We start from the raw sequence: 72,089 nt of genomic DNA, 5'->3' as shown, positions 1-72,089 counted from the left end.
ATGCTTGACTTCAGGTTTACTGTGTCCCTCTGACACTGTTATTGACGATGAAACACAGAAATTGCATCGGAATTAAATAGAAAAGGCACAATGCCGACTTAAGTACAAGAAGACTGACTCTTCTTACTGTCTATGTTTTGAACCAAACCTGTGACACTAGTTATAGATTCCGATGCTTCACTTCAGGTTTACTGTATCCCTCTGACCTTCTTATTTACGATGAAACACAGAAGTTACATCGGAATTAAATACAAAATGGACAATGCCGACTTCAGGACAAGAAGACTGACTCTTCTTACTTTCTATGTTTTGGACCATTCCTGTGACACTAGTTATAGATTCCGATGCTACACTCCAGGTTTACTGTATCCCTTGGACCTTCTTATTGACGATGAAACACAGAAATTGCATCGGATTTAAATACAAAAGGCACAATGCCGACTTAAGGACAAGAAGACTGACTCTTCATAATGACTGTGTTTCGAACCATTCCTGTGACACTAGTTATAGATTCCGATGATTCACTTCAGGTTTACTGTATCATTTGGACCTTCTTATTGACGATGAAGTACAGAAATTACATCGGAATTCAATACAAAAGGCACCATGCCGACTTAAGTACAAAAAGACTGACTCTTGTTACTGACTATGTTTGAACCATTCCTGTGACATTAGTTATAGATTCCGATGCTTCACTTCGGGTTTACTGTATCCCTCTGACCTTCTCATTGACGACGAAACACATAAATTGCATCGGAATCAAATAGAAAAGGCACAATGCCGACTTAAGTACAAGAAGACTGACTCTTCTTACTGTCTACGTTTTGAACCATTCCTGTGACACTAGTTATAGATTCCGATGCTTGACTTCAGGTTAACTGTATCCCTAGGACGTTCTAATTGACGATGAAACACAGAAATTGCATCGGAATTAAATACAAAAGGCACAATGCCGACATAAGTACAAGAAGACTGACTCTTTTACTGACTTTGTTTCGAACCATTCCTGTGACACTAGTTATAGATTCCGATGCTACACTCCGGGTTTACTGTATCCCTTGGAACTTCTTATTGACGATGAAACACAGAAATTGCATCGGAATTAAATACAAAAAGCACAATGCCGACTTAAGGACAAGAAGACTAACCCTTCTTTCTGACTATGTTGTGAACAATTCCTGTGACACTAGTTATAGATTCCGATGCTTCACTTCATGTTTACTGTATCCCTCTGATCTTCTTATTGACGATGAAACACAGAAATAGCATCGGAATTAAATACAAAAGGCACAATGCCGACTTAAGTACATGAAGACTGACTCTTCTTACTGTCTATGCTTTGAACCACTCCATTGACACTAGTTACAGATTCCGATGCTTCGCTCCAGGTCTACTGTATCCCTTGGACCTTCTTATTGTCGATGAAACACTGAAATTGCATCGGTATTAAATAGATTAGGCAAATATGCCGACTTTAGTACAAGAAGGCTGACTCTTCTTACTGACTATGTTTTGAACCATTCCTGTGACACTAGTTATAGATTCCGATGCTTCACTTCAGGTTTACTGTATCCCTTGGACCTTCTTATTGACGATGAAACACAGAAATTGCATCGGAATTAAATACAAAAGCACAATGCCGACTTAAGTACATGAAGACTGACTCTTCTTACTGACTATGTTTTGAACCATTCCTGTGACACTAGTTATAGATTTCGATGCTTCACTTCAGGTTTACTGTATCCCTTGGACCTTCTTATTGACGGTGAAACACTGGAATTGCATCGGAATTAAATACAAAAGGCACAATGCCGACTTAAGTACATGAAGACCGACTCTTCTTACTGACTATGTTTTGAACCATTCCTGTGACACTTGTTATAGATTCCGATGTTTCACTTCAGGTTTACTGTTTCCCTTGGACCATCGTATCGACGATGAAACACAGAAATTGCATCGGAATTAAATACAAAAGGCACAATGCCGACTTAAGTACTCTCTATGTTTTGACCATTCCTGTGACACTAGTTATAGATTCCGATGATTCACTCCAGGTTTACTGTAACCCTTGGACCTTCTTATTGACGATGAAACACGGAAATTGCATCGGAATTAAATACAAAAGGCACAAGGCTGACATAAGTACAAGAAGACTGTCTCTTCTTACTGACTATGTTTTGAACGATTCCTGTGACACTAGTTATAGATTCCGATGCTTCACATCAGGTTTACTGTATCCCTTGGACCTTCTTATTGACGATTAAACACAGAAATTGCATCGGAATTAAATACAAAAGGCACAATGCCGACTTAAGTACATGAAGACTGACTCTTCTTACTGACTATGTTTTGAACCATTCCTGTGACACTAGTTATATATTCCGATGCTACACTCCAGGTTTACTGTATCCTTTGGAAGTTCTTATTGGCGATGAAACACAGAAATTGCTTCGGAATTAAATACAAAAGGCACAATGCCGACATAAGGACAAGAAGACTGACCCTTCTTTCTGACTATGTTTTGAACCATTCCTGTGACACTAGTTATAGATTCCGATGCCTCACTTCAGGTTTACTGTATCCCTCTGACCTTCTTATTGACGATGAATCACAGAAATTGCATCGGAATGAAATGCAAAAGGCACAATGCCGACTTAAGTACAAGAAGACTGTATCTTCTTACTGTCGATGTTTTGAACCATTCCTGTGACACTAGTTATTGATTCCGATGCTTCACTCCAGGTTTACTCTATCCCTTGGACCTTCCTATTGACGATGAAACACAGAAATAGCATCGGAATTAAATACAAAAGGCACAATGCCGACTTAAGGACAAGAAGACTGACTCTTCTTACTGTGTGTGCTTTGAACCATTCCATTGACACTAGTTAGAGATTCCGATGCTTCACTTCTGGTTTACTGTATCCCTCTGACCTTCTTATTGACGATGAAACACAGAAATTACATCGGAATTAAATACAAAAGGGACAATGCCGACTTAAGTACAAAAAGACTGACTCTCGTTACTGACTATGTTTTGAACCATTCCTGTGACACTAGTTATAGATTCCGATGCTTGACTTCAGGTTTACTGTGTCCCTCTGACACTGTTATTGACGATGAAACACAGAAATTGCATCGGAATTAAATAGAAAAGGCACAATGCCGACTTAAGTACAAGAAGACTGACTCTTCTTACTGTCTATGTTTTGAACCAAACCTGTGACACTAGTTATAGATTCCGATGCTTCACTTCAGGTTTACTGTATCCCTCTGACCTTCTTATTTACGATGAAACACAGAAGTTACATCGGAATTAAATACAAAATGCACAATGCCGACTTCAGGACAAGAAGACTGACTCTTCTTACTTTCTATGTTTTGGACCATTCCTGTGACACTAGTTATAGATTCCGATGCTACACTCCAGGTTTACTGTATCCCTTGGACCTTCTTATTGACGATGAAACACAGAAATTGCATCGGATGTAAATACAAAAGGCACAATGCCGACTTAAGGACAAGAAGACTGACTCTTCATATTGACTGTGTTTCGAACCATTCCTGTGACACTAGTTTTAGATTCCGATGATTCACTTCAGGTTTACTGTATCATTTGGACCTTCTTATTGACGATGAAGTACAGAAATTACATCGGAATTCAATACAAAAGGCACCATGCCGACTTAAGTACAAAAAGACTGACTCTTGTTACTGACTATGTTTGAACCATTCCTGTGACATTAGTTATAGATTCCGATGCTTCACTTCGGGTTTACTGTATCCCTCTGACCTTCTCATTGACGACGAAACACAGAAATTGCATCGAAATCAAATAGAAAAGGCACAATGCCGACTTAAGTACAAGAAGACTGACTCTTCTTACTGTCTACGTTTTGAACCATTCCTGTGACACTAGTTATAGATTCCGATGCTTGATTTCAGGTTAACTGTATCCCTAGGACGTTCTAATTGACGATGAAACACAGAAATTGCACCGGAATTTAATACAAATGGCACAATGGCGACTCAAGTACAAGAAGACTGACTCTTCTTCGTGTCTATGTTTTGAACCATTCCTGTGACACTAGTTATAGTTTCCGATGCCTCACTTCAGGTTTTCTGTATCCCTCTGACCTTCTTATTGACGATGAAACACAGAAATTGCATCGGAATTAAATACAAAAGGCACAATGCCGACATAAGTACAAGAAGACTGACTCTTCTTACTGACTATGTTTTGAACCATTCCTGTGACACTAGTTATAGATTCCGATGCTACACTCCGGGTTTACTGTATCCCTTGGACCTTCTTATTGACGATGAAACACAGAAATTGCATCGGAATTAAATACAAAAGGCACAATGCCGACTTAAGGACAAGAAGACTGACCCTTCTTTCTGACTATGTCGTGAACAATTCCTGTGACACTAGTTATAGATTCCGACGCTTCACTTCATGTTTACTGTATCCCTCTGATCTTCTTATTGACGATGAAACACAGAAATTGCATCGGAATTAAATACAAAAGGCACAATGCCGACGTAAGTACAAGATGACTGTATATTCTTACTGTTTATGTTTTGAACCATTTCTGTGACACTAGTTATTGATTCCGGTGCTTCACTGCAGGTTTACTGTATCCCTTGGACCTTCTTATTGACGATGAAACACAGAAATAGCATCGGAATTAAATATAAAAGGCACAATGCCGACTTGAGGACAAGAAGACAGACTCTTCTTACTGACTATGTTTTGAACCATTCCTGTGACACTAGTTATATATTCCGATGCTTCACTTTAGCTTTACTGTATCCCTCTGACCTTCTTATTGACGATGAAACACAGAAATTGCACCGGAATTAAATACAAAAGGCACAATGCCGACTTAAGTACATGAAGACTGACTCTTCTTACTGTCTATGTTTTGAACCATTCCATTGACACTAGTTATAGATTCCGATGCTTCACTTCAGGTTTACTGTCTCATTTGAACCTTCTTATTGACGATGAAACACAGAAATTACATCGGAATTATATTCAAACGGCACAATGCCGTCTTAAGTACAAAAAGACTGACTCTTGTTACTGACTATGTTTTGAACCATTCCTGTGACACTAGTTATATATTCCGATGCTTGACTTCAGGTTTACTGTATCCCTCTGACCTTCTTATTGACGATGAAACACAGAAATTGCATCGGAATTAAATAAAAAGGCGCAATGCCGACATAAGTACAACCAGACTGACTCTTCTTACTGTCTATGTTTTGAACCATTCCTGTGACACTAGTTATAGATTCCGATGCTTCACTTCATGTTTACCGTATCCCTCTGACCTTCTTATTGACGATGAAACACAGAAATTGCATCAGAATTAAATTCAAAAGGCACAATGCCGACTTAAGTACAAGAAAATTGACTCTTCTCACTGACTATGTTTTGAACCATTTCTTTGACACTAGTTATAGATTCCGATGCTTCACTTCAGGTTTATTGTATCATTTGGACCTTCTTATTGACGATGAAACACAGAAATTACATCGGAATTAAATACAAACGGCACAATGCCGACCTAAGTACAAAAAGACTGACTCTTGTTACTGACTATGTTTTGAACCATTACTGTGACACTAGTTATATATCCCGATGCTTCACTTCAGGTTTACTGTACCCCTTGGACCTTCTTATTGACGATGAAACACAGAAATTGCATCGGAATTAAATACAATAGGCACAATGCTGACTTAAGTACATGAAGACTGACTCTTCTTACTGACTATGTTTTGAACCATTACTGTGACACTAGTTATAGATTCCGATGCTTCACTTCAGGTTTTTCTGTATCCCTTGGACCTTCTTATTGACGATGAAACACAGAAATTGCTTCGGAATTTAATACAAAAAGCACAATGGCGACTCAAGTACAAGAAGACTGACTCTTCTTCCTGTCTATGTTTTGAACCATTCCTGTGACACTAGTTATAGATTCCGATGCATCACTTCAGGTTTACTGTATCCCTCTGGCCTTCTTATTGACGATGAAACAAAGAAATTGCATCGGAATTAAATACAAAAGGCTCAATGCCGACTTAAGTACAAGAAGACTGACTCTTCTTACTGACTATGTTTTGAACCATTTCTGTGACACTAGTTATAGATTCCGATGCTTCACTTCAGGGTTACTGTATCCCTCTGACCTTCTTATTCACGATGAAACACAGAAATTGCATCGGAATTAAATACAAAAGGCATAATGCCGACTTAAGGACAAGAAGACTGACTCTTCTTACTGACTATGTTTTGAACCATTCCTGTGACACAAGTTATAGATTCCGGTGCTTCACTTCAGGTTTAATGTATCCCTCTGTCCTTCTTTTTGACGATGAAACACAGAAACTGCACCGGGATTAAATACAAAAGGCACAATGCCGACTTAAGTACATGAAGACCGACTCCTGTTACTGTCTATGTTTTGAACCATTCTTGTGACACTAGTTATGGATTCCGATGCTTCACTCCAGGTTTACTGTATTCCTTGGACCTTCTTATTGACGATGAAACACAGAAATTGCATCGGAATTAAATACAAAAGGCACAATGCCGCCTTAAGGACAAGAGGACTGACTCTTCTTACTGACTATGAATTGAACCATTCCTGTGACACTAGTTATCGATTTCGATGCTTCACTTCAGGGTTTACTGTCTCCCTTGGACCTTCTTATTGACGATGAAACACAGAAATTGCATCGGAATTAAATACAAAAAGCATAATGATGACTTAAGTACATGAAGACTGACTCTTCTTACTGACTATGTTTTGAACCATTCCATTGACACTAGTTATAGATTCCGATGCTTGACTTCAGGTTTACTGCATCCCTCTGACCTTCTTATTGACGATGAAACACAGAAATTGCATCGGAATAAATAGAAAAGGCACAATGCCGTCTTAAGTACAAGAAGACTGACTCTTCTTACTGTGTATGTTTTGAACCATTCCATTGACACTACTTAGAGATTCCGATGCTTCACTTCAGGTTTACTGTATCCCTCTGACCTTCTTATTGACGATGAAACACAGAAATTACATCGGAATTAAATACAAAAGGCACAATGCCGACTTAAGTACAAAAAGACTGACTCTCGTTACTGACAATGTTTTGAACAATTCCTGTGACACTAGTTATAGTTTCCGATGCTTGACTTCAGGTTTACTGTATCCCTCTGACATTGTTATTGACGATGAAACACAGAAATTGCATCGGAATTTAATACAAAAGGCACTATCGCGACTCAAGTACAGGAAGACTGACTCTTCTTCGTTTCTATGTTTTGAACCATTCCTGTGACACTACTTGTAGATTCCGATGCTTCACTTCAGGTTTACTGTATCCCTTGGACCTTCTAATTGACGATGAAACACAGAAATTGCATCGGAATTACATACAAAAGGCACAATGCCGACATAGGTACATGAAGACTGGTTTTTCTTACTTTCTATGTTTTGAACCATTCCTGTGACACTACTTGTAGATTCCGATGCTTCACTTCAGGTTTACTGTATCCCTCTGACCTTCTTATTGACGATGAAACACAGAAATTGCATCGGAATTAAATACAAAAGGTACAATGCCGACATAAGTACAAGAAGACTGACTCTTCTTACTGACTATGATTTGAACCATTCCTGTGACACTAGGTATAGATTCCGATGCTACACTCCAGGTTTACTGTATCCCTTGGACCTTCTTATTGACGATGAAACACAGAAATTGCATCGGAATTAAATACAAAAGGCACAATGCCGACTTAAGGACAAGAAGACTGACCCTTCTTTCTGACTATGTTGTGATCAATTCCTGTGACACTAGTTATAGATTCCGATGCTTCACTTCAGGTTCACTGTATCCATCTGATCTTCTTATTGACGATGAAACACAGAAATTGCATCGGAATTAAATACAAAAGGCACAATGCCGACGTAAGTACAAGAAGACTGTATCTTCTTACTGTATGTGTTTTGAACCATTCCTGTGACACTAGATATTGATTCCGGTGCTTCACTCCAGGTTTACTGTATCCCTTGGACATCCTTATTGACGATGAAATACAGAAATAGCATCGGAACTAAATACACAAGGCACAATGCCGACTTGAGGACAAGAAGACTGACTCTTCTTACTGACTATGTTTTGAACCATTCCTGTGACACTAGTTATATATTCCGATGCTTCACTTTAGGTTTACTGTATCCCTCTGACCTTCTTATTGACGCTGAAACACAGAAATTGCACCGGAATTAAATACAAAAGGCACAATGCCGACTTAAGTACAAGAAGAGTGACTCTTCATACTGACTATGTTTTGAAGCATTCCTGTGACACTAGTTATATATTCCGATGCTTCACTTTAGGTTTACTGTATGCCTCTGACCTTCTTATTGACGATGAAACACAGAAATTGCACCGGAATTAAATACAAAAGGCACAATGCCGACTTAAGAACAAGAAGACTGACTCTTCTTACCGTCTATGTTTTGAACCATTCCATTGACACTAGTTATAGATTCCGATGCTTCACTTCGGGTTTACTGTATCATTTGGACCTTCTTATTGACGATGAAACACAGAAATTACATCGGAATTAAATACAAACGGCACAATGCTGACTTAAGTACAAAAAGACTGACTCTTGTTACTAACTATGTTTTGAACCATTTTTGTGACACTAGTTATATATTCCGATGCTTGACCTCAGGTTTACTGTATCCCTCTGACCATCTTATTGACGATGAAACACAGAAATTGCATCGGAGTTAAATAGAAAAGGCACAATACCGACTTAAGTACAACCAGACTGACTCTTCTTACTGTCTATGATTTGAACCATTCCTGTGACACTAGTTATAGATTCCGATGCTTCACCTCATGTTTACCGTATCCCTCTGACCTTCTTATTGACGATGAAACACAGAAATTGCATCCGAATTAAATTCAAAAGGCACAATGCCGACTTAAGTATAAGAAAACTGACCCTTCTTTCTGACTATGATGTGATCAATTCCTGTGACACTAGTTATAGATTCCGATGCTTCACTTCAGGTTCACTGTATCCATCTGATCTTCTTATTGACGATGAAACACAGAAATTGCATCGGAATTAAATACAAAAGGCACAATGCCGACATAAGTACAAGAAGACTGACTCTTCTTACTGACTATGATTTGAACCATTCCTGTGACACAAGGTATAGATTCCGATGCTACACTCCTGGTTTACTGTTTCCCTTGGACCTTCTTATTGACGATGAAACACAGAAATTGCATCGGAATTAAATATAAAAGGCACAATGCCGACTTAAGGACAAGAAGACTGACCCTTCTTTCTGACTATGTTGTGATCAATTCCTGTGACACTAGTTATAGATTCCGATGCTTCACTTCAGGTTCACTGTATCCATCTGATCTTCTTATTGACGATGAAACACAGAAATTGCATCGGAATTAAATACAAAAGGCACAATGCCGACGTAAGTACAAGAAGACTGTATCTTCTTACTGTATGTGTTTTGAACCATTCCTGTGACACTAGATATTGATTCCGGTGCTTCACTCCAGGTTTACTGTATCCCTTGGACATCCTTATTGACGATGAAATACAGAAATAGCATCGGAACTAAATACAAAAGGCACAATGCCGACTTGAGGACAAGAAGACTGACTCTTCTTACTGACTATGTTTTGAACCATTCCTGTGACACTAGTCGTAAATTCCGATGCTTCACTTTAGGTTTACTGTATCCCTCTGACCTTCTTATTGACGATGAAACACAGAAATTGCACCGGAATTAAATACAAAAGGCACAATGCCGACTTAAGTACAAGAAGACTGACTCTTCTTACCGTCTATGTTTTGAACCATTCCATTGACACTAGTTATTGATTCCGATGCTTCACTTCAGGTTTACTGTATCATTTGGACCTTATTATTGACGATGAAACACAGAAATTACATCGGAATTAAATACAAACGGCACAATGATGACTTAAGTACAAAAAGACTGACTCTTGTAACTAACTATGTTTTGAACCATTCCTGTGACACTAGTTATGTATTCTGATGCTTGACTTCAGGTTTACTGTATCCCTCTGACCATCTTATTGACGATGAGACACAGAAACTGCATCGGAATTAAATAGAAAAGGCACAATGCCGACTTAAGTACAACCAGACTGACTCTTCTTACTGTCTATGCTTTGAACCATTCCTGTGACACTAGTTATAGATTCCGATGATTCACTTCAGGTTTACTGTACCACTTGGACCTTCTTATTGACGATGAAACACAGAAATTGCATCGGAATTAAATACAAAAGGCACAATGCCGACATAGGTACCTGAAGACTGACTCTTCTTACTTTCTATGATTTGAACCATTCCTGTGACACTAGTTATAGATTCCGATGCTTGACTTCCGGGTTACTGTATCCCTAGGACCTTCTTATTGGCGATGAAACACAGAAATTGCATCGGAATTTAATACAAAAGGCACTATGGCGACTCAAGTACAGGAAGACTGACTCTTCTTCGTTTCTATGTTTTGAACCATTCCTGTGACACTACTTGTAGATTCCGATGCTTCACTTCAGGTTTACTGTATCCCTTGGACCTTCTAATTGACGATGAAACACAGAAATTGCATCGGAATTACATACAAAAGGCACAATGCCGACATAGGTACATGAAGACTGGTTCTTCTTACTTTCTATGTTTTGAACCATTCCTGTGACACTACTTGTAGATTCCGATGCTTCACTTCAGGTTTACTGTATCCCTCTGACCTTCTTATTGACGATGAAACACAGAAATTGCATCGGAATTAAATACAAAAGGTACAATGCCGACATAAGTACAAGAAGACTGACTCTTCTTACTGACTATGATTTGAACCATTCCTGTGACACTAGGTATAGATTTCGATGCTACACTCCAGGCTTACTGTATCCCTTGGACCTTCTTATTGACGATGAAACACAGAAATTGCATCGGAATTAAATACAAAAGGTACAATGCCGACATAAGTACAAGAAGACTGACTCTTCTTACTGACTATGTTTTGAACCATTCCTGTGACACTAGTTATATATTCCGATGCTTCACTTTAGGTTTACTGTATCCCTCTGACCTTCTTATTGACGCTGAAACACAGAAATTGCACCGGAATTAAATACAAAAGGCACAATGCCGACTTAAGTACAAGAAGACTGACTCTTCATACTGACTATGCTTTGAAGCATTCCTGTGACACTAGTTATATATTCCGATGCTTCACTTTAGGTTTACTGTATGCCTCTGACCTTCTTATTGACGATGAAACACAGAAATTGCACCGGAATTAAATACAAAAGGCACAATGCCGACTTAAGAACAAGAAGACTGACTCTTCTTACCGTCTATGTTTTGAACCATTCCATTGACACTAGTTATAGATTCCGATGCTTCACTTCGGGTTTACTGTATCATTTGGACCTTCTTATTGACGATGAAACACAGAAATTACATCGGAATTAAATACAAACGGCACAATGCTGACTTAAGTACAAAAAGACTGACTCTTGTTTCTAACTATGTTTTGAACCATTTTTGTGACACTAGTTATATATTCCGATGCTTGACCTCAGGTTTACTGTATCCCTCTGACCATCTTATTGACGATGAAACACAGAAATTGCATCGGAGTTAAATAGAAAAGGCACAATACCGACTTAAGTACAACCAGACTGACTCTTCTTACTGTCTATGATTTGAACCATTCCTGTGACACTAGTTATAGATTCCGATACTTCACCTCATGTTTACCGTATCCCTCTGACCTTCTTATTGACGATGAAACACAGAAATTGCATCCGAATTAAATTCAAAAGGCACAATGCCGACTTAAGTACAAGAAAACTGACCCTTCTTTCTGACTATGTTGTGATCAATTCCTGTGACACTAGTTATAGATTCCGATGCTTCACTTCAGGTTCACTGTATCCATCTGATCTTCTTATTGACGATGAAACACAGAAATTGCATCGGAATTAAATACAAAAGGCACAATGCCGACATAAGTACAAGAAGACTGACTCTTCTTACTGACTATGATTTGAACCATTCCTGTGACACTAGGTATAGATTCCGATGCTACACTCCTGGTGTACTGTATCCCTTGGACCTTCTTATTGACGATGAAACACAGAAATTGCACCGGAATTAAATACAAAAGGCACAATGCCGACTTAAGGACAAGAAGACTGACCCTTCTTTCTGACTATGTTGTGATCAATTCCTGTGACACTAGTTATAGATTCCGATGCTTCACATCAGGTTCACTGTATCCATCTGATCTTCTTATTGACGATGAAACACAGAAATTGCATCGGAATTAAATACAAAAGGCACAATGCCGACGTAAGTACAAGAAGACTGTATCTTCTTACTGTATGTGTTTTGAACCATTCCTGTGACACTAGATATTGATTCCGATGCTTCACTCCAGGTTTACTGTATCCCTTGGACATCCTTATTGACGATGAAATACAGAAATAGCATCGGAACTAAATACAAAAGGCACAATGCCGACTTGAGGACAAGAAGACTGACTCTTCTTACTGACTATGTTTTGAACCATTCCTGTGACACTAGTCGTATATTCCGATGCTTCACTTTAGGTTTACTGTATCCCTCTGACCTTCTTATTGACGATGAAACACAGAAATTGCACCGGAATTAAATACAAAAGGCACAATGCCGACTTAAGTACAAGAAGACTGACTCTTCTTACCGTCTATGTTTTGAACCATTCCATTGACACTAGTTATTGATTCCGATGCTTCACTTCAGGTTTACTGTATCATTTGGACCTTATTATTGACGATGAAACACAGAAATTACATCGGAATTAAATACAAACGGCACAATGATGACTTAAGTACAAAAAGACTGACTCTTGTAACTAACTATGTTTTGAACCATTCCTGTGACACTAGTTATGTATTCTGACGCTTGACTTCAGGTTTACTGTATCCCTCTGACCATCTTATTGACGATGAGACACAGAAACTGCATCGGAATTAAATAGAAAAGGCACAATGCCGACTTAAGTACAACCAGACTGACTCTTCTTACTGTCTATGCTTTGAACCAATCCTGTGACACTAGTTATAGATTCCGATGATTCACTTCAGGTTTACTGTACCACTTGGACCTTCTTATTGACGATGAAACACAGAAATTGCATCGGAATTAAATACAAAAGGCACAATGCCGACATAGGTTCCTGAAGACTGACTCTTCTTACTTTCTATGATTTGAACCATTCCTGTGACACTAGTTATAGATTCCGATGCTACACTCCAGGTTTACTGTATCATTTGGACCTTCTTATTGACGATGAAACACAGAAATTGCATCCGAATTAAATACAAAAGGCACAATGCCGACTTAAGGACAGGAAGACTGACTCTTCTTACTTACTATGTTTCGAACCACTCCTGTGACACTAGTTATAGATTCCGATGCTCCACTTCATTTTTACTGTATCAGTTGGGCCTTCTTATTGACGATGAAGTTCAGAAATTACATCGGAATGAAATACAAAAGGCACAATGCCGTCTTAAGTACAAAAAGACTGACTCTTGTTACTGACTATGTTTTGAACCATTCCTGTGACGCTAGTAATCGATTCCGATGCTTCACTTCAAGTTTACTGTATCCCTCTGACCTTCTTATTGACGATGAAATACAGAAATTGCATCGGAATCAAATAGAAAAGGCACAATGCCGACTTAAGTACAAGGAGACTGACTCTTCTTACTGTCTATGATTTGAACCATTCCTGTGACACTAGTTATGGAATCCGATGCTCGAGTTCATGTTTACTGTATCCCTAGGACCTTCTTATTGACGAAGAAACACAGAAATTGCATCGGAATTTAATACAAAAAGCACAATGGCGACTCAAGTACAAAAAGACTGACTCTTCTTAATGTCTATGATTTGAACCATTCCTGTGACACTAGTTATAGATTCCGATGCTTCACTTCAGGTTTACTGTATCCCTCTGACATTCTTATTGACGATGGAACAAAGAAATTGCATCGGAATTAAATACAAAAGGCACAATGCCGACTTAAGTACAAGAAGACTGACTCTTCTTACTGACTATGTTTTGAACCATTTCTGTGACACTAGTTATAGATTCCGATGCTTCACTTCAGGGTTACTGTATCCCTCTGACCTTCTTATTCACAATGAAACACAGAAATTGCATCGGAATTAAATACAAAAGGCACAATGCCGACTTAAGGACAACAAGACTGACTCTTGTTACTTACTATGTTTCGAACCACTCCTGTGACACTAGTTATAAATTCCGATGCTTCACTTCAGGTTTACTGTATCAGTTGGGCCTTCTTATTGACGATGAAGTTCAGAAATTACATCGGAATGAAATACAAAAGGCACAATGCCGTCTTAAGTACAAAAAGACTGACTCTTGTTACTGACTATGTTTTGAACCATTCCTGTGACACTAGGTATAGATTCCGATGCTACACTCCAGGTTTACTGTATCACTCGGACCTTCTTATTGACGATGAAACACAGAAATTGCATCGGAATTAAATACAAAAGGCAGAATGCCTACTTAAGGACAAGAAGACTGACCCTTCTTTCTGACTATGTTGTGATCAATTCCTATGACACTAGTTATAGATTCCGATGCTTCACTTCAGGTTTACTGTATCCCTCTGATCTTCTTATTGACGATGAAACACAGAAATTGCATCGGAATTAAATACAAAAGGCACAATGCCGACGTAAGTACAAGAAGACTGTATCTTCTTACTGTATATGTTTTGAACCATTCCTGTGACACTAGTTATTGATTCCGGTGCTTCACTCCAGGTTTACTGTATACCTTGGACATTCTTATTGACGATGAAACACAGAAATAGCATCGGAATTAAATACAAAAGGCACAATGCCGACTTGAGGAAAAGAAGACCGACTCTTCTTACTGACTATGTTTGAACCATTCCTGTGACACTAGTTATATATTCCGATGCTTCACTTTAGGTTTACTGTATCCCTCTGACCTTCTTATTGACGATGAAACACAGAAATTGCACCGGAATTAAATACAAAAGGCACAATGGCGACTTAGGTACAAGAAGACTAACTCTTCTTACCGTCTATGTTTTGAACCACTCCATTGACACTAGTTATTGATTCCGATGCTTCACTTCAGGTTTACTGTATCATTTGGACCTTCTTATTGACGATGAAACACAGAAATTACATCGGAATTAAATACAAACGGCACAATGATGACTTAAGTACAAAAAGACTGACTCTTGTTACTGACTATGTTTTGAACCATTCCTGTGACACTAGTTATCGATTCCGATGCTTCACTTCAAGTTCACTGTACCCCTCTGACCTTCTTATTGACGATGAAACACAGAAATTGCATCGGAATGAAATAGAAAAGGCACAATGCCACTTAAGTACAACCAGACTGACTCTTCTTACTGTCTATGATTTGAACCATTCCTGTGACACTAGTTATAGATTCCGATGCTTCACTTCATGGTTACCGTATCCCTCTGACCTTCTTATTGACGATGAAACACAGAAATTGCATCCGAATTAATTCAAAAGGCACAATGCCGACTTAAGGACAAGAAGACTGACTCTTCTTACTGACTATGTTTTGAACCATTCCTGTGACACTAGTTATAGATTCCGATGATTCACTTCAGGTTTACTGTACCCCTTGGACCTTCTTATTGACGATGAAACACAGAAATTGCATTGGAATTAAATACAATAGGCACAATGCTGACTTAAGTACATGAAGACTAACTCTTCTTACTGACTATGTTTTGAACCATTCCTGTGACACTAGTTATAGATTCCGATGCTTCACTTCAGGTTTACTGTATCGCTAGGACCTTCTTATTGACGATGAAACACAGAAATTGATCGGAATTAAATAGAAAAGGCAGAATGCCGTCTTAAGTACAAGCAGACTGACTCTTCTTACTGACTATGTGTTGAACCATTCCAGTTACACTAGTTAGAGATCCCGATGCTTCACTTCAGGTTTACTGTATCCCTCTGACCTTTTTATTTACGATGAAACACAGATAGTGCATCGGAATGAAATAGAAGAAGCACAATGACGACTTAAGTACAAGAAGACTGACTCTTCTTACTGACTATGTGTTGAACCAATCCTGAGACTCTAGTTAGAGAATCCGATGCTTCACTTCAGGTTCACTGTATCCCTTGGCCCTTCCTATTGACGATGAGACACTGAAATTGCATCGGAATTAAATAGAAAAGGCACAATGCCGACTTAAGTACAAGAAGACTGACTCTTCTTACTGAGTATGATTTTAACCATTCCCGTGACACTAGTTATAGATTCCGATGCTTTACTTCAGGTTTATTGTATCCCTCCGACCTTCCTATTGACGATGAAACACAGAAATTGCATCGGAATTAAATACAAAAGGCACAATGCCGACTTAGGTACAAGAAGACTGACCCTTCTTACTGACTATGTGTTGAACCATTCCTGTGACACTAGTTAGAGTTTCCGATGCTTCACGTCAAGTTTACTGTATCCCTCTGGCTTTCTTATTGACGATGAAACACAGTAATTGCATCGGAATTCAATAAAAAGGGCACAATGCCGACGCAAATACAAGAAGACTGACTCTTCTAACTGTCTATGTTTTGAACCATTCCTCTGACACTAGTTATAGATTCCGATTCTCCACTTCAGGTTTACTGTATCCCTTGGACCTTCTTATTGACGATGAAACACAGGAATAGCATCGGAATTAAATACAAAAGGCACAATGCCGACTTAAGTACAAGAAGAGTGACCCTTCTTACTGAGTATGTTTTGAACCACTCCTGTGACACTAGTTATTGATGCCGATGCTTCACTTCACGTTTACTGTATTCCTCTGACCTTCGTATTGACGATGAAACACAGAAATTGCATCGGAAATAAATACAAAAGGCACAATGCCGACTTAAGTACATGTAGACTGAATCTTCCTACTGTCTATGTTATGAACCATTCCTGTGACACTAGTTATAGATTCCGATGCTTCATTTCAGGTGTACTGTATCCCTTGGACTATCTTATTGACGATGAAACACAGACAGTGCATCGGAATTAAATACAAAAGGCAAAATGCCAACTTAAGTACAAGAAGACTGACTCTTCCTATGCTCTATGTTTTGAACCATTCCCGTGACACTAGTTATAGATTACGATGCTTCTCTTCAGGTTTGCTGTATCCCTCTGACCTTCTTTTTGACGATGAAACACAGAAATTGCATCGGAATTAAATAGAAATGGCACAATGCCGACTTAAGTACAAGAAGACTGACTATTCTTACTGACTATACCTTGATCCATTCCTGTGACATTAGTTATGGATTCCGATGCTTCACTACAGGTTTACTGTATCCTTTGGACCTTCTTACTGGCGACGAAACACAGAAATTGCATCGGCATTAAATAGAAAAGGCACAATGCCGACTTAAGAACAAGAAGACTGACTCTTCCTACTGTCTATGTTTTGAACCATTCCTGTGACACTAGTTATAGATTCCGATGCTTCACTTCAGCTTTACTGTATCCCTTGGCCCTTCCTATTGACGAAGAAACTCTGAAATTGCATCGGAATTAAATAGAAAAGGCACAATGCCAACTTAAGTACAAGAAGACGGACTCTTCTTACTGAGTATGTTTTTATCCATTCCCGTGGCACTAGTTATAGATTCCGATGCTTTACTTCAGGTTTATTGTATCCCTCTGACCTTGGTATTGACGATGAAACACAGAAATTGCATCGGAGATAATTACAAAAGGCACAATGCCGCCTTAAGTACATGTAGACTGACTCTTCCTACTGTCTTTGCTTTGAATGATTCCTGACACATTAGTTATGGATTCCGATGCTTCATTTCAGGTTTACTGTATCCTTTGGACCTTCTTATTGGCGACGAAACACAGAAATTGCGTCGGAATTAAATAGAAAAGGCACAATGCCGACTTAAGTACAAGAAGACTGACTCTTCCTAATGTCTATGTTTTGAACCATTCCTGTGACACTAGTTATAGATTCCGATGCTTCACCTCAGGTTCACTGTATCCCTCTGACCTTCTAATTGACGATGAAACACAGAAATTGCATCGGAATTAAATAGAAAAAGCACAATGGCGTCTTGAGTACAAGCAGACTGACTCTATTTACTGACTATGTGTTGAACCATTCCTGTTACACTAGTTAGAGATCCCGATGCTTCACTTCAGGTTTACTGTATCCCTCTGACCTTCGTATTGACGATGAAACACAGAAATTGCATCGGAAATAGACACAAAAGGCACAAAGCCGACTTAAGAACACGTAGACTTAATCTTATTACTGTCTATGTTTTGAACCATTCCTGTGACACTAGTTATAGATTCCGATGCTTCATTTCAGGATTACTGTATCCCTTGGACATTTTTATTGACGATGAAACACAGATAGTGCATCGGAATTAAATACAAAAGGCACAATGCCAACTTAAGTACAAGAAGCCTGACTCTTCCTACTGTCTATGTTTTGAACCATTCCTGTGACACTTGTTATAGATTCCGATGCTTCACTTGAGGTTTACTGTATCCCTCTGACCTTCTTTTCGACGATGAATCACAGATATTGCATCGGAATTAAATAGAAAAGGCACAATTCCGACTTAAGTACAAGAAGACTGACTCTTCTTACTGACTATATCTTGATCCATTCCTGTGACACTAGTTATAGATTCCGATGCTTCACTTCAAGTTTACTGTATCCCTTGGACCTTCTTATTGACGATGAAACACAGATATTGCATCGGAATTTAATACAAAAGGCACAATGCCGACTTAAGTACAAGAAGACTGACTCTTCCTACTGTCTATGTTTTGAACGATTCCTGTGACATTAGTTATGGATTCCGATGCTTCACTTCAGGTTTACTGTATCCTTTGGACCTTCTTATTAGCGACAAAACAAAGAAATTGCATCGGAATTAAATTGAAAAGGGCACAATGCCGGCTTAAGTACAAGAAGACTGACTCTTCTTACTGAGTATGTTTTGAACCATTCCTGTGACACTAGTTATAGATTCCGATGCTTCACTTCAGGTTTACTGTATCCCTCTGACCTTCTTATTGACGATGAAACACAGAAATTCCATTGGATATAAATACAAAAGGCACAATGCCGACTTAAGTACATGTAGACTGAATCTTCCTACTGCCTATGTTTGAACCTTTCCTGTGACACTAGTTATAGATTCCGATGCTTCATTTCAGGTTTACTGTATCCCTTGGACCTTCTTATTGACGATGAAACACAGATAGTGCATCGGAAGTAAATACAAGAGGCACAATGCCGACTTAAGTACAAGAAGACTGACTCTTCTTACTGACTATGTGTTGAACCAATCCTGAGACTCTAGTTAGAGAATCCGATGCATCACGTCAGGTTCACTGTATCCCTCTTGCCTTCTTATTGACGGTGAAACACAGAAATTGCATCGGAATTAAATACAAAAGGCACAATGCCGTCTTAAGTACAAGCAGACTGACTCTTCTTAGTGTCTATGTTTTGAACCTTTACTGTGAATCTAGTTACACATTCCGATGCTTCACTTCAGGTTTACTGTATCCCTTTGATCTTCTTATTGACGGTGAAACACAGAAATTGCATCGGAATAAAATAGAAAAGGCGCAATGCCGACTTAAGTACAAGAAGACAGACTCTTCTTACTGACTATGAGTTGAACCATTCCTGTGACCCTAGTTAGAGATTCCGATGTTTCACTTCAGGTTTTCTGTATGCCTCTGACCTTCTGATTGACGATGAAACACAGTATTTGCATCGGAAATTAATAGAAAAGGCACAGTGCCGGCTTAAGTACAAGAAGACTGACTCTTCTTACTGACTATGTGTTGAACCATTCCTGTGACACTAGTTAAAGATTACGATGCTTCACTTCGGGTTTACTGTATACCTTGGACCTTCTTATTGACGATGAAACACAGAAATTGCATCGGAATTAAATACAAAAGGCACAATGAATACTTAAGTACAAGCAGACGGACCCTTCTTACTGTCTTTGTTTTAAATAATTCCTGTGACAAAAGTTCTAGATTCCGATGCTTCACTTCAGGTATACTGTATCCCTCTGACCATCTTATTAACGATGAAATACAGAAATTGCATCGGAATTAAATAGAAAAGGAGAATGTCGACTTATGTACAAGAAGACTGTATCTTCCTACTGTCTATGTTTTGAACCATTCCTGTGACACTAGTTATAGATTCCGATGCTTCACCTCAGGTTCTCTGTATCCCTCTGACCTTCTAATTGACGATGAAACACAGAAATTGCATCGGAATTAAATAGAAAAGGCACAATGCCGTCTTAAATACAAGCAGAATGACTCTTCTTAGTGTCTATGCTTTGAACTATTCCTGTGACGCTAGTTACAGATTCCGATGCTTCACTTCAGGTTTACATTATCCCTTGTACCTTCTTATTGACGATGAAACACAGGAATTGCATCGGAATTAAATACAAAAGGCACAATGCCGACTTAAGTACAAGAAGACTGACTCTTCTTACTGAGTATGCTTTGAACCACTCCTGTGACACTAGTTATTGATTCCGATGCTTCACTTCAGGTTTACTGTATTCCTCTGACCTTCGTATTGACGATGAAACACAGAAATTGCATCGGAAATAAATACAAAAGGCACAATGACGACTTAAGTACATGTAGACTGAATCTTCCAACTGTCTATGTTTTGAACCATTCCTGTGACACTAGTTATAGATTCCGATGCTTCACTTCAGGTTTACTGTATCCCTTGAACCTTCTTATTGACGATGAAACACAAATAGTGCATCGGAATTAAATACATAAGGCACATTGCCAACTTAAGTACAAGAAGACTGACTCTTCCTACTGTCTATGTTTTGAACCATTCCTGTGACACTAGTTATAGATTCCGTTGCTAAACTTGAGGTTTACTGTATCCCTCTGACCTTCTTTTTGACGATGAAACACAGAAATTGCATCGGAATTAAATAGAAAAGACACAATGCCGACTTATGTACAAGAAGACTGACTCTTCTTACTGACTATATCTTGATCCATTCTTGTGACACTAGTTACAGAACCCGATGCTTCACTTCAGGTTTACTGTATACCTTGGACCTTCTTATTCACGATGAAACACAGAAATTTGATCGAAATTAAATACAAAAGGCACAATGCCGACTTAACTACAAGAAGACTGACTCTTAATACTGACTATGTTTTGAACCATTACTGTGACACTAGCTATAGATTCCGATGCTTCACTTCAGGTTAACTGTATCCCTCCGACCTTCGTATTGACGATGAAACACAGAAATTGCGTCGGAAATGAATACAAAAGGCACAATGTCGACTTAAGTACATGTGGACTGAATCTTCCTACGGTCTATGTTTTGAACCATTCCTGTGACACTAGTTATAGATTCCGATGCTTCTCTTCAGGTTTACTGTATCCCTCTGACCTTCTTTTTGACGATGAAACACAGAAATTGCATCGGAATTAAATAGAAATGGCACAAAGCCGATTTAAGTACAAGAAGACTGACAATTCTTACTGACTATATCTTGATCCATTCCTGTGACATTAGTTATGGATTCCGATGCTTCACTTCAGGTTTACTGTATCCTTTGGACCTTCTTGTTGGCGACGAAACACAGAAATTGCATCGGCATTAAATAGAAAAGGCACAATGCCGACTTAAGTACAAGAAGACTGACTCTTCCTACTGTCTATGTTTTGAACCATTCCTGTGACACTAGTTAGAGATTCCGATGCTTCACTTCAGCTTTACTGTATCCCTTGGCCCTTCCTATTGACGATGAGACACTGAAATTGCATCGGAATTAAATAGAAAAGGCACAATGCCGACATAAGTACAAGAAGACTGACTCTTCTTACTGAGTATGATTTTAACCATTCCCGTGACACTAGTTATAGATTCCGATGCTTTACTTCAGGTTTATTGTATCCCTCTGACCTTCCTATTGACGATGAAACACAGAAATTGCATCGGAATTAAATACACAAGGCACAATGCCGACTTAGGTACAATAAGACTGACTCTTCTTACTGACTATGTGTTGAACCATTCCTGTGACACTAGTTAGAGTTTCCGATGCTTCACGTCAAGTTTACTGTATCCCTCTGACTTTCTTATTGACGATGAAACACAGTAATTGCATCGGAATTCAATTGAAAAGGGCACAATGCCGACGCAAATACAAGAAGACTGACTCTTCTAACTGTCTCTGTTTTGAACCATTCCTCTGACACTAGTTATAGATTCCGATTCTCCACTTCAGGTTTACTGTATCCCTTGGACCTTCTTATTGACGATGAAACACAGGAACAGCATCGGAATTAAATACAAAAGGCACAATGCCGACTTAAGTACAAGAAGAGTGACCCTTCTTACTGAGTATGTTTTGAACCACTCCTGTGACACTAGTTATTGATGCCGATGCTTCACTTCATGTTTACTGTATCCCTCTGACCTTCGTATTGACGATGAAACACAGAAATTGCATCGGAAATAAATACAAAAGGCACAATGCCGACTTAAGTACATGTAGACTGAATCTTCCTACTGTCTATGTTATGAACCATTCCTGTGACACTAGTTATAGATTCCCATGCTTCATTCCAGGTTTACTGTATCCCTTGGACTATCTTATTGACGATGAAACACAGAGAGTGCATCGGAATTAAATACAAAAGGCACAATGCCAACTTAAGTACAAGAAGACTGACTCTTCCTATGGTCTATGTTTTGAACCATTCCTGTGACACTAGTTACAGATTACGATGCTTCTCTTCAGGTTTGCTGTATCCCTCTGACCTTCTTTTTGACGATGAAACACAGAAATTGCATCGGAATTAAATAGAAATGGCACAATGCCGACTAAAGTACAAGAAGACTGACTATTCTTACTGACTATACCTTGATCCATTCCTGTGACATTAGTTATGGATTCCGATGCTTCACTACAGGTTTACTGTATCCTTTGGACCTTCTTATTGGCGACGAAACACAGAAATTGCATCGGCATTAAATTGAAAAGGCACAATGCCGACTTAAGTACAAGAAGACTGACTCTTCCTACTGTCTATGTTTTGAACCATTCCTGTGACACTAGTTATAGATTCCGATGCTTCACTTCAGCTTTACTGTATCCCTTGGCCCTTCCTATTGACGATGAAACACTGAAATTGCGTCGGAATTAAATAGAAAAGGCACAATGCCAACTTAAGTACAAGAAGACTGACTCTTCTTACTGAGTATGTTTTTATCCATTCCCGTGACACTAGTTGTAGATTCCGATGCTTTACTTCAGGTTTATTGTATCCCTCTGAGCTTCGTATTGACGATGAAACACAGAAATTGCATCGGAGATAATTACAAAAGGCACAATGCCGACTTAAGTACATGTAGACTGAATCTTCCTACTGTCTATGTTTGAACCATTCCTGTGACACTAGTTATAGATTCCGATGCTTCATTTCAGGTTTACTGTATCCCTTGGACCTTCTTATTGACGATGAAACACAGATAGTGCATCGGAAGTAAATACAAGAGGCACAATGCCGACTTAAGTTCAAGAAGACTGACTCTTCTTACTGACTATGTGTTGAACCAATCCTGAGACTCTAGTTAGAGAATCCGATGCATCACGTCAGGTTCACTGTATCCCTCTGGCCTTCTTATTGACGATGAAACACAGAAATTGCATCGGAATTAAATACAAAAGGCACAATGCCGTCTTAAGTACAAGCAGACTGACTCTTCTTAGTGTCTATGTTTTGAACCTTTACTGTGAATCTAGTTACACATTCCGATGCTTCACTTCAGGTTTACTGTATCCCTTTGATCTTCTTATTGACGGTGAAACACAGAAATTGCATCGGAATAAAATAGAAAAGGCGCAATGCCGACTTAAGTACAAGAAGACAGACTCTTCTTACTGACTATGAGTTGAACCATTCCTGTGACCCTAGTTAGAGATTCCGATGGTTCACTTCAGGTTTTCTGTATGCCTCTGACCTTCTGATTGACGATGAAACACAGTATTTGCATCGGAAATTAATAGAAAAGGCACAGTGCCGGCTTAAGTACAAGAAGACTGACTCTTCTTACTGACTATGTGTTGAACCATTCCTGTGACACTAGTTAAAGATTACGATGCTTCACTTCGGGTTTACTGTATACCTTGGACCTTCTTATTGACGATGAAACACAGAAATTGCATCGGAATTAAATACAAAAGGCAGAATGAATACTTATGTACAAGCAGACGGACCCTTCTTACTGTCTTTGTTTTAAATAATTCCTGTGACAAAAGTTCTAGATTCCGATGCTTCACTTCAGGTATACTGTATCCCTCTGACCATCTTATTGACGATGATATACAGAAATTGCATCGGAATTAAATAGAAAAGGAGAATGTCGACTTATGTACAAGAAGACTGTATCTTCCTACTGTCTATGTTTTGAACCATTCCTGTGACACTAGTTATAGATTCCGATGCTTCACCTCAGGTTCTCTGTATCCCTCTGACCTTCTAATTGACGATGAAACACAGAAATTGCATCGGAATTAAATAGAAAAGGCACGATGCCGTCTTAAATACAAGCAGAATGACTCTTCTTAGTGTCTATGCTTTGAACTATTCCTGTGACGCTAGTTACAGATTCCGATGCTTCACTTCAGGTTTACATTATCCCTTGTACCTTCTTATTGACGATGAAACACAGGAATTGCATCGGAATTAAATACAAAAGGCACAATGCCGACTTAGGTACAAGAAGACTAACTCTTGTTATTGACTATGTGTTGAACCATTCCTGTGACACTAGTTAGAGTTTCCGATGCTTCACGTCAAGTTTACTGTATCCCTCTGACTTTCTTATTGACGATGAAACACAGTAATTGCATCGGAATTAAATTGAATAGGGCACAATGCCGACTTAAATACAAGAAGCCTGACTCTTCTAACTGTCTATGTTTTGAACCATTCCTGTGACACTAGTTCTAGATTCCGATTCTCCACTTCAGGTTTTCTGTATCCCTTGGACCTTCTTATTGACGATGAAACACAGGAATAGCATCGGAATTAAATACAAAAGGCACAATGCCGACTTAAGTACAAGAAGACTGACTCTTCTTACTGAGTATGCTTTGAACCACTCCTGTGACACTAGTTATTGATTCCGATGCTTCACTTCAGATTTACTGTATTCCTCTGACCTTCGTATTGACGATGAAACACAGAAATTGCATCGGAAATAAATACAAAAGGCACAATGCCGACTTAAGTACATGTAGACTGAATCTTCCAACTGTCTATGTTTTGAACCATTTCTGTGACACTAGTTATAGATTCCGATGCTTCACTTCAGGTTTACTGTATCCCTTGAACCTTCTTATTGACGATGAAACACAAATAGTGCATCGGAATTAAATACATAAGGCACATTGCCAACTTAAGTACAAGAAGACTGACTCTTCCTACTGTCTATGTTTTGAACCATTCCTGTGACACTAGTTATAGATTCCGTTGCTAAACTTGAGGTTTACTGTATCCCTCTGGCCTTCTTTTTGACGATGAAACACAGAAATTGCATCGGAATTAAATAGAAATGGCACAAAGCCGACTTAAGTACAAGAAGACTGACAATTCTTACTGACTATATCTTGATCCATTCCTGTGACATTAGTTATGGATTCCGATGCTTCACTTCAGGTTTACTGTATCCTTTGGACCTTCTTGTTGGCGACGAAACACAGAAATTGCATCGGCATTAAATAGAAAAGGCACAATGCCGACTTAAGTACAAGAAGACTGACTCTTCCTACTGTCTATGTTTTGAACCATTCCTGTGACCCTAGTTAGAGATTCCGATGGTTCACTTCAGGTTTTCTGTATGCCTCTGACCTTCTGATTGACGATGAAACACAGTATTTGCATCGGAAATTAATAGAAAAGGCACAGTGCCGGCTTAAGTACAAGAAGACTGACTCTTCTTACTGACTATGTGTTGAACCATTCCTGTGACACTAGTTAAAGATTACGATGCTTCACTTCGGGTTTACTGTATACCTTGGACCTTCTTATTGACGATTAAACACAGAAATTGCATCGGAATTAAATACAAAAGGCAGAATGAATACTTAAGTACAAGCAGACGGACCCTTCTTACTGTCTTTGTTTTAAATAATTCCTGTGACAAAAGTTCTAGATTCCGATGCTTCACTTCAGGTATACTGTATCCCTCTGACCATCTTATTGACGATGAAATACAGAAATTGCATCGGAATTAAATAGAAAAGGAGAATGTCGACTTATGTACAAGAAGACTGTATCTTCCTACTGTCTATGTTTTGAACCATTCCTGTGACACTAGTTATAGATTCCGATGCTTCACCTCAGGTTCTCTGTATCCCTCTGACCTTCTAATTGACGATGAAACACAGACATTGCATCGGAATTAAATAGAAAAGGCACAATGCCGTCTTAAATACAAGCAGAATGACTCTTCTTAGTGTCTATGCTTTGAACTATTCCTGTGACGCTAGTTACAGATTCCGATGCTTCACTTCAGGTTTACATTATCCCTTGTACCTTCTTATTGACGATGAAACACAGGAATTGCATCGGAATTAAATACAAAAGGCACAATGCCGACTTAAGTACAAGAAGACTGACTCTTCTTACTGAGTATGCTTTGAACCATTCCTGTGACGCTAGTTATACATTCCGATGCTTCACTTAAGGTTTACTGTATCCCTTGGACCTTCTTATTGACGATGAAACACAGAAATTGCATCGGAATTAAATACAAAAGGCACAATGCCGACTTAGGTACAAGAAGACTGACTCTTGTTATTGACTATGTGTTGAACCATTCCTGTGACACTAGTTAGAGTTTCCGATGCTTCACGTCAAGTTTACTGTATCCCTCTGACTTTCTTATTGACGATGAAACACAGTAATTGCATCGGAATTAAATTGAATAGGGCACAATGCCGACTTAAATACAAGAAGCCTGACTCTTCTAACTGTCTATGTTTTGAACCATTCCTGTGACACTAGTTCTAGATTCCGATTCTCCACTTCAGGTTTTCTGTATCCCTTGGACCTTCTTATTGACGATGAAACACAGGAATAGCATCGGAATTAAATACAAAAGGCACAATGCCGACTTAAGTACAAGAAGACTGACTCTTCTTACTGAGTATGCTTTGAACCACTCCTGTGACACTAGTTATTGATTCCGATGCTTCACTTCAGGTTTACTGTATTCCTCTGACCTTCGTATTGACGATGAAACACAGAAATTGCATCGGAAATAAATACAAAAGGCACAATGCCGACTTAAGTACATGTAGACTGAATCTTCCAACTGTCTATGTTTTGAACCATTTCTGTGACACTAGTTATAGATTCCGATGCTTCACTTCAGGTTTACTGTATCCCTTGAACCTTCTTATTGACGATGAAACACAAATAGTGCATCGGAATTAAATACATAAGGCACATTGCCAACTTAAGTACAAGAAGACTGACTCTTCCTACTGTCTATGTTTTGAACCATTCCTGTGACACTAGTTATAGATTCCGTTGCTAAACTTGAGGTTTACTGTATCCCTCTGGCCTTCTTTTTGACGATGAAACACAGAAATTGCATCGGAATTAAATAGAAATGGCACAAAGCCGACTTAAGTACAAGAAGACTGACAATTCTTACTGACTATATCTTGATCCATTCCTGTGACATTAGTTATGGATTCCGATGCTTCACTTCAGGTTTACTGTATCCTTTGGACCTTCTTGTTGGCGACGAAACACAGAAATTGCATCGGCATTAAATAGATAAGGCACAATGCCGACTTAAGTACAAGAAGACTGACTCTTCCTACTGTCTATGTTTTGAACCATTCCTCTGACACTAGTTATAGATTCCGCTGCTTCACTTCAGCTTTACTGTATCCCTTGGCCCTTCTTATTGACGATGAAGCACTGAAATTGCATCGGAATTAAGTAGAAAAGGCACAATGCCGACTTAAGTACAAGAAGACTGACTCTTCTTACTGACTATGTTTGGAGCCATTCCTGTGACACTAGTTATAGATTCCGATGCTTCACTTCAGGTTTACTGTGTCCCTCTGACCTTCTTATGGGCGATGAAACACAGATATAGCATCTGAATTGAATACAAAAGGCACAATGCCGACTTAAGTACATGAGGACTGACTCTTCTTACTGACTTTGTTTTGAACCATTCCTGAGACACTAGCTATAGATACCGGTGCTTCACTTCAGGTTTGCTGTATCCCTTGGACCTGCTTTTTGACGATGAATCACAGAAATTGCATCGGAAGGAAATACAAAAGTCTAAATGCCGACTTAAGTACAAGAAGATTGACTCTTCTTACTGTCTATGATTTGAACCATTCCTGTGACACTAGCTATAGATTCCGATGTTTCACTTCAGGTTTACTGTATCCCTTGGACCTTCTTATCGATAGCGAAACACAGAAATTGCATCGGAACTAAATACAAAAAGCACAATGCCGACTTAAGTACAAGATGACTGACTCTTCTTACTGTCTATGTTTTGAACCATTCCTGTGACACTAGTTATAGATTCCGATGCTTCACTTCAGGTTTACTGTATCCCTCTGACCTTCGTATTGACGATGAAACACAGAAATTGCATGGGAAATGAATACAAAAGGCACAATGTCGACTTATGTACATGTGGATTGAATCTTCCTATGGTCTATGTTTTGAACCATTCCTGTGACACTAGTTATAGATTCCGATGCTTCTCTTCAGGTTTACTGTATCCCTCTGACCTTCTTTTTGACGATGAAACACAGAAATAGCATCGGAACTAAATACAAAAGGCACAGTGCCGACTTAAGTACCAGAAGACTGACTCTTCTTACTGTCTATGTTTTGAACCATTCCTGTGACACTAGTTATAGATTCCGATGCTTCTCTTCAGGTTTACTGTATCCCTCTGACCTTCTTTTTGACGATGAAACACAGAAATTGCATCGGAATTAAATAGAATTGTCACAATGCCGACTTAAGTACAAGAAGACTGACACTTCCTACTGTCTATGTTTTGAACCAGTCCTGTGACACTAGTTATAGGTTCCGTTGCTTCACTTCAGGTTTACTGTATCCCTTGGACCTTCTTATTGCCGATGAAACACAGAAATTGCATCGAAATTAAATACAAAAGGCACAATGCCGACTTAAGTACAAGAAGACTGACTCTTAATACTGACTATGTTTTGAACCATTACTGTGACACTAGTTATAGATTCCGATGCTTCACTTTCGGTTTACTGTATCCCTCAGACCTTCGTGTTGACGATGAAACACAGAACTTGCATCGGAAATAAATACAAAAGGCACAATGCCGACATAAGTACATGTGGACTGAATCTTCCTACTGTCTATGTTTGAACCATTCCTGTGACACTAGTTATAGATTCCGATGCTTCATTTCAGGTTTACTGTATCCCTTGGACCTTCTTATTGACCATGAAACACAGATAGTGCATCGGAATTAAATACAGAAGGCACAATGCCAACTTAAGTACAAGAAGACTGACTCCTCCTACGGTCTATGTTTTAAACCATTCCTGCGACACTAGTTATAGATTCCGATGCTTCACTTCAGGTTTACTGTATCCCTCTGACCTTCTTTCTGACGATGAAACACAGAAATTGCATCGGAATTAAATACAAATGGCACAATGCCGACTTAAGTACAAGAAGACTGACTATTCTTACTGACTATATCTTGATCCAGTCCTGTGACACTAGTTATAGATTCCGATACTTCACTTCAGGTTTACTGTCTGCCTTACACCTTGTTATTGACAATGAAACACAGAAATTGCATCGGAATTTAATACAAAAGGCACAATGCCGACTTAAGTACAAGAAGACTGACTCTTCCTATTGTCTATGTTTTGAAACATTCCTGTGACACTAGTTATAGATTCCGATGCTTAACCTCAGGTTCACTGTATCCCTCTGAACTTCTTATTGACGATAAAACACAGAAGTGCATCGCAATTAAATAGAAAAGGTACATTGCCGTCTTAAGTACAAGCGGACTGACTCTTCTTAGTGTCTATGTTTTGAACCATTCCTGTGACACTAGTTATAGATTCCGATGCTTCACCTCAGGTTCACGGTATCCCTCTGACTTTCTTATTGACGATGAAACACAGAAATTGCGTGGGAATTAAATTGAAAAGGCACAATGCCGTCTTAAGTACAAGCAGACTGACTCATCTTAGTGTCTATGTTTTGGACCATTCCTGTGACACTACTTAAAGATTCCTATGCTTCACCTCAGGTTCACTGTATCCCTCTGACCTTCATATTGACGATGAAATACAGTAATTGCATCGGAATTAAATAGAAAAGGCACAATGCCGTCTTAAGTACAAGCAGACTCACTCTTCTTAGTGTCTATGATTTGAACCATTCCTGTGACACTAGTTACACATTCCGATGCTTCACGTCAGGATTCCTGTATCCCATGGACCTTCTTATTGACGATGAAACACAGAAATTGCATCGGAATTAAATACGAAAGGCACAATGCCGACTTAAGTACAAGAAGACTGACCCTTCATACTTTCTATGTATTGAACCATTCCTGTGACACTAGTTACAGATTCCGATGATTCACTTCAGGATTACTGTATCCCTCTGACCTTCTTATTGACGATGAAACACGGAAATTGCATCGGAATTAAATACAAAAGGCACAATGCCGACTTAAGTACAAGAAGACTGACTCTTCTTACTGTCTATGTTTTGAACCATTCCTGTGACGCTAGTTATAGATTCCGATGCTTCACTTCAGCTTTACTCCATACCTTGGACCTTCTTATTGACGATGAAACACAGAAATTGCATCGGAATGAAATACAAAAGGCACATTGAATACTTAAGTACAGGCAGACGGACCCTTCTTACTGTCTATGTTTTGAACAATTCCTGTGACAAAAGTTCTAGATTCCAATGCTTCACTTCAGGTATACTGTATCCCTATGACCATCTTATTGACGATGAAACACAGAAATTGAATCGGAATTGAATACAAAAGGCACAATGCCGACTTAAATACAAGAAGACTGACTCCTCTTACTGACTATGCTTTGAACCATTCCTGTGACACTAGTTATAGATTCCGATGCCTCACTTCAGCTTTACTGTATCGATTGGAGCTTCTTATTGACGATGAAACACTGAAATTGCATCGGAATTAAATAGAAAAGGCACAATGCCGACTTAAGTACAAGAAGACTGACTCTTCTTACTGACTATGTTTGGAGCCATTCCTGTGACACTAGTTATAGAATCCGATGCTTCACTTCAGGTTTACTGTGTCCCTAGGACCTTCTTATTGACGATGAAACACAGAAATTGCATCGGAATTCAATAGAAAAGGCACAATGCCGTCATAAGTACAAGCAGACTGACTCTTCTTAGTGTCTATGTTTTGAACTAATCCTGTGATGCTAGTTACAGATTCCGATGCTTCACTTCAGGTTTATATTATCCCTTGGACCTTCTTATTCACGATGAAACACAGGAATTGCATCGGAAATAAATACAAAAGGCACAATGCCGACTTAAGTACAAGAAGACTGACTCTTCTTACTGAGTATATTTGGAGCCAATCCTGTGACACTAGTTATAGATTCCGATGCTTCACTTCAGGTTTACTGTGTCCACTGACCTTCTTATTGACGATTAAACACAGAAATAGCATCTGAATTAAATACAAAAGGCACAATGCCGACTTAAGTACAAGAAGACTGACTCTCCTTACTTAGTTTTGAACCTTTCCTGTGACACTATTTATTGATTCCGATGCTTCACTTCAGGTTTACTGTATCCATCTGACCTTCGTATTGACGATGAAACACAGAAATTGCATCGGAAATAGATACAAAAGGCACAATGCCGACTTAAGTACATGTGGACTGAATCTTCCTACTGTCTATGTTTTGAACCATTCCTGTGACACTAGTTATAGATTCCGATGCTTCACCTCAGGTTCACTGTATCCCTCTGAACTTCTTATTGACGATGAAACACAGAAATTGCATCGGAATGAAATACAAAAGGCACAATGAATACTTAAGTACAGGCAGACGGACCCTTCTTACTGTCTATGTTTTGAACAATTCCTGTGACAAAAGTTCTAGATTCCAATGCTTCACTTCAGGTATACTGTATCAGTATGACCATCTTATTGACGATGAAACACAGAAATTGAATCGGAATTGAATACAAAAGGCACAATGCCGACTTAAATACAAGAAGACTGACTCCTCTTACTGACTATGTTTTGAACCATTCCTGTGACACTAGTTATAGATTCCGATGCCTCACTTCAGCTTTACTGTATCGATTGGAGCTTCTTATTGACGATGAAACACTGAAATTGCATCGGAAGTAAATAGAAAAGGCACAATGCCGACTTAAGTACAAGAAGACTGACTCTTCTTACTGACTATGTTTGGAGCCATTCCTGTGACACTAGTTATAGAATCCGATGCTTCACTTCAGGTTTACTGTGTCCCTAGGACCTTCTTATTGACGATGAAACACAGAAATTGCATCGGAATTCAATAGAAAAGGCACAATGCCGTCTTAAGTACAAGCAGACTGACTCTTCTTAGTGTCTATGTTTTGAACTAATCCTGTGATGCTAGTTACAGATTCCGATGCTTCACTTCAGGTTTATATTATCCCTTGGACCTTCTTATTGACGATGAAACACAGGAATTGCATCGGAATTAAATACAAAAGGCACATTGCCGACTTAAGTACAAGGAGACTGACTCTTCTTACTGAGTATATTTGGAGCCAATCCTGTGACACTAGTTATAGATTCCGATGCTTCACTTCAGGTTTACTGTGTCCTCTGACCTTCTTATTGACGATTAAACACAGAAATAGCATCTGAATTAAATACAAAAGGCACAATGCCGACTTAAGTACAAGAAGACTGACTCTTCTTACTTAGTTTTGAACCTTTCCTGTGACACTATTTATTGATTCCGATGCTTCACTTCAGGTTTACTGTATCCATCTGACCTTCGTATTGACCATGAAACACAGAAATTGCATCGGAAATAGATACAAAAGGCACAATGCCGACTTAAGTACATGTGGACTGAATCTTCCTACTGTCTATGTTTTGAACCATTCCTGTGACACTAGTTATAGATTCCGATGCTTCACCTCAGGTTCAGTGTATCCCTCTGAACTTCTTATTGACGATGAAACACGGAAATTGCATCGGACTGACTCTTCTTAGTGTCTATGTTTTGAAACATTCCTGTGACGCTAGTACACATTCCTATGCTTCACTTAAGGTTTACTGTATCCCTTGGACCTTCTTATTGACGACGAAACACAGAAATTGCATCGAAATTAAATACAAAAGGCACAATGCCGACTTAAGTACAAGAAGACTGACTCTTAATACTGACTATGTTTTTAACCATTACTGTGACACTAGTTATAGATTCCGATGCTTCACTTTAGGTTTACTGTATCCATCTGACCTTCGTATTGACGATGAATCACAGAACTTGCATCGGAAATAAATACAAAAGGTACAATGCCGACATAAGTACATGTGGACTGAATCTTCCTACTGTCTATGTTTGAACCATTCCTGTGACACTAGTTATAGATCCCGATGCTTCATTTCAGGTTTACTGTATCCCTTGGACCTTCTTATTGACCATGAAACACAGATAGTGCATCGGAATTAAATACAGAAGGCACAATGCCAACTTAAGTACAAGAAGACTGACTCTTCCTACGGTCTATGTTTTAAACCATTCCTGCGACACTAGTTATAGATTCCGATGCTTCACTTCAGGTTTACTGTATCCCTCTGACCTTCTTTCTGACGATGAAACACAGAAATTGCATCGGAATTAAATACAATTGGCACAATGCCGACTTAAGTACAAGAAGACTGACTATTCTTACTGACTATATCTTGATCCAGTCCTGTGACACTAGTTATAGATTCCGATACTTCACTTCAGGTTTACTGTCTGCCTTACACCTTGTTATTGACAATGAAACACAGAAATTGCATCGGAATTAAATACAAAAGGCACAATGCCGACTTAAGTACAAGAAGACTGACTCTTCCTATTGTCTACGTTTTGAAACATTCCTGTGACACTAGTTATAGATTCCGATGCTTAACCTCAGGTTCACTGTATCCCTCTGAACTTCTTATTGACGATAAAACACAGAAGTGCATCGGAATTAAATAGAAAAGGCACATTGCCGTCTTAAGTACAAGCGGACTGACTCTTCTTAGTATCTATGCTTTGAAGCATTCCTGTGACGCTAGTTACACATTCCGATGCTTCACTTAAAGTTTACTGTATCCCTTGGACCTTCTTATTGACGACGAAACACAGAAATTGCATCGGAATCAGATACAAAAGGCACAATGCCGACTTAAGTACAAGAAGACTGACTCCTCTGACTAAATAATGGGTGGAACCATTCCTGTGACACTAGTTAGAGTTTCCGATGCTTTCCTTCAGGTTTACTGTATCCCTCTGACCTTCTTATGGACGATAAAACACAGAAATTGCATCGGATATAAATACAAAAGGCACAATGCAGACTTTAGTACATGTAGACTGAATCTTCCTACTGTCTATGTTTGAACCATTCCTGTGACACTAGTTATAGATTCCGATGCTTCATTTCAGGTTTCCTGTATCCCTTGGACCTTCTTATTGACAATGAAACACAGATAGTGCATCGGAATTAAATAGAAGAGGCACAATGCCGACTTAAGTAAAAGAAGACTGACTCTTCTTACTGACAATGTGTTGAACCATTCCTGTGACTCTAGTTAGAGATTCTGATGCTTCACTTCAGGTTCACTGTATCACTCTGACCTTCTTATTGACGATGAAACACAGAAATTGCATCGGAATTAAATAGAAAAGGCACAAAGCCGTCTTAAGTACAAGCAGACTGACTCTTCTTAGTGTCTATGTTTAGAACCATTACTGTGACGCTAGTTACACATTCCGTGCTTCACTTCAGGTTTACTGTATCCCTTGGACCTTCTTACTGACGATGAAACACAGAAATTGCATCGGAATTATATACAAAAGGCGCAATGCCGACTTAAGTACAAGAAGACTGACTCTTCTTACTGACTATGTGTTGAACCATTCCTGTGACTCTAGTTGGAGAATACGATGCTTCACTTCAGGTTTACTGTATCCCTCTGACCTTCTGATTGACGATAAAACACAGTAATTGCATCGGAATTAAATAGAAAAGTCACAATGCCGACATAAGTAAAAGAAGTCTATCTCTTCCTACTGTCTATGATTTGAACCATTCCTGTGACACTAGTTATAGATTCCGATGCTTCACCTCAGGTTCACTGTATCCCTCTGACTTTCTTATTGACGATGAAACACAGAAATTGCGTGGGAATTAAATAGAAAAGGCACAATGCCGTCTTAAGTACAAGCAGACTGACTCATCTTAGTGTCTATGTTTTGGACCATTCCTGTGACACTACTTATAGATTCCTATGCTTCACCTCAGGTTCACTGTATCCCTCTGACCTTCATATTGACGATGAAATACAGTAATTGCTTCGGAATTAAATAGAAAAGGCACAATGCCGTCTTAAGTACAAGCAGACTGACTCTTCTTAGTGTCTATGATTTGAACCATTCCTGTGACGCTAGTTACACATTCCGATGCTTCACGTCAGGATTCCTGTATCCCATGGACCTTCTTATTGACGATGAAACACAGAAATTGCATCGGAATTAAATACGAAAGGCAAAATGCCGACTTAAGTACAAGAAGACTGACCCTTCATACTTTCTATGTATTGAACCATTCCTGTGACACTAGTTACAGATTCCGATGATTCACTTCAGGTTTACTGTATCCCTCTGACCTTCTTATTGACGATGAAACACGGAAATTGCATCGGAATTAAATACAAAAGGCACAATGCCGACTTAAGTACAAGAAGACTGACTCTTCTTACTGTCTATGTTTTGAACCATTCCTGTGACACTAGTTATAGATTCCGATGCTTCACTTCAGCTTTACTCCATACCTTGGACCTTCTTATTGACGATGAAACACGGTAATTGCATCGGAATGAAATACAAAAGGCACAATGAATACTTAAGTACAGGCAGACGGACCCTTCTTACTGTCTATGTTTTGAACAATTCCTGTGACAAAAGTTCTAGATTCCAATGCTTCACTTCAGGTATACTGTATCCCTATGACCATTTATTGACGATGAAACACAGAAATTTAATCGGAATTGAATACAAAAGGCACAATGCCGACATAAATACAAGAAGACTGACTCCTCTTACTGACTATGTTTTGAACCATTCCTGTGACACTAGTTAGAGATTCCGATGCCTCACTTCAGCTTTACTGTATCGATTGGAGCTTGTTATTGACGATGAAACACTGACATTGCATTGGAATTAAATAGAAAAGGCACAATGCCGACTTAAGTACAAGAAGACTGACTCTTCTTACTGACTATGTTTGGAGCCATTCCTGTGACACTAGTTATAGAATCCGATGCTTCACTTCAGGTTTACTGTGTCTATCTGACCTTCTTATTGACGATGAAACACAGAAATAGCATCTGAATTAAATACAAAAGGCACAATGCCGACTTAAGTACAAGTAGACTGACTCTTCTTACTGACTTTGTTTTGAACCATTCCTGTGACACTAGCTATAGATTGCGATGCTTCACTTCAGGTTTACTGTATCCCTTGGACCTGCTTTTCGACGATGAATCACAGAAATTGCATCGGAATGAAACACAAATGTCTAAATGCCGGCTTAAGTACAAGAAGACTGACTCTTCTTACTGACTATATCTTGATCCATTCCTGTGACACTAGTTATAGATTCCGATGCTTCACTTCAGGTTTACTGTATCCCTAGGACCTTCTTATTGACGATGACACACAGAAATTGCATCGGAATTCAATAGAAAAGGCACAATGCCGTCTTAAGTACAAGCAGACTGACTCTTCTTAGTGTCTATGTTTTGAACTAATCCTGTGATGCTAGTTACAGATTCCGATGCTTCACTTCAGGTTTATATTATCCCTTGGACCTTCTTATTGACGATGAAACACAGGAATTGCATCGGAATTAAATCCAAAAGCACAATGCCGACTTAAGTACAAGAAAGACTGACTCTTCTTACTGAGTATATTTGGAGCCAATCCTGTGACACTAGTTATAGATTCCGATGCTTCACTTCAGGTTTACTGTGTCCTCTGACCTTCTTATTGACGATTAAACACAGAAATAGCATCTGAATTAAATACAAAAGGCACAATGCCCGACTTAAGTACAAGAAGACTGACTCTTCTTACTTAGTTTTGAACCTTTCCTGTGACACTATTTATTGATTCCGATGCTTCACTTCAGGTTTACTGTATCCATCTGACCTTCGTATTGACGATGAAACACAGAAATTGCATCGGAAATAAATACAAAAGGCACAATGCCGACTTAAGTACATGTGGACTGAATCTTCCTACTGTCTATGTTTTGAACCATTCCTATGACACTAGTCATAGATTCCGATGCTTCACCTCAGGTTCACTGTATCCCTCTGAACTTCTTATTGACGATGAAACACAGAAATTGCATCGGAATTAAATAGAAAAGGCACATTGCCGTCTTAAGTACAAGCAGACTGACTCTTCTTAGTCTCTATGTTTTGAAACATTCCTGTGACGCTTAGTACACATTCCTATGCTTCACTTAAGGTTTAGTGTATCCCTTGGACCTTCTTATTGACGACGAAACACACAAATTGCATCGGAATTAAATACAAAAGGCACAATGCCGACTTAAGTACAAGAAGACTGACTCCTCTTACTGACTAATGGGTTGAACCATTCCTGTGACACTAGTTAGAGTTTCCGATGATTCACTTCAGGTTTTACTGTATCCCTCTGACCTTCTTTATGGACGATGAAACACAGTAATTGCATCGGAATTAAATTGAAAAGGGCACAATGCCGGCTTAAGTACAAGAAGACTGACTCTTCTTACTGACTATGTTTTGAACCATTCCTGTTACACTAGTTATAGATTCCGATGCTTCACTTCAGGTTTACTGTATCCCTCTGACCTTCTTATTGACGATGAAACACAGAAATTGCATCGGATATAAATACAAAAGGCACAATGTAGACTGAAGTACATGTGGACTGAATCTTCCTACTGTCTATGTTTGAACCATTCCTGTGACACTAGTTATAGATTTCCGGTGCTTCATTTCAGGTTTACTGTATCCCTTGGACCTTCTTATTGACGATGAAACACAGATAGTGCATCGGAATTAAATAGAAGAGGCACAATGCCGACTTAAGTACAAGAAGACTGACTCTTGTTACTGAGAATGTTTTGAACCATTCCTGTGACTCTACTTAGAGATTCCGATGCTTCACTTCAGGTTTCACTGTATCCCTGTGATCTTCTTATTGACGATGAAACACAGAAATTGCATCGGAATTAAATAGAAACTGCACAATGCCGTCTTAAGTACAAGCAGACTGACTCTGCTTAGTGTCTATCTTTTGAACCATTACTGTGACGCTAGTTACATATTCCGATGCTTCACTTCAGGTTTACTGTATCCCTTGGACCTTATTATTGACGATGAAACACAGAAATTGCATCGGAACTAAATACAAAAGCTGCAATGCCGACTTAAGTACAAGAAGACTGACTCTTCTTACTTTCTACGTGTTGAACCATTCCTGTGACTCTAGTTAGAGATTCCGATGCTTCACTTCAGGTTTTCTGTATCCCTCTGACCTTCTGATTGACGATGAAACACAGTTATTGCATCGGAATTAAATAGAAAAGGCACAATGCCGACTTAAGTAAAAGAAGTCTGACTCTTCCTAGTGTCCATATTTTGAACCATTCCTGTGACACTAGTTATAGATTCCGATGCTTCAGTTCAGCTTTACTGTATCCCTTGGACCAACGTATTGACGATGAAACACTGAAATTGCATCGGAATTAAATAGAAATGGCACAATGCCGACTTAAGTACAAGAAGACTGACTCTTCTTACTGACTATGTTTGGAGCCATTCCTGTGACACTAGTTATAGATTCCGATGCTTCACTTCAGGTTTACTGTGTCCCTCTGACCTTCTTATTGACGATTAAACACAGAAATAGCATCTGAATTAAATACAAAAGGCACAATGCCGACTTAAGTACAAGAAGACTGACTCTTCTTACTGACTTTGTTTTGAACCATTTCTGTGACACTAGTTATAGATTCCGATGCTTCACTTCAGGTTTACTGTATACCTTGGACCTGCTTTTTGACTATGAATCACAGAAATTGCATCGGAATGAAATACAAAAGCCTAAATGCCGACTTAAGTACAAGAAGACTGACTCTTCTTACTGTCTATGTTTTGAACCATTCCTGTGACGCTAGTTATAGATTCCGATGCTTCACTTCAGGTTTACTGTATGCCTTGGACCTTCGTATTGACGACGAAACACAGAAATAGCATCGGAATTAAATAGAAAAGCACAATGTCGACTGATGTACAAGAAGACTGTCTCTTCCTACTGTCTATGATTTGAATCATACCTGTGACACTAGATATATATTCCGATGCTTCACTTCAGGTTTACTGTATCCCTTGGACCTTATTGACGATGAAATACAGAAATTGCATCGGAATTAAATACAAAAGCCTAAATGCCGACTTAAGTACAAGAAGACTGACTCTTCTTACTGTCTATGTTTTGAACCATTCCTGTGACGCTAGTTATAGATTCCGATGCTTCACTTCAGGTCTACTGTATCCCTTAGACCTTCTTATTGACGATGAAACACAGAAATTGCATCGGAACTAAATACAAAAGGCACAATGCCGACTTAAGTACAAGAAGACTGACGCTTCCTACTGTCTATGTTTTGAACGAATCCTGTGACATTAGTTATAGATTCTGATGTTTCACTTCAGGTTTACTGTATCCTTAGGACCTTCTTATTGGCGACGAAGCACAGAAATTGCATCGGAATTAAATGGAAAAGGCAAAATGCCGACTTAAGTACAAGCAGACTGACTCTTCCTACTGTCTATGTGTTGAACCATTATTGTGACAGTAGTTATAGATTCCGATGCTTCACCTCAGGTTCACTGTATCCCTCTGACCTTCTTACTGACGACGAAACACAGAAAATGCATCGGAATTAAATAGAAAAGCACAATGTCGACTGATGTACAAGAAGACTGTCTCTTGCTACTGTCTATGATTTGAACCATTCCTGTGACACTAGATATATATTCCGATGCTTCACTTCAGGTTTACTGTATCCCTTGGACCTTCTTATTGACGATGAAATACAGAAATTGCATCGGAATTAAATACAAAAGGCACAAAGCCGACTTAAGTACAAGAAGACTTATTATTCATACTGACTACATCTTGATCCATTCCTGTGACACTAGTTATAGATTCCGATGCTTCACTTCAGGTCTACTGTATCCCTTAGACCTTCTTATTGACGATGAAACACAGAAATTGCATCGTAATTAAATACAAAAAGGCACAATGCCGACTTAAGTACAAGAAGCCTGACTTTTCTTACTGACAATCTTTTGAACCATTCCTATGACACTAGTTATAGATTCCGATGATTCACTTCAGGTTTACTGTATCCTTTGGACCTTCTCATTTGAGACGAATCACAGAATTTGTTTCGGAATTAAATAGAAAAGGCACAATGCCGACTTAAGTACAAGAAGACTTGCTCTTCCTACTGTCTATGTTTTGAATCATTCCTGTGACACTAATTACAGATTCCGATGCTTCATCTCAGGTTTACTGTATCCCTCTGACCATCTTATTGACGATGAAACACAGAAATTGCATCGGAATTAAATAGAAAAGGCACAATGCCGACATAAGTAAAAGAAGTTTGACTCTTCATACTGTCTATGATTTGAACCATTCCTGTGAAACTAGTTATAGATTCCGATGCTTCACCTCAGGTTCACTGTATCCCTCTGACCTTCTTATTGACGATGAAACACAGAAATTGCATCGGAATTAAATAGAAAAGGCACAATGCCGTCTTAAGTACAAGCAGACTGACTCTTCTTAGTGTCTATGATTTGAACCATTTCTGTGACGCTAGTTACACATTCCGATGCTTCACTTCAGGTTTACTGTATCCCATGGACCTTCTTATTGACGATGAAACACAGAAATTGCATCGGAATTAAATACAAAAGGCACAATGCCTACTTCAGTACAAGAAGACTGACTCTTCTTACTGTCTATGTTTTGAACCATTCCTGTGACACTAGTTATAGATTCCGATGCTTCACTTCAGGTATAGTGTATACCTTGGACCTCCTTATTGACGATGAAACACAGATATTGCATCGGAATTAAATACAAAATGCACAATGAATACTTAAGCACAAGCAGACGGACCCTTCTTACTGTCTATGTTTTGAACAATTCCTGTGACTAAAGTTCTAGATTCCGATGCTTCATTTCAGGTTTACTGTATCCCTTGGACATTCTTATTGACGATGAAACACAGATAGTGCATCGGAATTAAATACAAAACGCACAATGCCAACTTAAGTACAAGAAGACTGACTCTTCTTACTGTCTATGTTTTGAACCATTCCTGTGACACTAGTTATAGATTCCGTTGCTTCACTTCAGGTTTACTGTATCCCTCTGACCTTCTTTTTGACGATGAAACACAGAAATTGCACCGGAATTAAATAGAAAAGGCACAATGCCGACTTAAGTACAAGTAAATGACCTTTCTTACTGACTATATCTTGATCCATTCCTGTGACACTAGTTATAGATTATGATGCTTCACTTCAGGTTTACTGTATCCCTAGGATCGTCTTATTGACGATAAAACACAGAAATTGCATCGGAATTAAATAGAAAAGGCACAATGCCGACTTAAGTACGTGTGGACTGAATCTTCCTACTGTCTATGTTTTGAACCATTCCTGTGACATTAGTTATAGATTCCGATGCTTCTTTTCAGGTTTACTCTATCCCTTGGACCTTCTTATTGACGATGAAACACAGATATTGCATCGGAATTAAATACAAATGGCACAATGCCAACTTAAGTACAAGAAGACTGACTCTTCCTACGGTCTATGTTTTGAACCATTCCTGCGTCACTAGTTATAGATTCCAATGCTTCACTTCAGGTTTACTGTATCTCTCTGACCTTCTTTTTGACGATGAAACACAGAAATTGCATCGGAATTAAATAAAAATGGCACAATGCCGACTTAAGTACAAGAAGACTGACTCTTAATACTGACTATGTTTTGAACCATTACTGCGACACTAGTTATAGATTCCGATGCTTCACTTCAGGTTTACTGTATCCCTCTGACCTTCGTATTGACGATGAAACACAGAACCTGCATCGAAAATAAATACAAAAGGCACAATGCCGACTTAAGTAAATGTGGACTGATTCTTCCTACTGTCTATGCTTTGATCCATTCCTGTGACACTAGTTATAGATTCCGATGCTTCACTTCAGGTTTACTGTATGCCTTACACCTTCTTACTGACGATGAAACACAGAAATTGCACCGGAATTAATTACAAAAGGCACAATGCCGACTAAAGTACAAGAAGACTGACTCTTCCTGCTGTCTATGTTTGAACGATTGGTGTGACATTAGTTATGGATTCCGATGCTTCACTTCAGGTTTACTGTATCCTTTGGACCTTCTTATTGACGACGTAACACAGAAATTGCATCGGAATTAAATACAAAAGGCACAATGCCGACTTAAGTACAAGAAGACTGACTCCTCTAACTGACTAATGGGTTGTACCATTCCTGTGACACTAGTTAGAGTTTCCGATGCTTCACTTCAGGTTTACTGTATCCCTCTGACCTTCTTATGGACGATGAAACACAGTAATTGCATCGGAATTAAATTGAAAAAGGCACAATACCGGCTTAATTCCAAGAAGGCTGACTCTTCTTACTGACTATGTTTTGAACCATTCCTGTGACACTAGTTATAGATTCCGATGCTTCAATTCAGGTTTACTGTATCCCTCCGACCTTCTTATTGACGATGAAAGACAGAAATTGCATCGGATATAAATACAAAAGCCACAATGCCGACTTAAGTACAAGAAGACTGACTCTTCTTACTGTCTGTGTTTTGAACCATTCCTGTGACACTAGTTATAGATTCCGATGCTTCACTTCAGGATTACTGTATCCCTTGGACCTTCTTATTGACGATGAAACACAGAAATTGCATCGGAATTAAATACAAAAGGCACAATGAATACTTAAGTACAAGCAGACGGACCCTTCTTACTGTCTATGTTTTGAACAATTAGTGTAACAATAGTTCTAGATTCCGATGCTACACTTCAGGTATACTGTATCCCTATGACCATCTTATTGACGATGAAACAAAGAAATTGAATCGGAATTGAATCCAAAAGGCACAATGCCGACTTAAATACAAGAAGACTGACTCTTCTTACTGACTATGTTTTGAACCATTCCTGTGACACTAGTTATAGATTCCGATGCTTCACTTCAGCTTTATTGTATCCCTTGGACCTTCTTATTAACGATGAAACACTGAAATTGCATCGGAATTAAATAGAAAAGGCACAATGCCGACTTAAGTACAAGAAGACTGACTCTTCTTACTGACTTTCTTTTGAACCATTCCTGTGACACTAGTTATAGATTCCGAGGCTTCACTTAAGGTTTACTGTATCCCTTGGACCAGCTTTTTGACGATGAATCACAGAAGTTGCATCGGAATGAAATACAAAATTCTAAATGCCGACTTAAGTACAATAAGACTGACACTTCTTACTATCTATGTTTTGAACCATTCCTGTGACGCTAGTTATAGATTCCGATGCTTCACTTCAGGTTTCCTGTATGCCTTGGACCTTCTTATTGACGACGATACACAGAAATTGCATCGGAATTTAATAGAAAAGGCACAATGTCGACTTATGAACAAGAAGACTGTCTCTTCCTACTGTCTATGATTTTGAACCATTCCTGTGACACTAAATATATATTCCGATGCTTCACTTCAGGTTTACTGTATCCCTTGGACCTTCTTATTGACGATGAAATGCAGAAATTGCATCGGAATTAAATACAAAAGGCACAATGCCGACTTAAGTACAAGAAGACTGACTCTTCTTACTGTCTATATCTTGATCCATTCCTGTGACACTAGTTATAGATTCCGATGCTTCACTTCAGGTTTACTGTATCCCTTAGACCTTCTTATTGACGATGAAACACAGAAATTGCATCAACACTAAATACAAAAGGCACAATGCCGACTTAAGTACAAGAAGACTGACTCTTCCTACTGTCTATGTTTTGATCGAATCCTGTGACATTAGTTATAGATTCTGATGCTTCACTTCAGGTTTACTGTATCGTTTGGGCCTTCTTATTGGCGACGAAACACAGAAATTGAATCGGAATTAATTGGAAAAGGCACAATGCCGACTTAAGTACAAGAAGACTGACTCTTACTACTGTCTATGTGTTGAACCATTCCTGTGACACTAGCTATAGATTCCGATGCTTCACCTCAGGTTCACTGTATCCCTCTGACCTTCTTATTGACGATGAAACACAGAAATTGCAACAGAATTAAATAGAAAAGGCACAATGCTGTCTTAAGTACAAGCAGACTGACTCTTCTAAGTGTCTATGTTTTGAACTATTCCTGTGACGCTAGTTACAGATTCCGATGCTTCACTTCAGGTTTACATTATCCCTTGGACCTTCCTATTGACGATCAAACACAGGAATTGCATCGGAATTAAATACAAAAGGCACAATGCCGACTTAAGTACAAGAAGACTGACTCTTCTTACTGGGTATGTTTTGACCCATTCCTGCGACACTAGTTATAGATTCCGATGCTTCCCTTCAGGTTTACTGTATCCCTAGGACCTGCTTATTGACGATGAAACACAGAAATAGCATCGGAACTAAATACAAAAGGCACAATGCCGACTTAAGTACAAGAAGGCTGACTCTTCCTATTGTCTATGTTTTGAACCTTTCCTGTGACACTTGTTATTTATTACGATGCTTTACTTCAGGTTTACTGTATCGATCTCACCTTCTTTTTGACGATGAAACACAGAAATTGCATCAGAATTAAATAGAAAAGGCACAATGCCGACTTAAGTACAAGAAGACTGACTCTTCTTACTGACTATATCTTGATCCATTCCTGTGACACTAGTTATAGATTACGATGCTTCACTTCAGGTTTACTGTATCCCTAGGACCTTCTTATTGACGATGAAACACAGAAATTGCATCGGAATTAAATAGAAAAGGCACAATGAATACTTAAGTACAAGCAGACTGACTCTTCTTACTGACTATGTGTTGAACCATTCCTGTTACACTAGTTAGAGATTCCGATGCTTCACTTCAGGCTTACTGTATCCCTCTGACCTTTTTATTGACGATGAAACACAGTAATTGCATCGGAATTAAATTGCAAAGGGCACAATGCCGACTTAAGGACAAGAAGACTGACTATTCTTACTGACTATATCTTGATCCATTCCTGTGAACACTAGTGATAGATTCCGATGCTTCACTTCAGGTTTACTGTATCCCTTGGACCTTCTTATTGACGACGAAACACAGAAATTGCATCGGAATTAAATACAAAAGGCACAATGCCGACTTAAGTACAAGAAGACTGACTCTTCTTACTGACTATGCTTTGAACCATTCCTGTGACACTAGTTTTAGATTCCGATGCTTCACTTCAGGTTTGCTGTATCCCTCTGACCTTCTTATTGACGATGAAACACAGAAACTGCATCGGATATAAATACAAAAGGCACAATGCCGACTTAGGTACATGTAGACTGAGTCTTCCTACTGTCTATGTTTGAACCATTCCTGTGACACTAGTTATAGGTGCGATGCTTCATTTCAGGTTTACTGTATCCCTTGGACCTTCTTATTGACGATGAAACACAGATAGTGCATCGGAATGAAATACAAAAGGCACAATGCCGGCTTAAGTACAAGAAGACTGACTCTTCTTACTGACTATGTGTTGAACCATTCCTGTGACACTAGTTAGAGATTCCGATGCTTCACTTCCGGTTCACTGTATCCCTCTGACCTTCTTAATGACGATGAAACACAGAAATTGCATCGGAATTAAATAGAAAAGGCACAATGCCGTCTTAAGAACAAGCAGACTGACTCTTCTTAGTGTCTATGTACTGAACCATTCCTGTGACGCTAGTTACACATTCCGTTGCTTCACTTCTGGTTTACCGTATCCCTTGGACCTTCTTATTGACGATGAAACACGGAAATTGCATCGAAATTAAATATAAAAGGCACAATGCCGACTTAAGTAGAAAAAGACTGACTCTTTTTACTGACTATGTGTTGAACCATCCCTGTGACACCAGTTAGAGGTTCCGATGCTTCATTTCAGGTTTACTGTATCCCTCTGGCCTTCGTATTGACGATGAAACACAGTAATTGCATCGGAATTAAATTGACAGCTGCACAATGGCGATTTAAGTACAAGAAGACTGACTCTTCTTACTGACTATGTGTTGAACCATTCCTGTGACACTAGTTAGAGATTCCGATGCTTCACTTCAGGTTCACTGTATCCCTCTGACCTTCGTATTGACGATGAAACACAGAAATTGCATCGGAATTAAATAGAAAAGGCACAATGCCGTCTTAAGTACAAGCAGACTGACTCTTCTTAGTGTCTATGTTTTGAACCATTCCTGTGACCCAAGTTACACATTCCGATGCTTCACTTCAGGTTTACTGTATCCCTTGGACCTTCTCATTGACGATGAAACACAAAAATTGCATCGGAATTAAATACAAAAGGCACAATGCCGACTGAAGTAGAAGACTGACTCTTCTTACTGTGAATGTTTTGAACCATTCCTGTGACACTAGTTGTAGATTCCGATGCTTCACTTCAGGTTAACTGTATACCTTGGACCTTCTTATTGACGATGTAACACAGAAATTGCATCGGAATAAAATACATAAGGCACAATGAATACTTAAGTACAAGAAGACCGACCCTTCTTACTGTCTATGTTTTGAACCATTCCTGTGACTAACGTTCTAGATTCCGATGCTTCACTTCAGGTTTACTGTATCCCTCTGACCATCTTATTGACGATGAAACACAGAAATTGAATCGTAATTGAATACAAAAGGCACAATGCCGACTTAAATACAAGAAGACTGACTCTTCTTACTGACTTTGTTTTGAACCATTCCTGTGACACTAGTTATAGATTCCGATGCTTCACTTCAGGTTTACTGTATCCCTTGGACCTGCTTTTTGACGATGAATCACAGAAATTGCATCGGAATGAAATACAAAATTCTAAATGCCGACTTAAGTACAAGAAGACTGACTCTTCTTACTGTCTATGTTTTGAACCATTCCTGTGACGCTAGTTATAGATTCCGATGCTTCACTTCAGGTTAACTGTATGCCTTGGACCTTCTTATTGACGACGAAACACAGAAATTGCATCGGAATTAAATAGAAAAGGCACAATGTCGACTTATGTACAAGAAGACTGTTTCTGCCTACTGTCTATGTTTTGAACCATTCCTGTGACACTAGATATATCTTCCGATGCTTCACTTCAGGTTTACTGTATCCCTTGGACCTTCTTATTGACGATGAAACACAGAAATTGCATCGGAATTAAATAGAAAAGGCACAATGAATACTTCAGTGCAAGCAGACTGGCTCTTCTTACTGACTATATCTTGATCCATTCCTGTGACACTAGTTATAGATTCCGATGCATCACTTCAGGTTTACTGTATCCCTCTGACCATCCTTTTGACGATGAAACACAGAAATTTTATCGGAATAAATAGAAATGGCACAATGCCGACTTAAGAACAAGAAGACTGACTATTCTTACTGACTATATCTTGATCCATTCCTGTGAACACTAGTTATAGATTCCGATGCTTCACTTCAGGTTTACTGTATCCCTTGGACCTTCTTATTGACGACGAAACACAGAAATTGCATCGGAATTAAATACAAAAGGCACAATGCCGACTTAAGTACAAGAAGACTGACTCTTCTTACTGACTATGTTTTGAACCATTCCTTTGACACTAGTTTTAGATTCCGATGCTTCACTTCAGGTTTACTGTATCCCTCTGACCTTCTTATTGACGATGAAATACAGAAACTGCCTCGGATATAAATACAGAAGGCACAATGCCGACTTAGGTACATGTAGACTGAATCTTCCTACTGTCTATGTTTGAACCATTCCTGTGACACTACTTATAGATTGCGATGCTTCATTTCAGATTTACTGTATCCCTTGGACCTTCTTATTGACGATGAAACACAGATAGTGCATCGGAATGAAATACAAAAGGCACAATGCCGACTTAAGTACAAGAAGACTGACTCTTCTTACTGAAATTGTTTTGAACCATTCCTGTGACACTAATTATAGATTCCGATGCTTCATTTCAGGTTTACTGTATCCCTTGGACCTTCTTATTGACGATGAATAGCAGAAATAGCATCGGAATTAAATACAAAACTCTAAAAGCCGACTTAAGTACAAGAGAACTGACTCTTCTTTCTGTCTGCGTTTTGAACGATTCCTGTGATGCTAGTTATAGATTCCCATGCTTCACTTCTGGTTTACTGTATCCCTCTGACCTTCGTATTGACGATGAAACACAGAAATTGCATCTGAATTAAATAGAAAAGGCACAATGCCGTCTTAAGTACAAGCAGACTGACTCTTCTTAGTGTCTATGTTTTGAACCATTCCTGTGACGCTAGTTACACATTCCGATGCTTCACTTCAGGTTTACTGTATCCCTTGGACCTTCGTATTGACGATGAAACAAAGAAATTGCATCGGAATTATATAGAAAAGGCACAATGCCGACTTATGTACAAGAAGACTGACTCTTCTTACTCTCTATGCTTTGAACCATTCCTGTGACACTAGTTATGGATTCCGATGCTTCACTTCAGGTTTACGGTATCCCTTGGACCTTCTTATTGACGATGAAATACAGATATTGCATCAGAATTAAATACAAAAGGCACAATGCCGTCTTACGTACAAGAAGACTGACCCTTCTTTCTCACTATAACTTGAACCATTCCTGTGACACTACTTATAGATTAGGATGCTTCACTTCAGGTTAACTGTATACCTTGGACCTTCTTATTGACGATGTAACACAGAAATTGCATCGGAATTAAATACAAAAAGCACAATGAATCCTTAAGTACAAGAAGACGGACCCTACTTACTGTCTATGTTTTGAACCTTTCCTGTGACAAACGTTCTAGATTCCGATGCTTCACTTCAGGTTTACTGTATCCCTCTGACCATCTTATTGACGATGAAACACGGAAATTGAATCGTAATTGAATACAAAAGGCACAATGCCGACTTAAATACAAGAAGACTGACTCTTCTTACTGACTATGTTTTGAACCATTCCTGTGACACTAGTTATAGATTCCGATGCTTCACTTCAGGTTAACTGTGTCCCTCTGACCTTCTTATTGACGATGAAACACAGAAATAGCATCTGAATTAAATACAAAAGGCACAATGCCGACTTAAGTACAAGAAGACTGACTCTTCTTACTGAATTTGTTTTAAACCATTCCTGTGACACTAGTTATAGATTCCGATGCTTCATTTCAGGTTTACTGTATCCCTTGGACCTTCTTATTGACGATAAATCGCAGAAATAGCATCGGAATTAAATACAAAACTCTAAATGCCGACTTAAGTACAAGAGGACTGACACTTCTTACTGTCTATGTTTTGAACCATTCCTGTGACCCTAGTTATAGATTCCCATGCTTCACTTCAGGTTTACTGTATCCCTCTGACCTTCATATTGACGATGAAACACAGAAATTGCATCGGAATTAAATAGAAAAAGCACAATGCCGTCTTAAGTACAAGCAGACTGACTCTTCTTAGTGTCTATGTTTTGAACCATTCCTGTGACGCTAGTTACACATTCCGATGCTTCACTTCAGATTTACTGTATCCCTTGGACCTTCGTATTGACGATGAAACACAGAAATTGCATCGGAATTAAATAGAAAAGGCACAATGCCGACATATGTTCAAGAAGACTGACTCTTCCTACTCTCTATGTTTTGAACCATTCCTGTGACACTAGTTATGGATTCCGATGCTTCTCTTCAGGTTTACTGTATCCCTTGGACCTTCTTATTGACGATGAAATACAGAAATTGCATCAGAATTAAATACAAAAGGCACAATGCCGTCTTACGTACAAGAAGACTGACTCCTCTTACTCACTATAACTTGATCCATTCCTGTGACACTAGTTATAGATTCCGAAGCTTCACTTCAGGTTTACTGTATCCCTTGGACATTCTTACTGACGATGAAACACAGAAATTGCATCGGAATGAAACACAAAAGGCACAATGCCGACTTAAGTACAAGAAGACTGACTCTTCTTACTGACTATGATTTGAACCATTCCTGTGACACTAGTTGTAGATTCCGATGCTTCACTTCAGGTTTACTGCATCCCTCTGACCTTCTTATTAACGATGAAACACATATATTGCATCGGAATTAAATACAAAAGGCACAATGCCTACTTAAGTACAAGAAGACTGACTTATCTTACTGACTATGATTTGAAACATTACCCGTGACACGAGTTATAGATTATGTTGCATCACGTCTGGTTGACTGTATCCCTCTGACCTTCGTATTGACGATGAAATACAGAAATTGCATCGGAATTAAATACAAAATGCACAATGCCGACTTAAGTACAAGAAGACTGACTTTTCTTACTGACAATGTTTTGAATCATTCCCATGACACTAGCTATAGATTCCGATGATTCACTTCAGGTGTACTGTATCCTTTGGACCTTCTTATTGGCAACGAAACACTGAATTTGTGTCGGAATTAAATAGAAAAGGTACAATGCCGACTTAAGTACAAGAAGACTGACTCTTCCTACTGTCTATGTTATGAACCATTCCTGTGACACTAGTTATAGATTCCGATGCTACATCTCAGGTTTACTGTATCCCTCTGACCATCTCATTGACGATGAAACACAGAAATTGCATCGGAATTAAATAGAAAAGGCACAATGCCTTCTGAAGTACAAGCAGACTGACTCTTCTTAGTGTCTATGTTTTGAACCACTCCTGTGACACTAGTTACAGATTCCGATGCTTCACTTCAGGTTTACTGTATCCCTAGGCCCTTCTTATTGACGATGAAACACAGAAATTGGATCGGGATTAAATAGAAATGGCACAATGCCGACTTATGTACAAGAAGGTTGACTCTTCTTACTGACTATAATTTGAACCATTCCTGTGACACTAGTTGTAGATTCCGATGCTTCACTTTAGGTTAACTGTATCCCTCTGACCTTCGTATTAACGATGAAATACAGATATTGCATCGGAATCAAATACAAAAGGCACAATGCCGACTTAAGTACAAGAAGACTGACTCTTTTTACTGACTATGATTTGAACCATTCCTGTGACACTAGTTGTAGATTCCGATGCTTCACTTCACGTTTACTGTTTCCCTGTGACCTTCTTATTAACGATGAAACACAGATATTGCATCGGAATTAAATACAAAAGGCACAAGGCCGACTTAAGTACGAGAAGACTGACTCTTCTTACTGACTATGATTTGAACCATTCCTGTGACACTAGTCATAGATTCCGATGCTTCACTTCTGGTTTACTGTATCCCTCGGACCTTCGCATTGACGATGAAACACAGAATTTGCATCGGAATTAAATACAAAAGGCACAATGCCGACTTAAGTACAAGAAGACTGACTCTTCTTACAGACTATGTGTTGAACCATTCCTGTTACGCTAGTTAGAGATTCCGATGCTTCACTTCAGGTTTACTGTATCCCTCTGACTTTTTTATTGACGATGAAACACAGTAATTGCTTCGGAATTAAATAGAAAAGGGCACAATGCCGACTTCAGTACAAGAAGACTGACTCTTCTTACTGTCTACGTTTCGAACCATTCCTGTGACACTAGTTACAGATTCCGATGCTCTACTTCAGGTTCACTGTAACCCTTGGACCATCTAATTGACGATAAAACACAGGAATTGCATCGGAATTAAATACAAAACGCACAATGCCGACTTAAGTACAAGAAGGATGACTCCTTTTACTGGGTATGTTTTGAACCATTCCTGTGACACTAGTTATGGATTCCGATGCTTCACTTCAGGTTTACTGTATCCCTCGGACCTTCGTATTGACGATGAAACACAGATATTACAGCGGAAATAAATACAAAAGGCACATTGCCGACTTAAGTACATGTAGACTGAATCTTCCTACTGTCTGTGTTTTGAACCATTCCTGTGACACTAGTTATAGGTTCCGATGCTTCATTTCAGGTTTACTGTATCCCTTTGGCCTTCTTATTGATGATGAAACGCAGGGAGTACATCGGAATTAAATACAAAAGGCACAATGCCAACTTAAGTACAAGAAGACTGACTCTTCCTACTGTCTATGGTATGAACCATTCCTGTGACACTAGTTATAGATTCAGATGCTTCACTTCAGGTTTACAGTATCCCTTGGACCTTCTTATTGACGATGAAACACAGAAATTGCATCGGAATTAAATAGAAAAGGCACAATGCCGTCTTAAGTGCAAGCAGACTGACTCTTCTTACTGACTATGTGTTGAACCATTCCTGTTACACTAGTTTGAGATTCCGATGCTTCACTTCAGGTTTACTGTATCCCTCTGACCTTCGTATTGACGATGAAACACAGTAATTGAGTCGGAAATAAATTGAAAAGGGCACAATGCCGACTTAAGTACAAGAAGACTGACTCTTCTTACTGTCAATGATTTGAACCATTCCTGTGACACTAGTTATAGATTCCTATGCTCCACTTCAGGTTTACTGTATCCCTTGGACCTTCTTATTGACGATGAAACACAGAAATTGCATCGGAATTGAATACAAAAGGCACATTGCCGACTTAAAAACAAGAAGACTGACTCTTCTTACTGAGTATGTTTTGAACCATTCCTGTGACACTAGTGATATATTCCGATGCTTCACTTCAGGTTTACTGTATCCCTCTGACGTTCGTATTGACGATGAAACACAGATATTACATCGGAAATAAATACAAAGGGCACAATGCTAACTTAAGTACATGTAGACTGAATCTTCCTACTGTCTATGTTTTGAACCATTCCTGTGACACTAGTTATAGATTCCGATGCTCTACTTCAGGTTTACTGTATCCCTCTGACCTTCGTATTGACGATGAGACACAGTAATTGCATCGGAAATAAATACAAAAGGCACAATGCCGACTTAAGTACATGTAGACTGATTCTTCCCACTGTCTGTGTTTTGAACCATTCCTGTTACACTAGTTAGAGATTCCGATGCTTCACTTCAGGTTTACAGTATCCCTCTGAAATTCGTATTGACGATGAGTCACAGTAATTGCATCGGAATTAAATTGAAAAGGGCACAATGCCGATTTAAGTACAAGAGGACTGACTTTTCTTACTGTCTATGTTTTGAACCATTCCTGTGACACTAGTTATACATTCCGATGCCCACTTCAGGTGTACTGTATCCCTTGACCCTTCTTATTGACGATGAAACACAGAAATTGCATCAAAATTAAATACAAAAGGTACAATGCCGACTTAAGTACAAGGACTGACTCTTCTTACTGACTATGTTTTGAACCATTCCTGTGACACTAGTTATAGAGTCCGATGCTTCACTTCAGGTTTACTGTATCCCACTGACCTTCGTATTGACGATGAAACACAGAAATTGCATCGGAAATAAATACAAAAGGCACAATGCCGACTTAAGTACATGTAGACTGAATCTTCCTACTGTCTATGTTTTGAACCATTCCTGTGAGACTAGTTATGGATTCCGATGCTTCATTTCAGGTTTACTGTATCCCTTGGACCTTCTTATTGACGCTGAAACACAGATAGTGCATCGGAATTAAATAGAAAAGGCACAATGCCGACTTAAGTACAAGAATACTGTCTGTTCCTACTGACTATATCTTCATCCGTTCTGTGAAACTAGTTATAGATTCCGATGCTTCACTTCAGGTTTACTGTATCCCTTGGACCTTCTTATTGACGACGAAACGCAGAAATTGCTTTGGAATTATATAGAAAAGGCACAATGCCGACTTATGTACAAGAAGACTGTCTCTTCCTACTGTCTATGTTTTGAACCATTCCTGTGACACTAGGTATGGATTCCGATGCTTCACTTCAGGTATATTGTATCCCTTGGGCCTTCTTAATGTTGACGAAATAGAGAAATTACATCGGAATTAAATACAAAAGGAACAATTCCGACTTAAGTACAAGAAAACTGACACTTCTTACTGTCTATGTTTTCAACCATTCCTGTGACACTAGTTGTGGATTCCGATGCTTCACTTCATGTTTACTGTATCCCTCTGACAATCTTATTGACGATGGAACACAGAAATTGCATCGGAATTTAATACAAAAAGCACAATGCCGACTTAAGTACAAGAAAACTGACTCTTCTTACTGTCTATGTTTTGAACCATTCATATGACACTAGTTATAGTTTCCGATGCTTTACTACAGGTTTACTGTATCCCTCTGACCTTCTTGTTGACGATGATAGACAGAAATTGCTTCGGAATTAAATACAAAAGGCACAATGCCGACTTAAGTACAAGAAAACTGACTCTTCTTACTGACTTTGCTTTGAACCATTCCTGTGACACTAGATGTAGATTCCGATGCTTCACTTCAGGTTTACTGTATCCCTCTGACCTTATTATTGACGATGAAACACAGAAATTGCATCGGAATTAAATACAATAGGAACAATGCCGACTTAAGTACAAGAAAACTGACTCTTCTTACTGTCTATGTTTTGAACCTTTCCTGTGACACTAGTTATAGAATCCGATGCCTCACTTCAGGTTTACTGGTTGCCTCTGACCTTCATATTGACGATGAAACACAGAAATTGCATCGGAATTAAATACAAATGTACAATGCCGCCTTAAGTACAAGAAAACTGACTCTTCCTACTGTCTATATTTTGAACCATTCATGTGACACTCGTTATAGATTATGATGCTTTACTTCAGGTTTACTGTATCCCTCTGACCTTCTTATTGACGATAAAACAGAGAAATTGCAACGGAATTAAATACAAAAGGCACAATGCCGAATTAAGTACAAGAAAAGTGACTCTTCTTACTGTCTATGGTTTGAACCATTCCTGTGACACTAGTCATAGATTACGATGCTTCACTTCAGGTTCACTGTATCCCTCTGACCTTCTTATTGGCGATGAAACACTGAAATTGCGTCGGAATTAAATACAAAAGGCACAATACCGACTTAAGTACAAGATAACTGACTCTTCTTACTGTCTATGCTTTTAACCATTCCTGTGACACTAAATATAACTTCCGATGCTTCACTTCAGGTTTACTGTATCCCTCTGACATTCTTATTGACGATGAAACACAGAAATTGCATCGGAATTAAATACAAAAGGCACAATGCCGACTGAAGTACAAGAAAACTGACTCTTCTTACTGTCTATCTTTTGAACCATTCCTGTGAGACTAGCTATAGATTCCGATGCTTCACTTGAGGTTTACTGTATGCCTCTGACCTTCATATTGACGATGAAACACATAAATTGCATCGGAATTAAATACAAAACGGACACTGCCGATTTAAGTACAAGAAAACTCACTCTTATTACTGTCTATGTTTGAACCATTCCTGTGACACTAGTTATAGATTCCGATGCTTCACTTCAGGTTTACTGTATGCCTCTGACCTTCGTATTGACGATGAAACAGAGAAATTGCATCGGAATTGAATACAGAAGGCACAATGTCGACTTAAGTACAAGAAAACTGACTCTTCTTACTGTCTATGATTTGAACCATTCCTCTGACACTATTTATAGATTCCGATGCTTCACTTCAGGTTTACTGTATCCCTCTGACCTTCTTGTTGACGAGGAAGCACAGAAATTGTATGGGAATTAAATACAAAAGGCACAATGCCGACTTATGTACAAGAAAACTGACTCTTCTTACTGCCTATGTTTTGAACCATTCCTGTGACACTAAATATAAATTCCGATGCTTCACTGTTGGTTTACTGTATCCCTCTGACCATCTTGTTGACGATGAAACACAGCAATTCCATAGGAATTAAATACAAAAGGCACAATGACGACATAAGTACAAGAAATCTGACTCTTCTTACTGCCTATGCTATGACACTAGTTATAGATTCCGATGCTTCACTTCAGGTTTACCGTATCCCTCCGTCCTTCTTATTGACGAAGAAACACAGTAATTGCATCGGATTAAATACAAAAGGCACAATGCCGACTTAAGTACAAGATATCTGATCTTCTTACTGTCTATGTTTTGAATAATTACTCTGACACTAGTTATAGAATCCGATACTTCACTTCAGGCTCACTATGTCCCTCTGACCTTCTTATTGACGATGAAACACTGAAATTGCATCGGAATTAAATACAAAAGGCACAATGCTGTCTTAAGTACAAGAAAACTGTCACTTCTTACTGTCTATGCTTTGAACCATTCCTGTGACACTAGTTATAGATTCCGATGCTTCACTTCAGGTTCACTGTATCCCTCTGACCTTCATATTGGCGATGAAACACAGAAATTGCATCGAAATTAAATACAAAAGGCACAATGCCGACATAAGTACAAGAAGACTGACTCTTCTTAGTGTCTATATTTTGAACCATTCATGTGACACTCGTTATAGATTACGACGCTTTACTTCTGGTTTACTGTATCCCTCTGACCTTCTTCTTGACGATGAAAGACAGAAATTGCTTCGGAAATAAATACAAAAGGCACAATGCCGACTTAAGTACAAGATAACTGACTTTTCTTACTGTCTATGCTTTGAACCATTCCTGTGACACTAGATATAGATTCCCATGCTTCACTTCAGGTTTACTGTATCCCTCTGACCTTCTTATTGACGATGAAACACAGAAATTGCATCGGAATTAAATACAAAAGGCACAATGGCGACTTATGTACTTCTTACTGTCTATGTTATGAACCATTCATGTGAAACTCGTTATGGATTCCGATGCTTTACTTCAGGTTTACTGTATCCCTCTGACTTTCTTATTGACGATGGAACACAGAAATTGCTTCGGAATTAAATACAAAAGGCACAATGCCGACTTATGTACAAGATAATTGACTCTTCTTACTGTCTATGTTTGAACCATTCCTGTGACACTGAATATAAATTCCGATGCTTCACTTCAGGTTTACTGTATCCCCCTGACCTTCTTATTGACAATGAAACACAGAAATCGCATCGGAATTAAATACAAAAGGCACAATGCCGACTTAAGTACAAGAAAACTGGCTCTTCTTACTGTCTATGTTTTGAACCATTCCTGTGACACTAGTTATAGATTCCGATGCTTCACTTCAGGTTTACTGTATCCCTCTGCCCTTCTTATTGACGATGAAACACAGAAATTGTATCGGAATTAAATACAAAAGGTACAATGCCGACTTAAGTACAAGAAAACTGACTCCTCTTACTGTCTATATTTTGAACCATTCATGTGACACTCGATATAGATTACGATGCTTTACTTCAGGTTTACTGTAACCCTCTGACCTTCTTCTTGACGATGAAACACAGAAATTGCATCGGAATTAAATACAAAAGGCACAATGCCGACTTAAGTACAAGTAAACTGACTCTTCTTACTGTCAATGTTTTGAACCATTCCTGTGACACTAGTTATAGTTTCGGATGCTTTACTTTAGGTTTACTGTATCCCTCTGAGCTTCTTATTGACGATGAACCACAGAAATTGCATCGGAATTAAATAGAAAAGGCACAATGCCGACTTAAGTACAAGAAAACTGACTTATCTTACTGTCTATGATTTGAACCATTCCTCTGACACTAGTTATAGATTCCGATGCTTCACTTCAGGTGTACTGTATCCCTCTGACCTTCTTACTGACGATGAAACACAGAAATTGCATTGGAATTAAATATAAAAAGCACAATGCCCACTTAAGTACAAGAAAACTGACTCTTCTTACTGTCTATGGTATGAACCATTCCTGTGACACTAGTTATAGATTCCGATGCTTCACTTCAGGTTCACTGTATCCCTCTGACCTTCTTATTGGCGATGAAACACTGAAATTGCATCGGAATTAGATACAAAAGGCACAATGCCGACTTAAGTACAAGAAAATTTACTCTTCTTACTGTCTATGTTTGAACCATTCCTGTGACACTAGTTATAGATTCCTATGCTTCACTTCAGGTTTACTGTATGCCTCTGACCTTCTTATTGACGATGAAACAGAGAAATTGCATCGCAATTGAATACAAAAGGCACAATGTCGACTTAAGTGCAAGAAATCTGACTCTTCTTACTGTCTATGCTTTGAACAATTCCTGTGACACTAGTTAAAGATTCCGATGCTTCACTTTAGGTTTACCGTATCCCTCCGACTTTCTTATTGACGATGAAACACAGAAATGGCATCGGATTAAATACAAAAGGAACAATGCCGACTCAAGTACAAGAAAACTGATCTTCTTACTGTCTATGTTTTGAATTATTCCTGAGACACAAGTTACAGAATACGATGCTTCACTTCTGGTTCACTATATCCCTCTGACCTTCTTATTGACGATGGAACACAGAAATTGCTTCGGAATTAAATACAAAAGGCACAATGCTGTCTTAAGTACAAGAAAACTGACACTTCTTACTGTCTATGTTTTGAACCATTCCTGTGACACTAGTTATAGATTCCGATGCTTCACTTCATTTTTACTGTATCCCTCTGACCTTCGTATTGACGATGAGACACAGTAATTGCATCGGAAATAAATACAAAAGGCACAATGCCGACTTAAGTACATGTAGACTGATTCTTCCCACTGTCTGTGTTTTGAACCATTCCTGTTACACTAGTTAGAGATTCCGATGCTTCACTTCAGGTTTACAGTATCCCTCTGAAATTCGTATTGACGATGAGTCACAGTAATTGCATCGGAATTAAATTGAAAAGGGCACAATGCCGATTTAAGTACAAGAGGACTGACTTTTCTTACTGTCTATGTTTTGAACCATTCCTGTGACACTAGTTATACATTCCGATGCCCACTTCAGGTGTACTGTATCCCTTGACCCTTCTTATTGACGATGAAACACAGAAATTGCATCAAAATTAAATACAAAATGTACAATGCCGACTTAAGTACAAGGACTGACTCTTCTTACTGACTATGTTTTGAACCATTCCTGTGACACTAGTTATAGAATCCGATGCCTCACTTCAGGTTTACTGTATCCCACTGACCTTCGTATTGACGATGAAACACAGAAATTGCATCGGAAATAAATACAAAAGGCACAATGCCGACTTAAGTACATGTAGACTGAATCTTCCTACTGTCTATGTTTTGAACCATTCCTGTGAGACTAGTTATGGATTCCGATGCTTCATTTCAGGTTTACTGTATCCCTTGGACCTTCTTATTGACGCTGAAACACAGATAGTGCATCGGAATTAAATAGAAAAGGCACAATGCCGACTTAAGTACAAGAATACTGTCTGTTCCTACTAACTATATCTTCATCCGTTCTGTGAAACTAGTTATAGATTCCGATGCTTCACTTCAGGTTTACTGTATCCCTTGGACCTTCTTATTGACGACGAAACGCAGAAATTGCTTTGGAATTATATAGAAAAGGCACAATGCCGACTTATGTACAAGAAGACTGTCTCTTCCTACTGTCTATGTTTTGAACCATTCCTGTGACACTAGGTATGGATTCCGATGCTTCACTTCAGGTATATTGTATCCCTTGGGCCTTCTTAATGTTGACGAAATACAGAAATTGCATCGGAATTAAATACAAAAGGCACAATGACGTTTAAGTACAAGATACTGACTCTTCGTACTGACTATACCTTGATCAATTCCTGTGGCATTAGGTATAGGTTCCGATGCTTCACTTCAGGTTTACTGTATCAATTGGACCTTTTTACTGACGATGAAACACAGAAATTGCATCGGAATTAAATACAAAATGCACAATGCCGACTAATGTACAAAAAGGTTGACTCTTCTTACTGACTATAATTTGAACCATTCATGTGACACTAGTTGTAGATTCCGATGCTTCACTTCAGGTTTACTGTATCCCTCTGACCTTCTTATTAACGATGAAACACAGATATTGCATCGGAATTAAGTACAAAAGGCACAATGCCGACTTAAGTACAAGAAGACTGACTCTTCTTAATGACTATGATTTGAACCTTTCCTGTGACGCTAGTTCCAGATTCCGATGCTTCACTTCTGGTTTAATGTATCCCTCGGACCTTCGTATTGACGATGAAACACAGAAATTGCATCGGAATGAAATACAAAAGGCACAATGCGGACTTAAGTACAAGAAGACTGACTTCTTCCTACTGTCTATGTTTTGAACGAATCCCGTGACATTAGTTATGGATTCCGATGCTTCACTTCTGGTTTACTGTATCCTTAGGACCTTCTTATTGGCGACGAAACACAGAAATTGCAACGGAATTAAATATAAAAGGCACAATGCCGACTTAAGTACAAGAAGACTGACTCTTCCTACTGTCTATGCTTTGAACCATTCCTGTGACACTAGTTATAGATTCCGAAGCTTCACCTCAGGTTCACTGTATCCCTCTGACCTTCTTATTGACGATGAAACACAGAAATTACATCGGAAATAAATAGAATAGGCACAATGCCGTCTTAAGTACAAGCAGACTGACTCTTCTTAGTGTCTATATTTTGAACCATTCCTGTGACGCTAGTTACAGATTTCGATGCTTCACTTCAGGTTTACTCCCCTTGGACCTTCTTATTGACGATGAAACACAGAAATTGCATCGGAATTAAATAGAAAAGGCACAATGCCGACTTAAGTACAAGAAGACTGACTCTTCTTACTGACTATATCTTGATCCATTCCTGTGCCTCTAGTTATAGATTCCGATGCTCCTCTTCAGGTTTACTGTATTCCTTGGACCTTCTTATTGACGATGAAACACAGAAATGGTATCGACATTAAATATAAAAGGCACAATGCCGACTTAAGTACAAGAAGACTGACTTTTCTGACTCACTATGTTTTGAACAATTCCTGTGACACTAGTTATAGATACCGATGCTTCACTTCAGGTTTACTGTATCCCTCTGACCTTCGTATTGACTATTGAACACAGAAATTGCATCGGAAATAAATACAAAGGGCACAATGCCGACTTAAGTACATGTAAACTGAATCTTCCTACTGCCTATGGTTTGAACCATTCCTGTGACACTAGTTATAGAATCCGATGCTTCATTTCAGGCTTACTGTATCCCTTGGACCTTCTTATTGACGATGAAACACAGATAGTGCATCGGAATTAAATACGAAAGGCACAATGCCAAATAAAGTACAAAAGGACTGACTCTTTGTACTGTCTATGTTTTGAACCATTCCTGTGACACTAGTTATAGATTCCGATGCTTCACTCCAGGTTTACTGTATCCCTGTGACCTTCTTTTTGACGATGAAACACAGAAATTGCATCGGAATTAAATAGAAAAGGCACGATGCAGACTTAAGTACAAGAAGACTGACTCTTCTTACTGACTATAACTTGATCCATTCCTGTGACTCTAGTTATAGATTCCGATGCTTCTCTTCAGGTTTACTATATCCCTCTGACCTTCGAATTAAGGATGAAACACAGATATTGCATCGGAATTAAATACAAAAGGCACAATGCCGATTTAAGTACAAGAAGACTGACTCTTCTTACTGACTATGATTTGAACCATTCCTGTGACACTAGTTCAAGATTCCGATGCTTCACTTCTGGTTTACTGTATGCCCAAGACCTTCTTATTGACGATGAAACACAGAAATTACATCGTAACTTAATACAAAAGGCACAATGCCGACTTAAGTACAAGAAGACTTACTCTTCCTTCTGTCAATGTATTGACCGAATTCCGTGACATTAGTTATAGATTCCGATGCTTCACTTCAGGTTTACTGTATCCTTTGGACCTTCTTACTGGCGACGAAACACAGAAATTGCATCGGAATTAAATAGAAAAGGCACAATGCTGACTTAAGTACAAGAAGACTGACTCTTCCTACTGTCTATGTTTTGAGCCATTCCTGTGACACTAGTTATAGATTCCGATGCTTCACCTCAGGTTCAGTGTATCCTCTGACCTTCTTATTGACGATGAAACACAGAAATTGCATCGGAATTAAATAGAAAAGGCACAATACCGTCTTAAGTACAAGCAGACTGACTCTTCTTAGTGCCTATAATTTGAACCATTCCTGTGACGCTAGTTACAGATTTCGATGCTTCACTTCAGGTTTTCTGTATCCCTTGGACCTTCTTATTGACGATGAAACACAGAAATTGCATCGGAATTAAATAGAAAAGGCACAATGCCGTCTTAAGTACAAGCAGACTGACTCTTCTTACTGACTTTGTGTTGAACCATTCCTGTTACACTAGTTAGGGATTCCGATGCTTCACTTCAGGTTTACTGTATCCTTTGGACCCTCTTATTGACGCTGAAACACATGAATTGCATCGGAATTAAATACAAAAGGCACAATGCCGACTTAAGTACAAGAAGACTGACTCTTCTTACTGAGAATGCTTTGAACCATTCCTGTGACAGTAGTTATAGATTCAGATGCTTCACTTCAGATTTACTGTATCCCTCTGAACTTCGCATTGACGATGAAACACAGTAATTGCATCGGAAATAAATACAAAAGGCACAATGCCGACTTAAGTACGTGTAAACTGAATCTTCCTGCTGTCTATATTTTGAACCATTCCTGTGACACTAGTTATGGATTCCGATGCTTCATTTCAGGTTTACTGTATCCCTTTTACCTTCTTATTGACGATGAAACACAGATAGTGCTTCGGAAATAAATACAAAAGGCACAATGCCGACTTATGTAAAAGAAGACTGACTCTTCTTACTGACTATATCTTGATCCATTCCTGTGCCTGTAGTTATAGATTCCGATGTTCCTCTCCGGGTTTACTGTATCCCTTGGACCTTCTTATTGACGATGAAACACAGAAATGGCATCGAAATTAAATACAAAAGGCACAATGCCGACTTAAGTACAAGAAGACTGACTCTTTCTACTGTCTATGTTTTGAACCATTCCTGTGACACTAGTTATAGATTTCGATGCTTCACTTCAGGTTTACTGTATCCCTTGGACCTTCTTATTGACGATGAAACACAGATAGTGCATCGGAATTAAATACAAAAGGCACAATGCCAACTTAAGTACAAGATGACCGACTCTTCCTACTGTCTATGTTTTGAACCATTCCTGTGACTCTAGTTATTGATTCCGATGCTTCATCTCAGGTTCACTGTATACCTCTGACCTTCTTATTGACGATGAAACACAGAAATTGCATCGGAATTAAATAGAAAATGCACAATGCCGTCTTAAGTACAAGCAGACTGACTCTTCTTAGTGTCTATATTTTGAACCATTCCTGTGACGCTAGTTACAGATTTCGATGCTTCACTTCAGGTTTTCTGTATCCCTTGGAACTTCTTATTGACGATGAAACACAGATATTGCATCGGAATTAAATAGAAAATGCACAATGCCGACTTAAGTACAAGAAGAATGACTTTTCTTACTGACTATACCTTGATCCATTCCTGTGCCTGTAGTTATAGATTCCGATGCTCCTCTTCAGGTTTACTGTATCCCTTGGACCCTCTTATTGACGATGAAACTCAGAAATGGCATCGAAATTAAATACAAAAGGCACAATGCCGACTTAAGTACAAGAAGACTGACTCTTCTGACTCACTATGTTATGAACCATTCCTGTGACACTAGTTATAGATACCGATGCTTCATTTCAGGTTCACTGTATCCCTCTGACTTTCGTATTGACGATGAAACACAGAAATTGCATCGGAAATAAATACAAAAGGCACAATGCCGACTTAAGTACATGTAAACTGAATCTGCCTACTGCCTATGTTTTGAACCATTCCTGTGACACTAGTTATAGAATCCGATGCTTCATTTGAGGTTTACTGTATCCCTTGGACCTTCTTATTGACGATGAAACACAGATAGTGCATCGGAATTAAATACAAAAGGCACAATGCCAACTTAAGTACAAAAGACCTGACTCTTAGTACTGTCTATGTTTTGAACCATTCCTGTGCCACTAGTTATAGATTCCGATGCTTCACTTCAGGTTTACTGTATCCCTCTGACCTTCTTTTTGACGATGAAACACAGAAATTGCATCGGAATTAAATAGAAAAGGCACAATGCCGACTTAAGTACAAGATGACTGACTCTTCTTACTGACTATATCTTGATCCATTCCTGTGACTCTAGTTATAGATTCCGATCCTTCTCTTCAGGATTACTGTATCCCTTGGACCTTCTTGTTGACAATGAAACACAGAAATTGCATCGGAATTAAATAGAAAAGGCACAATGCCGACTTAAGTCCAAGAAGACAGACTCTTCCTACTGTCTATGCTTTGAACCATTGCTGTGACACTAGTTATAGATTCCGATGCTTCACCTCAGGTTCACTGTATCCCTCTGATCTTTTTATTGACGATGAAACACAGAAATTGCATCGGAATTAAATAGAAAAGGCAAAATGCCGTCTTAAGTACAAACAGACTGAATCTTCTTAGTGTCCATGTTTTGAACCATTCCTGTGACGTTAGTTACACATTCCGATGCTTCACTTCAGGTTTACTGTATCCCATGGACCTTCTTATTGACGATGAAACACAGAAATTGCATCGGAATGAAATACAAAAGGCACAATGCCGACTTAAGTACAAGAAGACTGACTCTTCTTACTGACAATGTGTTGAACCATACCTGTGACACTAGTTAGAGATTCCGATGCTTCACTTCAGGTTTACTGTATCCCTCTGACCTTCTTAATGACGATGAAACACAGTAATTGCATCGGAATTAAATTGGAAAGGGCACAATGCCGACTTAAGTACAAGAAATTGACTCTTCTTACTGTCTATAATTAGAACCATTCCTGTGACACTAGTGACAGATTCCGATGCTCCAATTCAGGTTTACTGTATCCCTTGGACCTTCTTGTTGACGATGAAACACAGAAATTGCATCGGAATTAAATACAAAAGGCACAATGCCGACTTAAGTACAAGAAGACTGACTCTTCTTACTGAGTATATATTGAACCATTCCTGTGAAACTAGTTATAGATTCCGATGCTTCACTTCAGGTTTACTGTATCCCTCTGACCTTCTTATTGACGATGAAACACAGATATTGCATCGGATATAAATACAAAAGGCACAATGCCGACTTAAGTGCATGTAGACTGAATCTTCCTACTGTCTATGTTTGAATCATTCCTGTGACACTAGTTATAGATTCCGATGCTTTATTTCAGGTTTACTGTATCCCTTGGACCTTCTTGTTGACGATGAAACACAGATAGTGCATCGGAATTAAATACAAAAGGCACATTGCCAACTTAAGCACAAGAAGACTGACTTTTCCTACTGTCTATGTTTTGAAACATTCCTGTGACACTAGTTATAGATTCCGATGCTTCACTTCAGATTTACTGTATCCCTTTGACCTTCTTTTTGACGATGAAACAAGAAATTGCAACGGAATTAAATATAAAAGGCACAATGCCGACTTAAGTACAAAAAGACTGACTCTTCTTACTGACTATACCATGATCCATTCCTGTGACACTAGTTATAGATTCCGATGCTTCACTTCAGGTTTAATGTATCCCTTGGACCTTCTTATTGACGATGAAACACAGAAACTACATCAGAATTAAATACAAAAGTCTAAATGCCGACTTAATTACAAGAAGACTGACTCTTCTTACTGTCTATGTTTTGAACCATTCCTGTGACGCTAGTTATAGATTCCGATGCTTCACTTCGGGTTTACTGTATCCCTTGCACCTTCTTATTGACGACGAAACACAGAAATTGCATCGGAATTAAATGGAAAATTCACAATGCCGACTTATGTACAAGAAGACTGTCCCTTCCTACTGTCTATGTTTTCTAACCATTCCTGTGACACTAGTTATGGTTTCCGATGCTTCACTTTAGGTTTACTGTATCCCTTGGACCTTCTTATTGACGATGAGATACAGAAATTGCATCGGAATTAAATACAAAAGGCACAATGCCGACCTAAGTACAAGAAGAATGACTCTTCTTACTGACTATAACTTGATCCATTGCTGTGACACTAGTTAAGGATTCCGATGGTTCATTTCAGGTTTACTGAATCCCTCGGAACTTCTTTCTGACGATAAAACACAGAAATTGCATCGAAATTAAATACAAATGGCACAATGCCGACTTAAGTACAAGAAGACTGACTCTTCTTACTGACTATGTTTGAACCATTCCTGTGACACTAGTTATAGATTCCGATGATTCATTTCAGGTTTACTGTATCCCTAGGACCTTCTTATTGACGATGAAACACAGATATTGCATCGGAAAAAAATACAAATGGCACAATGCCGACTTAAGTACAAGAAGACTGACTCTTCCTACTGTCTATGTTTTGAACGAATCCTGTGACATTAGTTATAGATTCCGATGCTTCACTTCAGGTTTACTGTATCCTTTGGCCCTTCTTATTGGCAATGAAACACAGAAATTGCAACGGAATTAAATAGAAAAGGCACAATGCCGACTTAAGTACAAGAAGACTGACTCTTCCTTCTGTCTATGTTTTGAACCATTCCTGTGACACTAGTTATAGATTCCGATGCTTAACCTCAGGTTCACTGTATCCCTCTGACCTTCTTATAGACGATGAAACACAGAAATTGCATCGGAATTAAATAGAAAAGGCACAATGCCGTCTTAAGTACAAGCAGACTGACTCTTTTAAGTGTCTATGTTTTGAACCTTTCCTTTGACGCTAGTTACAGATTCCGGTGCTTCACTTCAGGTTTACTGTATACCTTCGACCTTCTTATTGACGATGAAACACAGAAATTGCATCGGAATTAAATAGAAAAGGCACAATGCCGTCTTAATTACAAGTTGACTGACTCTTCTTACTGACTATGTGTTGAACCATTCCTGTTGCACTAGTTACAGATTCCGATGCTTCACCTCCGGTTTACTGTATCCCTCTGACTTTTTTATTGACGATGAAACACAGTAATTGCAAAGGAATTAAATACAAAAGGCACAATGCCGACTTAAGTACATGTAGACTGAATCTTCCTACTGTCTATGTTTTGAACCATTCCTGTGACACTAGTTATAGATTCCGATGCTTCATTTCAGGTTAACTGTATCCCTTGGTCCTTCTTATTGACGATGAAACACAGATAGTGCATCGGAATTAAATACAAAAGGCACAATGCCGACTTAAGTACAAGAAGACTGACTCTTCCTACTGTCTATGTTTTGAACCATTAATGTTACACTAGTTAGAGATTCCGATGCTTCACCTCAGGTTTACTGTATCCCTCTGACTTTTTTATTGACGATGAATCACAGTAATTGCAAAGGTATTAAATACAAAAGGCACAATGCCGACTTAAGTACATGTAGACTGAATCTTCCTACTGTCTATGTTTTGAACCATTCCTGTGACACTAGTTATAGATTCCGATGCTTCATTTCAGGTTAACTGTATCCCTTGGACCTTCTTATTGACGATGAAACACAGATAGTGCATCGGAATTAAATAGAAAAGGCACAATGCCGACTTAAGTACAAGAAGACTGACTCTTCCTACTGTCTATGTTTTGAACCATTCCTGTGGCTCTAGTTATAGATTCCGATGCTTCACCTCAGGTCCACTGTATCCCTCTGACCTTCTTATTGACGATGAAACACAGAAATTGCATCGGAATTAAATAGAAAAGGCACAATACCGTCTTAAGTACAAGCAGACTGACTCTTCTTAGTGTCTATAATTTGAACCATTCCTGTGACGCTAGTTACAGATTTCGATGCTTCACTTCAGGTTTTCTGCACCCCTTGGACCTTCTTATTGACGATGAAACACAGAAATTGCATCGGAATTAATGGGAAAAGGCACAATGCCGTCTTAAGTACAAGCAGACTGACTCTTCTTACTGACTTTGTGTTGAACCATTCCTGTTACACTAGTTAGAGATTCCGATGCTTCACTTCAGGTTTACTGTATCCTTTGGACCCTCTTATTGACGATGAAACACATGAATTGCATCGGAATAAAATACAAAAGGCACAATGCCGACTTAAGTACAAGAAGACTGACTCTTCTTACTGAGTATGCTTTGAACCATTCCTGTGACAGTAGTTATAGATTAAGATGCTTCACTTCAGGTTTACTGTATCCCTCTGACCTTCGCATTGACGATGAAACACAGAAATTGCATCGGAAATAAATACAAAAGGCACAATGCTGACTTAAGTACGTGTAAACTGAAGCTTCCTGCTGTCTATATTTTGAACCATTCCTGTGACACTAGTTATAGATTCCGATGCTTCATTTCAGGTTTACTGTATCCCTTTTACCTTCTTATTGACGATGAAACACAGATAGTGCATCGGAATTAAATACAAAAGGCACAATGCCGACTTATGTAAAAGAAGACTGACTCTTCCTAATTTCTATGTTTTAAACCATTGCTTTGACACTAGTTATAGATTCCGATGCTTCACGTCAGGTTCACTGTATCCCTCTGATTTTTTTATTGACGATGAAACACAGAAATTGCATCGGAATTAAATAGAAAAGGCAAAATGCCGTCTTAAGTACAAAAGGACTGACTCTTCTTAGTGTCCATGTTTTGAACCATTCCTGTGACGTTAGTTATACATTCCGATGCTTCACTTCAGGTTTACTGTATCCCATGGACCTTCTTATTGACGATGAAACACAGAAATTGCATCGGAATGAGATACAAAAGGCACAATGCCGACTTAAGTACAAGAAGACTGACTCTTCTTACTGACAATGTGTTGAACCATACCTGTGACACTAGTTAGAGATTCCGATGCTTCACATCAGGTTTACTGTATCCCTCTGACCTTCTTAATGACGATGAAACACAGTAATTGCATCGGAATTAAATTGAAAAGGGCACATCGCCGACTTAAGTACAAAAAACTGACTCTTATTACTGTCTATGTTTTGAACCATTCCTATGACACTAGTGACAGATTCCGATGCTCCAATTCAGGTTTACTGTATCCCTTGGACCTTCTTGTTGACGATGAAACACAGAAATTGCATCGGAATTAAATACAAAAGGCACAATGCCGACTTAAGTACAAGAAGACTGACTCTTCTTACTGAGTATATATTGAACCATTCCTGTGACACTAGTTATAGATTCCGATGCTTCACTTCAGGTTTACTGTATCCCTCTGACCTTCTTATTGACGACGAAACACAGAAATTGCATCGGATATATATACAAAGGCACAATGCCGAATTAAGTACATGTAGACTGAATCTTCCTACTGTCTATGTTTGAATCATTCCTGTGACACTAGTTATAGATTCCGATGGTTTATTTCGGGTTTACTGTATCCCTTGGACCTTCTTGTTGACGATGAAACACAGATAGTGCATCGGAATTAAATACAAAAGGCACATTGCTAACTTAAGCACAAGAAGACTGACTTTTTATACTGTCTATGTATTAAAACATTCCTGTGACACTAGTTATAGATTCCCATGCTTCACTTCAGATTTACTGTATCCCTTTGACCTTCTTTTTGACGATGAAACACAGAAATTGCAACGGAATTAAATATTAAAGGCACAATGCCGACATAAGTACAAAAAGACTGACTCTTCTTACTGACTATATCATGATCCATTCCTGTGACACTAGTTATAGATTCCGATGCTTCACTTCAGGTTTAATGTATCCCTGGAACCTTCTTATTGACGATGAAACACAGAAATTCCATCGGAATTAAAGACAAAAGGCACAATGCCGACTTAATTACAAGAAGACTTACTCTTCTTACTGACTATGTTTTGAACCATTCCTGTGACACTAGTTGAAGATTCCCATGCTTCACTTCAGGTTAACTGTAACCCTAGGACCTTCTTATTGACGATAAAACACAGATATTGCATCGGAACTAAATACAAAAGGCACAATGCCGTCTTAAGTACAAGAATACTGACTCTTCCTACTGTCTATGTTTTGAACGATTCCTGTGACATTAGTTATGGATTCCGATGCTTCACTTAAGGTTTACTGTATCCTTTGGACCTTCTTATTGGCGACAAAACACAGAAATTTCATCGGAATTAAATAGAAAATGCACAATGCCGACTTAAGTACAAGAAGACTAACTCTTCCTACTGTCTATGTTTGAAACAATCCTCTGACACAAGTTAGAGATTCCGATGCTTCACTTCAGGTTTACTGTATCCCTCTGACCTTCTTATTGACGATGAAACACAGAAATTGCATCGGATATAAATACAAAAGGCACAATGCCGACTGAAGAACATGTAGACTGAATCTTCCTACAGTGTATGTTTGAACCATTCCTGTGACACAGTTATAGATTCCGATGCTTCACTTCAGGTTTACTGTATCCCTTGGACCTTCTTATTGACGATGAAACACAGGAACTACATCAGAACTAAATACAAATTCTAAATGCCGACTTAATTACAAGAAGACTGACTCTTCTTACTGTCTATGTTTTGAACCATTCCTGTGACGATAGTTATAGATTCCGATGCTTCACTTCGGGTTTACTGTATCCCTTGCACCTTCTTATTGACGACGAAACACAGAAATTGCATCGGAATTAAATAGAAAAGGCACAATGCCGACTTATGTACAAGAAGACTGTCCCTTCCTACTGTCTAAGTTTTCTAACCATTCCTGTGACACTAGTTATGGATTCCGATGCTTCACTTCAGGTTTCCTGTATCCCTTGGACCTTCTTATTGACGATGAAATACAGAAATTGCATCGGAATTAAATACAAAAGGCACAATGCCGACCTAAGTACAAGAAGAATGTCTCTTCTTACTGACTATGTCTTGATCCATTGCTGTGACACTAGTTAAAGATTCCGATGCTTCATTTCAGGTTTACTGTTTCCCTTGGACCTTCTTTCTGACGATAAAACACAGAAATTGCATCGAAATTAAATACAAATGGCACAATGCCGACTTAAGTACAAGAAGACTGACTTTTCCTACTGTCTATGTTTGAACGAATCCTGTGACATTAGTTATAGATTCCGATGCTTCACTTCAGGTTTACTGTATCCCTTGCACCTCCTTATTGACGACGAAACACAGAAATTGCATCGGAATTAAATACAAAAGGCACAATGCCGACTTATGTAAAAGAAGACTGTTTCTTCTTACTGACTATACCTTGATCCATTCCTGTGCCTGTAGTTATAG

The sequence above is a fragment of the Schistocerca piceifrons genome, chromosome 4 (genome assembly GCF_021461385.2).
Source record: "Schistocerca piceifrons isolate TAMUIC-IGC-003096 chromosome 4, iqSchPice1.1, whole genome shotgun sequence".
Lineage (NCBI taxonomy): Eukaryota > Metazoa > Arthropoda > Insecta > Orthoptera > Acrididae > Schistocerca > Schistocerca piceifrons.
This window is presented reverse-complemented; position numbering follows the sequence as displayed.